Here is a 72,089-nt window from a genome sequence, read left to right as displayed (position 1 = left end):
TTCTGACTTGCATTAGAAGAGGACAGATACCAGTCCATTTAGTATCAGACTCTAGTCTTCAAGGGAAGGGGAGAAGAAACATTCCTTAAACTCCCAGCCCAATTGCCTAAGAGGATGATACTTCTCTACTCTGAAGCTAAGCCCCTGTGGACAATAAAAACTATGGGAATTCATTCCTCAATGATTAATAGACTCTGGTCTAGTCATATCATCCCTATTTCATTGATCCTCTACCACACTCTGATCATCACTCAAACCTCATTCTCCATGTCCCATTGATTGATCCTTTATTCCCATTTACCTCAACTCAACTCCTCCATTATACTCACTGCTTCCACCATGCTCTCTAAAATGCTTACTGCATAAGTAACAAACTTGCTTTCATGTTAAATCTTTTCCTTTTTCATGCCTTCCATCCTCTAACTCTCACTGAGATTTAGCTCCCTCTTGATGGCACAGCCTACTTCCCTTTCCAGACTGGGCTCCATACCTACTCATTTCCCTCAGTTCACTGGGTGAGGTGAGCAAGTTCAAATATGCCTTGTTCCCCACTCTTTTTCTAGGTTCTTTCTCCTCCATTAAGGTTCACTCAGTCCATATCTACCACTCAACCAAAGTCCTAGTAGCTGTTATCTACTAACCTCCAGGAAACTCTCCTTTTTTCCCCTCAGTTAGAACAGTGCCTGACCCACAGTCTTCTTCCCCTCCTTAGTTACTCTCTTAATAGGGGACTTCAATATACATATTTATACTCCCTCAAATATCCTACCCTCACAGGTCATCAACTCGTTCGTTTCTCGTGATTTGCTTCCTTCTATGCCATAAGAATGATATGACATAACATAGAAGGACATGAATATGAGATGTCATAGCCATGATGTGTCATGCATGAGATGTGACATAGTCATGATGTAGGTGTGACATAGACTGGCATGTTGTGGTTTAATCATGAAATAGAATTATATAATGTGACACGGATGTGGCATAATACAGTATGACATACATGTAGCATTCTGTGGCATGTGTATGATGTATCAAGATATGGTCTGATATGGTGTAACATTACATGATGCAGATATGACCTGGTTTGACATGGCAAGCATGACCTGAGTACTACATGGCATGATATTGCATGGTATTTTGTGGCATAGTCACGACATAGTATGATGTCATGAGACATAGGGCTGGTGTGGAATGATATAGGCATGATTATAGGGAAGGGAGTTACTACTCCCTTAAACATTACCCTTACAGTTCATTAACTTGCTCATTTCTCATAAGTGTGTCATGGTATGACAGAGGCATGATGTGGTGTGACTTAGATATGACATGGTATGACATGTAGTGACAGTGATTGTGGAAAAATATTTAGAATGGTGTCCTTGTTGATCCACATCACTAACACCAATCAACCCATTAATGTGGGAGAGATAGGATAGAGCAATAAAATTTGTCATGATTGGTTTGAATTAGATGATTCTAGAGTCCCTTTCAATGGCAAGAGACAGTTGGTTGTACAACGCAGAGAGTGCTGGACCTGGAGTCAGGTAGACCTGAACTCAAATTCAGCCTCAGAAGGAGTATAATCTTAGTCAAGCCACTGAACTTATGTTTGCCTTAGTTTCCTGTACTGTAAAATGGGGATAATAATAACAGCTATTTTGTAGGGTTTGTGAAGATCAAATGGGATAATATGAGTAAAAAGCACTTAGCACAGTGACTGGCATATAGTAGGCACTTAACAAATGTATTTCTGAGGATTCTGGGAAGATGGTGGAGGAGGTCAGAAAACTTTAGGCTCTCCAAATTTCCTCCACCAAAAACCAAAAAAGGCAGAAAATTAATTCAAAATGAACATAGAGCAACAGAAATAAAGATAAGTTGGGGTAAAGTGGTTATCCACCTAAGACAATTTGAGAAGACTCCAGGAAACACCTGACCTCCTGGGGTGGAGATTTGACCTAAGTGAAGTGCAAACACCTCAAAGCCTCAAAGCCAACTCTGTGGAATCAACAACCAACAAGCCCTGGGGGCAGCTAGGTTGAGAGGTAGGTTCAGCCTCAGGACCTTTCACCTTCCAGAAGAGTATTGAAGGATCTTCCATTGCCAAGGGATGCCAAGAACAGTTCTGCTGACCAGACAAGTCCTGGGCTGTAGCTGTAGGGCAGATGGAGCTAGCACATATCTGGTGAGTGTAGTAGCAGAGGAACAGGGACCCTGCTGGCTCTGGGTATTTGCAGGAGAACAGGATCCCTGATTTCAGTTCCAGGGTAAAGACGACAATTGAAGTATGAAGCAAATATGATTAGGGAATAATTAGGAGACTATTACAATAGTCTAGGGGAAAGGTAGAGAGGATCTGAGTTAGGGTAGTGTCTGTATGGCTAAAGAAAGAAAAATGAAAGTGAAGGAAGTTGTGGAAATAGGAATGACATCCCACTACCAAGAAACAAGACATAAATGGATATTGGAAAAAGGATTATTCCTTTATAGATAGTCATGTAATTGCTTCATAGTTGAATCAACAAAGTGAGACAAATCTCATCCTCAAGGACAGAGCGTCAAAAAAAAGAAATCAAGATCTAGTGTTGGATATGTTTTCTTGTGAAATAATACCCTTTAAAGTGCTCCCCACCGTTCACTCTTTACAGATCTCCTCTAAGAAGTCACATCTTTCTCAGTCTCCTAGAAAATACCCTCCTTCATTGTCCTTGTCCTTTTCTTTTCCTAAGATTCTTTTAGAAGAAAATGCTTTCCCTGTGGTCAAATCTTGTTGATTCCATGGCTTTCCACAGTAGTACTCCTATGATGACCATCATCAAGAGAACATTTGGCTATTTATACATATACCCATCTTGTCATATCCTAATCTTAACTCTATTCTGAACCTGTAAGATGACAAATATTAATGCAGTGGCAACACAGAGTTCCTTCAGGAATGGCTAGGGTGGGGACTCATTATCTAGTATTTCTCTCACTACCACTGCACTGTGGAGTCTAAATTAATCCTGTCATCCTTATTTGAATGAACAACATTCTATTCTTTCATTTCTCCTTTCTCTTCAATCATGGGAAAGTTACCAAATTAGAGAATCTTAATTCATAGGGACCTCAGAAGTCATCTACCTGAGTATTATAATTCTTGCAAATAAGGTAAAGGGTCCCACAGAGGAAAAGGAACTGACTTACCTGAGGAATGCCAGCAAATTAGTGGCAGAGTCAGAACTTAAACTAGATATCCTGTTGCCTACTTATCCTTTACCATTTCTGTCCAAGTCTATTTGTGAGAATGACTAATACTATAGTACCATATTGACTGAAAAGTTTCATCTCAAAACTGATCAAAATCAGAAAGGAGAAAAGGTACTCAACAAGAGAGTACAACGTTAAAATTCTGCTTTTTTAAAGCAAAATCAAGGAATACACAGAGTTAGTCAGACTAGACCCTAAGATAAAATATCACTGTCTGAAGAGGCAACAGATGCCTAGGCAATTTCTGAATTTAGAGTTACATATATATATATATATATATATATATATATATATATATATATATATATATATATATATATATATATATATATATATATATATATATGTATATATGAAAACTCCTAAAGATTGAAAGACAAAGAAAATGATTCACTGGTATGATGAACATCAGAATCACTCATTAGTTTTTCATTGTCATCTGGATTTATGTTGTTAGATTAGTGTTTCTACAGTGGAAACTTTCTCCAAGAAAGGGGAAGGGAGTGAAACATTGATGGTTCATAGGGTCAGGCTATTACATTTTTGGGGTGTGAAGTTTACAGAATGGTCTTGTAGCCTTGATTTTATATGATTCTCACAATTTCTCTGTGAATTGTGGATCATAGACATTATCATCTCCATTTTACAAATAAAGGAACTGAGACTCATAGATATTAAGCATGTATACAAGAATTTGAATCACTAGGACTAACACTCAAGACCTCTGAACCTTATTCCATAGATCTTTTCATTTGTCATGCTGTAAATCCAACTAAAATAACCAGTAAGAAAAATAGGAGAAAGAATTCATGGAACTCCAAATCTTTAATTCTGAGATCAAACAATTATATCTATTAGTTTGCCAAAATTTCTATACTTTCCTTGTGATGATAAGGCATATCTATGCTTGGCATTGCCAAATTGATCACTGAGGATACCTTCAACCTCACACTTAAGAGTGCAATTACTTGTTCCAAATTCTGCTTTTTTTGTAGTGAAGTAGCTCCCTGATCTATGAAATTTAGCCTTCTAGCAACAGTCAGCTTTGAGCCAAAGGATGCAGAGAAAATTAGCAACTATGTAAGATGTACAGAACTTAAGAAAAGACAATATGAAGAGAAGACTCACTCCACACTCTGTGACTCTTCCTGGTGATCAAAATTATCTATGCTTTTTTTTCCCCATTCTTCATGAGTTATCAGCTGGATGGAGATATTAGTCACAAGATGCAGTTCAAAGAGTTTAGGCTGTGTTTATTACAAAGTCAGAAAGGCTGGTTAAAATGTATGCAATATATTTTTTACTTTATTTTTCTTGAGATTTTTTGTCTATATTTTCTTTCAGAACATGACTACTGTGAATATGTTTTGCATGACTATACATGTATAACCTATATTGAATTGCTTGCCTTCTCAAGGAGGAAAGGTGGGAAGGAAGAGAAAGAATTTGGTACTCAAAATTTTAGAAAATTAAAAATTGTTTTTATATGTTACTGGGGAAAAATAATACGCAAATTTTTTAAAAATCTATACACAAGAACAGAGTAACTAGTATAACAAAAAGAAATGGATGAAAGAGACCTAAAATTGGAAAAATGACCCCCAGGGAAGAGATTACTCTTAGGGTCCCTGAGCTTCCTCATGAAAAAGATGAGTAGATGAGAAACATGAAAGAGAAGAGCGAACAACTGAGATTTTGTTCTTAAGAACACATATGGGAGTGTTCTATATTTGCTTCTCCTTCCTTCCAGACACATGTTGTATAGACTAATGCAGAGAGAAAAGCCATGTCCTTACTTGCTAATTTTTATGACTTCACATTGTAATTTGCAATGAGTAGCTATATACACTGTTTTATTTGTTTTAAAGCACTTTCCTCACAAATTCAAAGACTGCTCCCATCCCATGGTGTGATCCTCTCTCTGGAGCCCAGAAAATCTCCCTGGAGACTAATTTTTTACTTTCTGCAAGGTTGTTCCCAAGTTACTTGCAAACAATTGTACTTGAGATCCTACCTGACAAGTGACTCTCTAGTTCAGGGGTGAGAAAACTGGGGTCTCCAGGCCACATGTGGCCCTCTAGGTCCTCAAGTGTGGACAACAAATGGTGCTCAGTGAAGTTGAGATTAAGTCAAAGGGCCTCACCTGAGTACTTAACTTCTCTGTGGAACATGGAGGAACATCACATAGGCAGGTTGTTAGACAAGGAAAGATAAGACTCTGGTAATCCAATACTGAATTTTTCTTTATGCTCGTGCTACTATTTTATGTCTTTTTTTAATTCATCAGTTCTGCTTTATACAAAAGAGAAATCTAAATAAAACAAAACTTAAAAACAACAATAGAATATCATCCTCTCCAAATAGTTTCACAAAATGGCATTAATGGTAGATTTGGTCTAGTAGAAGATGCAAAATTGACATTGAAAAAGTTTATCAATTAATAATAAATCAAGGTTATGTGCTTGTTTTCACAAATTAATACTACAGAAAAAGAAATCCCAAATTTCATAGTTATGAGGAAACTTACAATCCATTTAACATACTCCGTATCTGAAAAAAGAAAAGCCACTATTTCAACCTACTTAAATGATCTTTGTTTGAATAACTTTTTTTTATGTGTGGAGGTAGGGAATGCTACCTTGCCAAATACCTATTTCATTTTGGAATGGTTCTGTCAGATACTCTTTGATCAGGGCCATAAACAAGGAGTATAACTGCCCTAACCTTATATGTCATGTGCCTGTGTTAATGTAACCTGAGATTATATTAGTATCCTCAGCTGTGATTTCATGCTACTGACTCATACTAATGTTATCATAGGATCTAATAAACCCCCCAGATCTTTTACAAATGAACTGTGTTCCAGTCACACCTCTCTGTCCTACTGAATATCAATAGCTGCCAAGCCCTATGCCATCTTTACTAGATCTTTATAAGAGTAACCTATACATGAATCAAAGACTTCTTTAAAAAATATTTGAAGAAAAATCATGAAGGGTTTCACTAACAGTATTTCTAAGTAGATCAAATCTATCATGTCATAAAATTACCTGAATGATTTAGGATAAAATTGCAAACCACCCCACTTCACCCCACCAAAAGTCCTCGGGGGATCTAAAGGTTTGCAATTTGCTTAAGAAGGAGCACTCTGTGGCATAGCAGAGTTTATCCAGAAAATTGAGGAACAAAGGAAAAGGGACTTGGCATATATGGGGCTGTATGGTATACCTTCAAGCCTGAGGGAAAGAACTCAGGATTCAGCTGGATCTATTTCTGACTTCTGGGAAGTCACTATGGCCAGAGACAGAGGATGTTTAAACATGGATTAACTAATGAGGGAGAAGATTGCAACACTTTGATGAGATCCAACATGTGAGCAAACTGCCATCAAAGAGGAAGGAGTTGAAAAGTAATCAGTAGGGGAGAAAAGGAGGAAAGACACTAAAATTGACAAAGATCTAAGGAAGAAAAAAAACATAATTAATGACCTTGAGCATAGAAAAAAATAAGGTAAAAAGAATTCCGGCTTCTATGAATAAATGTTTTAAGACAAGTGAAAATGAACTAGTACCTGATATTGCAGAAGACCATATAGACTAAAGAGAGCATGGAATCACAGCAGGATATCCCAAAATTATTTAAATAGAAATAATAAGTATGAAAGATGAACTCATGACCTCAACAACAGAAAAAATTGGAAGGATAGAAAAACTTGGATCCACAGTGACAAGTCTCCCTTAAGAAACCAAAGAGAATATAATAATTACACATAAGTGAAGGAAAATCTGGAAGAATAGAAAGAAAACATTAAAAGAAGACATGATGTATAAAAACAAACAAACAAATAATGATCCTAAAGACATAATATATAAAGTCAATTTGAGGATCAAAGTGTTGCCATAACAGCACAATAAGACAAAAGAAAAATAAATATCATAATACAAAAAATACTGTTAAGAAAGCTGCCCAGAATTTCTGAACAGATACCAATGGCAAACTGCAAGATACATGGCAGGAAAAAGGAATGGTTTCATTGATAAACAACGGATCCTACAAAGCAAGATTTTAGCCTTGCAAAATTCTGATAGGAACCCTCTTTCAGTTATCCAAAACTTGATCTAGAGATGCAAAATATAGCTACCAACAGCTTTTGCGGGCTTAGATCTGGCTATGTGAAGTACATGAGATTCTTGCATTCTGATTTGTTTGAGTCCAAATTAATCCAAATCATGTCAATCTAAGCCAATCCAAGAGAAACCAAGTCAGGCCAAGTCAATACCTATTTATGAAGCAACTACCATACATGGTACCACCATCCTAGTACACGGCTACTATGATACAATAGTATACCCATTGATAAAGAATGTAATATACTTTGCTAGGTTCTGGAATGCAAAGACACAATGACAGGTGTCTTGAATACTTTTCAATTTAATAAATATTTATTAAGAGCTTATTAGGTGTAGGTGCTGGGGATTTAAAACAAGGGCATAAGGCTATCTTGTTTCATGGAATTGAAATTTAGCAGAACTGCAGACAGAAAATGTAGTAGTTTTATAGCAACAAAGCCTCTGCCAACTCTCACTGATTACTTGAGTGGAGGCTCTCAACATTTACTCCAATGAATTCCCAGTTCTAAATTTTTAACAAGCTAGAAAGGTTTCATATGCAGTATAGGTGATGGAATACATGTCTGTCATCTAAATACCAGACTAATTTATTTCAAAAAAGTTAATCACTAAAAAAGAAAACAAAACTTCCACTCCACTCTGACCCTCAGGCTTTCTCCCCACTTCTTACTGGCAGTAGCAATGAACCTTGGCCTCCATAAATCACTCCTGCCTACTTACTGAATTCAGATGAGCAGGGAGTCATTAACTTTAACACATTAGTTAAATGACCATGGGCAAGTCACTTAACCTATTAGCCTTATAAAATGGAGCTGATAATAGAACCTGCCAGACAAAAATGCCTAACCTAGATCATTTCCTAAGAAAAGTTAACCAATATATGAAGAAGATTCTTGAGAGATTTTAATCATTATCTAGAGTAAACACAGTGATGAAACGGTTTTTTTCTTGAAGTGTAGTCGTCTAATTTTATATTAGTAGTTTTAAGTTGTTCTAAACGAATTTCTTTCACAGCCAGAATACTGTAAATAATTACCTGTCTTTACTTTTAATTTCAGCTATAAATAAACCACATATGAGTAACTGCTATTAGTAAAAGATGTTGCTTAAGTTTATTCAATAAATAATATTTAATGTACTGGGAAAGGAGTGAAACCAAATAATTAGTTAATGAGAAAAAGGTTATACTTTTATAATTTAATAAGAAACCACCTAATTATGCCTCTGCATTATTCTAAAACTTAGGATGAAAAAATTAAGTATGAAATTGAGTAAATAGGCTGAAAGGCACCACAAAAGTGTTGTCATCAGTTTCCATATGTTGATGAGTCTCAAATCTACCTACCTTGACCTAACTTCTCTCCTGACCTCTAATCTATCATCTCTGATTTATTTTCAGATATCTTGAACTTGATATTCATTATATGTCTTGAACTCAACATGTCTAAAACTGAACTTATTATCTTTCCCCCTAAACCTTCCTCCTTTATAATTTGCTTATTACTGGAGAAGCATCATCTTCCTTCCAGGCCCTCAGACTCCCTTCTCTCCTGATATTGTTACCACCCTGGTATACTCCCTCTTCAACTTGTTGCAGTATCATGGTGTGTTATCTCTAACAAGCAAAGCCATTGTTGAGCATAAAACCTCTCAGAAATGGGCTGAGTTCCAAGAAGGAATCTGCAGTTTCAGTAAGGCAGGACAGGAAATTTTAGAGGGTATATGATACTTATTATAAAACAAAAAATATAAATATTAAAAGGCAGCGGAGGACTGTGAAGGGATTAGGCAACAGTGGAGAAGTCCCAGCCTTATGAGAACTACACATGAGATTTCCCATTATGCATACAGAAAAATGCTTTTTTGGGGGAGGCATGTATAATAAACCTCTCTATATCATAAATTCACCTAAAGGATAGTATTTGCTATTACTCCACAGATGCTTACTTAGGGAAAGTCTCTTTTATTTTGGGGGGTCCTCATCCTACTCTGGCATCCTGGTGGGGCTCCTTTTTGATTGGTCAATTTGGTCCTGCATGACATTATAAAGATATGGTTGTATTTGAGTGTGTGGATATATCTCTTGTTTCTGTGAGAAATATGAATTTTCCTGTATACATCTACTGCTTTTATGGGAAATGTGATAATTGGGTCTGGGGGCAGTGGCAAGCTAGAGGCAGTGGCTAGGATTCCATCACATGGCCATGCCTGCTGCTTTAGTAAGGTATATTTGGGATATTGGGTATGGGATGCATGTGTGTGGTTAAAGCCAAAGTGTATTTGTTCAGTGAGGCTCATAAAGAAGTTAGAATATTGGTGTTGGGGGCAGCTTTATTAAGATTCAACAATTCCTCCCTCAAAGTGCTGGGGCCCAAAATCATTTGGAAAAAACAATGAACGTCTTGTCTTCTATAGCTTCTTCAGGCTGAAAAGAGGCATAGAGCTGTCCTTGTATCAATGAGTCCCAGGGAGGAGGTTGGTTGGAACCAAGCATAGACCACATCCAGAGGATGATGGGTGGATATGAGTTGGTATCCACTGTTTTCTACCAACTGTGAGTGAATGACCTGTAATCTAGAAGACACAAATCTGACAGGAAATAAAATATGTAGGGCCCAAATATAAGGAGAATTAAAATCGATGTCAGAATGGGTGAAAACAAAGAAACATTTAGAAACTATCTACCTCTGCATTTAATAATTATGAATGAATTTGCTTATAAGGGGCTAACTTTACTCCCACTATAATAAAAGATTTGGGAGGACACTAAGTAATTAATTCCAAAATATTGAATATAAATAAGTTGTTTAGAGTAACACACACTTGTGTTTTTATACCACAAATTATATCCTTTAAGCAAATTGATTGCACTGAAATTCTTTTTCCCAAACCAAACTAAACATGTTTCTGATTTAGTTTCAGTAATTAATAGAATGACAGCTAGTTCCCTCAATCAGTTGCACCAATACCCAACTATCCTTACATAATTTTGAAACATTAAAGACTTCATTTTATCTTTGAATTTTACTGAAATCCTATTCCTTAAACAAAAACAAAAGAGGTTCCTAACTTTAATCTCATGATTTATTAGTTTCACCATCTCTACTTCAGAAACCTGTTTACCCTTCTCTCACTACACTTATCATTCTGAATGAATGACATATTTCAGACATTGAATCTTATACGTGTGATAAATCTAAGCACAGTTATAACACTTTCCTAGGCCATGGAATGACTACAACTTAAGATCAAAACAGAAAGGTCTCACATACTTACCTTATGCTCATCCATTTACTGACCATTTGCTCTGATGATAGAAATTTGCTATAAAAGGAAAAATCAGGCACATGATTATCATCCTTAGCTCTGTTTGATTTTTAGGCTAACCAGTTAGCTATGCAATGACAATTCTATCTCTTAGCCAGACTCAAATAACCAAATGGGAAAGATTCATTTTCATAGCAACACCATGGGGAAACTAAGCCAGGAGAATCTCACTTTGGACTGATGTCAAGATTGTCGTCTCAGCTTTTTCCAGAAGCAAACCTCCACCTGTACCAGTTCAGGATCACATTACCTCTGAATAGCTTGGGGTATTTCCTCAAATACTGATTTAATGCAGGCAACTATACCTAAACTCAAACTCAAAATGAAATCTGGTTTTGTATATGGCTGGTTTGTACATATTTGTTTGCATGTTGTCTCCTCTGTTGCATTGTGAGCTCCTTGAGGCTAATACTGTCTTTTCACTCTTTTTGTGTCCTAAACACTTAGCATGGAGCCTGAAAAGTAAATATCATTAAGTATTTATTGCCTAATTGACTGACAGCATGGCAGCCTCCACACACAATTTCTTCCTACACTGGTGAATAAAGTGTTGATGTCAATGTATAGAGAGGTGGTATGCAGGAATTTTCCTAGGCTTCTGGTTTCATGGAATACAAGCCAAGAGAGGAAGCAAGATTGTCCAAAGGTTACCATGGACTTCCATGGCATGGGAGTCTAGACACCAAAATTTCACTGATATATTTTAAAGAGAAATATCTGGAATTTCAGACTGTAAAGTAAATTAGTGAACTTGTCAGGTGATTCTGAGTTTTATAGGATAGCAAAATGCAAAGGCCAAAAAGATAAATTTCATTTAAATGGGCGTGTGAATGGCTATTTGGCTTCCTATGTAAGCATATAGGAGTAAAATATTATGGGGAAAATGACCCAAATCATTTTTATGGAATAAAGGCATTGTGAGAGTTTCCCATTCTGGGTTACTTGAGAATCCAGGAATAATCTTGCCCATCAACAAGACTTGGGAGTCAAAAAATAGATAGGCAGATTGAAAGGAAAAAAAATGTGTTTGTTCAATAAGGAATATGTCTTGGGTTAGTAGCTAGGCTTCTTAGAATACACCTTGGGTGTTTATAACTTTTTAGGCCCACTAGCGTACACTGCCAATCAACAGCATCAGAATGGAAATGAATGAGGTATGCAACACTTGAAGACTTGTCAACACTTCAGAGGAATTGCCAAAGCTCAGATTTGTTCCTATGGAAAAAGTGCATTTGTCCCTGATTACTCTCATTGGAAAATCACATGTTGGCAGTAAATCTCTAATTTACTTCCTTGGAAGCATCCAAGGATGCTTCCTTGAAGACAGAATCAGTGATGCTCATCAATATGTTGCCAATAAGGACAGGAATAAAATATATCCTTAGAGTGTCTGTTTATTATTGTTACTTACTCATTGTAGTTGTGTCTGAAGCGTAGTGACCCCATTTGGGATTTTTTTGGCAAAGATACAGGAGTGGTTTGCCATTTCCTTCTAAAACTCATTTTTCAATTGAGGAAAGTGAGGCAAACAGGGAAAAGTGACTTGTCCAGGGTCACACAGATAGTGTCTGAGGCCAGTTTTGAACTCAGGTCTTCCTGACTCCAGGTCCAGCACTCTATTAATTCTATCAACTATAGTTTTATTTCACTGACCTCTGAGGTTACTTTATCTGAAGAGAATATTTCCCCAGAATTCATTGTATTCCACCCCATCCACTTCTTCCACATAGGTGTTAGGAAAATGGCCTTAGACAAAATACCCCACCTCTCCATATTGTTAGAATTGTGCCAAGAAGCAAAAGGAATGAGCCCCAGGATAGTTGCTACTCCCTTTGCTCATCAGGATTTCTGAAGAGTCAGGGGTATAACAGAAAATTGGCTCCAAGGGGACATCAAGGACATTTAAGACCTTCGATATGGGAAAAATACCAAGGCTCCTGTAGTCTGGGAGGGAACTGCAGCAATGTAGAGAAGTGCAGTTGAGTCTGTGTTTTGCAACCTGAGCATATCCCTGACTATGACGAAAAATAACAAAAGTTTCCTGCTTACAGAATCCAACCCCGTTTGAGTGGCACGTTAGCAGGGACAAGTCAGAACCAAAAGAGTTCATTCTTCATCTGAGTAAACTTGTAGAAGAATCAGAAACATTTGCTCAATCTATCAAAAATATATTCTTGCTCAGTCATGTAAGTATCTTCTATTTTGCCTGCTCACTGTCTCTCTCCTGCTTCTTTTCTCCTTTCATTACCTTTCTCTCCCTACTTTCATTCATTCTTTCTTTATCTCCTCTATGACTCCTACCAACTAGAAGAAAGAAAATGAGGGCATTATCAAAGTAAAGAAGTCTCATTGTATTATTAATAAAATACACATTGAGTAAAAACTACCACTCCCAAAATATTTTAAAGGTCTACTATCTAAATGTAATTCATCTAAGTCATCTAATTCTCCATTAAGAATGATAATAAGGTAACATTTATTTCTAAGAGGCAGCATGTTATACTGAAAAGTATATTAGATGGGGATTGTGACAATCTGAGTTCGAATGCTAAATGTGATCCTAAACAAACCACCTCTTCTCTGCATCCAAGTTTTCTCTGTTTTCCCCTTTGCCACATGGAACCTCACAAATTAAATGTGGATTTTAACCAGAGCTATGTTGATAGATGCTTAGCCTGAGCTTAGACTGACCGAAAAATTTGCTTTGTTGACATTTTCCGTCTTTCTTTAGTTTAGAGACAACCAAGAAAGCAATAAAACAAGTCCTGATTTGTAACATTTTTTTATTTCTAAGGTGGAAATGCTCACACTGGCAATCTGACAATGAGCTCTTTTGTGTTGTCTTCGGCACATACGTCGTTCCACACAATGAGGCAGCGGGACTGCATGACCTTAAACTTTAAAACTATGGCACATTAATATTGGGCTTCAAGGTTTACAAACCAATTTCCTCACCAAAAAAAATGCATCTAATTATGTTGAGATGAAACATCATGAGGTAAGTAGTGTAACTATTGTTTTCCTTATTTTGCAAATGAGGGCATTGAGGCCCAAAGAAGAGACAAGATCCATGTGAGGTCACAAAAGTAGTAAATACAAGAATTCAATCACCACAGCAGGTATATATGAGATATGGGCACTACAGTAGGGGTAAATCAATCTCTAAAATTCTATGAATATGCAAGGTGTCCCAAAAGTCTTAGTGAAGTTTGAGGTTTAAGAACTTCAGAAGTAAAAATGCTAGAAACTTACCAAAACCCCCATCAACATTTGAAAGTTTAATTATCTAAAATTTTAGACTATTGTTAGGTTTTTATTAACATTCAACAATACTGTTGTGCTACATGCTATACTGATCAATCTTGTGCTATATGTTATTCTAGTCAATTTTTGAATATGTCATTAGCTGCTACTTAGTGACTAAAAGAATTGCATGTCTAATGATAACTGTTTGTTAACATTCCACAACACTACTGTGCTATAAGTTACCCTAGTGAATTCTTGAATACGTAAAGAATTTCCTTAGCTGCCACTTAGTGACTAAAAGAATTGCATCTATATTCCTAGTCTTTAGATAATCCAAAGAAAGATATTTAGATGTATACACAACAGTTTTATCCTGACATCACAAGGAAGAGTCTGGAGCTACATCAGGTGAATGAGGTGTCCAAGCAAAAGGACTCCCTCTACCAATTCACCAGGCTGAGAAATTGTCATCCAGAAATTGTCTCACAAGCAATTCATAATGACATGGTCCCCTGTCTTGTTAAAATTAAATAAAAAATTTATTAAAGTTAACAAAACCAAATAAGTGAAAATAAACTTAATCAAACTTTCAAATGATATCTTTGTATGTTGATGTCTTCAAACTTTTAAGACCATTATAGCATAAAACAAATTAAAATATAGCCATCTCTCAGTTCACTGGATCTTTGCTCTAGATCATCCATCTCTAACTGATTGCCACAAAGAAGTGATTTGGGTGGAAAACTTTCAGTCTGAGTTGTTATTTGTGGTATATCAAGTAATTATTCTTATTATCTTAGGAGAGACCTTCATGGAGATGAGGAATCAATCAGTAGTGGCTGAGTTCATTCTTTTGGGAATACCTCATACTGAGGGGCTGGAGACTGAACTCTTTCTCCTGTTTCTGACATTCTACCTCTTCACCATGTTGGGGAACCTACTCATCCTCACAGCCATTATTTCTTCTTCCCAGCTTCATACACCCATGTATTTCTTCCTGGCAAATCTGTCTGTGTTTGACATATTTTTTCCTTCAGTAAGTTCTCCTAAAATGTTGTTCTACCTCATGGGAAATAGCCATGCCATCTCTTTTGAGGGTTGTGCATGTCAGATATTCTTCTATCATATCTTGGGAGCTACTGAGTGTTTCCTCTATACTGTGATGGCATATGACCGCTTTGTGGCTATCTGCCACCCTCTGAGGTATAAAGTCATTATGAACCATAAGATATGTGCTATCTTAATCATGGGCACCTGGATTGGGGGCTGTCTTCATTCAACTGTCCTTACATTTCTCACTTTCAGATTACCCTACTGTGGTCCCAATGAGGTAAACTATTTCTTCTGTGATATTCCCATAGTGTTGCCCCTGGCTTGTGCAGACACCTCTCTTGCCCAGATGGTGAGTTTCACCAATGTTGGTATTTTGTCTCTTATGTGTTTCTTATTCATTTTTATTTCCTACATTCGCATAGTGCTCTCCATATTAAAAATCCATTCATCAGAGGGCAGACAGCGAGCCTTCTCAACCTGCAGTGCTCACCTGACCTCTATCCTCTTGTTCTATGGTCCTGTAATCCTTATTTATCTTGGACCTGCTTCTACTCCTTGGCTGGGCTCTGTGATCCAGGTACTGAATAATATGGTCACCCCTTCCCTGAACCCTTTGATATATAGCCTGCGGAATAAGGAAGTTAAATCAGCACTGAGAAAAGTTTTGCACCAAGTGGTAAACACTGCAAGAGTTTAAGTTGTAAGGCCATTTTCTTCCTGTTACACTTTTATTTTATAACTCTGAGATTTTTCCCTATATCCCTCTATTTCATTCCCTCTGTTTGACATTTGTGGTAGGACAGAGTGAGCATGGTAGTTCAATGGTTCTTAAAAGACCTTATGGTGGTCACACTGGGACAATACTTAAGACCCACTTCTTATAAAACTCATTCCATTCCATAAATAGAATGATCACAAAATTGCTCTTTTTTCCTAAATGAAGTCACTTCTTTTAGAGTCATATGTGAGTTGTAAGATTTGTATCATCAAAGATACAGTAGTAGGGGTGAGTGATAGCTAACACACTGATTGAAAGAAAGAATTCAAAAAGATCTCAATAAGCTAGGACCTGGGATCAAAAAGAATGAGCTAAAATTTAATAGAGATAACAAAGAAGCAAAATCTACCCCTCCTTACAGACAAAGTCCGTTCATTCCTGGATTTGTCAAAATAATGAGACTGAACAATTCTTAATGATAAAAATGACATTGTTAAAAAATACTGATTCTCAATATGGTTCTTCTGTTCTTTGTGGGAAACTAATCAACACTTGCTTCCTGACCGACTGTAGCATAAATCCTTAGAGGCATCTAAACAGATCTTTTCAGTAAAGTTATTCATTTAACAAAAAGTTAAATCATGACTCATTTGGTAAAAATCACTTCACCTTTCTGGGCCTCAAATTCCTCATCTTCAAAAGGAAGATCTTTGACTAGATCATCAAGAATCCCATTCAACGCTAGTAGTAAATCTGCTTCAAAGACTATGCCAGACACATTTACAAGAGGGGGAAGAAAGAACCACATTTATGAAGTACCTATTTTGTGCTGGGCACATACCCAGGTATACAAAGAAAGGCAAAATACAGCCTCTGTCCTCAAGGAGGACACAGTCCATAGAGGGTATACATTATATAAAAAGAAAATTCAAAGTAGGAGAGGTTACCAAGAAGGGGGAAATGAAAAAGTCCTGACGAGTGCAGTTGGGTAGAAAAGGATGAGATGGTTGTACTGGACAACCTCCTTAAATAAAGGATCTGGAGGAGCTCTCTACTGCCCACCTTCTATACTCTCCAATCAGAGGGAAGGAAATGTGAGAGGGCCAGGGAGTGTTGAGGAGTTCTGAGTATCAGGGCTGTGGCATTTTAAAAAGTTTGAGAGACATTGTTTTTGGATAATTTAATCATTTTATTAATAATGCCTGAATTTTAAAAAAAGAATGTTCATTTGGTTGTCTCTCAGACCAAAGATAATTACGGTGACCTGCTCACAGCTTACATGCCCATTGGAAGATGGGCTCTCACCTTCTCCCTCCCAAGGAGGGAGAATCAACTCTGACTGATTGGCAATTAATGAGAGGAGAGGATGAGAGTGACATCATATCATTCTTGATATGATGAGACTATTCCTATACCCAGTCTACCCTCAGCCTTGGGCAATCTAGACAAAAGAATCTCTACCCAAGTTTGACTGAATGGAATTCATGTTAGGCTAGAGATTTCTAGTAAAGTTGGATGTGGTTGGATAGAGAAGTTCAGCTCAATCTTCAGAGACTGGAGTCTTGAAAAAAGGATAATAGAAAAAGGGGAATATTTGAATATCCCTCAAGTCATTGATTGATTGCTAATAATCATTTCTCTCAGGGTTCATGCAGAAGTTGGTGTTAGAATTTCATTCTTCAGAGTATTGCATTTCTCTTTGGCCATTGACCCTCCATATGATACAGGCCACAGTGCCTTTCTTTAAACTCTCTGATATGTTTTTTTCATGATCAAAGGTGTAAGCATGGCTATGCTTAGCTAATTTCTTACCAATCACAAACACTAAGATGTAGTAGTCACTTCAGATTCCTCAAGATTTCATTTACTTTTCCTTACAAATAGAATCATGTATGAAATATGAAATGACAGTCTCCAACTTCATTTTCTTCTTCCTTTGAAGAGTGAATTTATTATTAACACAAACCAAGAATCAATAAATTGGTCTACTAGGGGCAGAGAGAGACTTTCAATTGATGGAGTTCTCGTGGAAGTCCCTCATCACGATAGGGTTAAAAACTCTGTGAAAGATATCTGATCGCAAGATGGCGGAGTAGAAAGACGCACATACACATAGCTCCGAACCCACAACCCACAGAACGGCTAGAGGGGACCAACTCATGGTGAATTCTGCACCTAGAGGCCACGGAATATTGGAGCGAGGGAGATTTCTGTTCCGGAGAGACCTGCAAACCTCTCGCGGGGGGTCCTTCGCACTGTGGACTGGGCGCCGGGACTGGGAGCAGAGGGCAGCCCTGCAGCAGCTGCGACACCATGAGGAAAAGATCTGAGCGGGCTACGGGGACGGGATCTCCAGCAGCCACGCGGGTCCCTCCACCCACAAAGGGACCTGCAAACCTCTCGCAAAAGGTCCGTCGCGCTGCAGACGCGGAGCCCAGCCCAGACCTGCGGCGGCCACAGCACCAAGAGAAACAGACCCGAGCAGGCTTCAGGGACGAGATCTCCAGCGGCCACACAAGTCCCTCCACCCACAGGTGATGGGGGTCAGTGAGAGAGTCTCTTTGGCGGGTCGAGAGGGGAGTGGGGTGCCCCCATGGCTCGGGCCCCCCCTCCCGGGAGGTAGAAGCTGAGAGGCGGCTGCAGACAGGGGCTCCCCAAGCAGGCGGGAGCCTGGATCCATTGTGGAAGGTCTGTGCATAAACCCCCTGAGGGAACTGAGCCTGAGAGGCGGCCCTGCCCCTACCTGAGCACCTGAACTTAATTCTCACACTGAATAGCAGCCCTGCCCCCGCCAAAAGCCCTAAGGCGGGAAGCAGCATTTGAATCTCAGTCCCCAAACGCTGGCTGGGAGGACCAGGAGGTGAGGTGGGTGTGAGGAGAATATTCAGAGGTCAAGTCACTGGCTGGGGAGAATGCCCAGAAAAGGGAAAAGAAATAAAACTATTGAAGGCTACTTCCTTGGAGAACAGACATTTCTTCCCTTCCTTTCTGACGAGGAAGAACAATGCTTACCATCAGGCAAAGACACAGAAATCAAGGATTCTGTGTCCCAGCCCACCCAATGGGCTCAGGCCATGGAAGAGCTCAAAAAGAATTTTGAAAATCAAGTTAGAGAGGTGGAGGAAAAACTGGGAAGAGAAATGAGAGGGATGAAAGAGAAGCATGAAAAGCAGATCAGCTCCCTGCTAAAGGAGAACCAAAAAAATGTTGAAGAAATTAACACCTTGAAAACGAGCCTAACTCAATTGGCAAAAGAGGTTCAAAAAGCCAATGAGGAGAAGAATGCTTTCAAAAGCAGAATTAGCCAAATGGAAAAGGAGATTCAAAAGCTCACTGAAGAAAATAGTTCTTTCAAAACTAGAATGGAACAGATGGATGCTAAGGACTTTGTGAGAAAGACAGATATCACAGAACATAGCGAGAAGACTGGAAAAATGGAAGATAATGTGAAATATCTTATTGGAAAAACAACTGACCTGGAAAATAGATTCAGGAGAGACAATGTAAAAATTCTGGGACTACCTGAAAACCATGATCAAAAGAAGAGCCTAGACATCATCTTCCATGAAATTATCAAGGAAAACTGCCCTGAGATTCTAGAACCAGAGGGCAAAATAAATATTCAAGGAATCCACAGAACATCGCATGAAAGAGATCCAAAAAGAGAAACTCCTAGGAACATTGTGGCCAAATTCCAGAATTCCCAGGTGAAAGAGAAAATATTGCAAGCAGCTAGAAAGAAACAATTCAAGTATTGTGGAAATACAATCAGGATAACACAAGATCTAGCACCCTCTACATTAAGGGATCAAAGGGCATGGAATAGGATATTCCAGAAGTCAAAGGAACTAGGACTAAAACCAAGAATCACCTACCCAGCAAAACTGAGTATAATACTTGAGGGGAAAAAATGGTCTTTCAATGAAATAGAGGATTTTCAAATTTTCTTGATGAAAAGACCAGAGCTGAAAAGAAAATTTGACTTTCAAACACAAGAATGAAGAGAACCATGAAAAGGTGAACAGCAAAGAGAAGTCATAAGGGACTTACTAAAGCTGAACTGGTTACATTCCTACTTGGAAAGACAATATTTGTAACTCTTGAAACATTTCAGTATCTGGGTACTGGGTGGGAGTACACACACACACATGCACACACGCACACATACATAGAGACAGAGTGCACAGAGTGAATTGAAAAGGATGGGATCATATCTTAAAAAAAAAATGAAATCAAGCAGTGAGAGAGAAATATTGGGAGGAGAAAGGGAGAAATGGAATGGGGCAAATTATCTCTCATAAAAGAGGCAAGCAAAAGACTTTTTGGTGGAGGGATAAAGAGGGGAGGTGAAAGAAAAACATGAAGTCTACTCTCATCACATTCCACTAAAGGAAAGAATAAAATGCACACTCATTTTGATAGGAAAACCTATCTCACAATACAGGAGAGTGGGGGACAAGGGCACAAGCAGGGTGGGGGGGAGGATGGAGGGGAGGGCATGGGGAGGAGAATGCAATCCGAGGTCGACACTCATGGGGAGGGAAAGGATCATAAGAGAATAGAAGTAATGGGGGACAGGATAGGATGGAGGGAAATATAGTTAGTCCTATACAACACAACTAGTATGGAAATCATTTGCAACACTAAACAGATTTGGCCTATATTGAATTGCTTGTCTTCCAAAGGGAAGGGGTGGAGAGGGAGGGAGCTAAAGAAGTTGGAACTCAAAGTGTTAGGATCAACTGTAATGTTCTTACCACTAGGAAATAAGAAATACAGGTTAAGGGGTAAAGAAAGCTATCTGGCCCTACAGGACAAAAGAGAAGAAGGAGACAAGGGCAGAGAGGGAGGATAGAAGAGAGAGCAGATTGGTCACAGGGGCAATTAGAATGCTTGGGTTTGGGGGGGGGAGGGGATAAAAGGGGAGAAAATTTGTAACCCAAAATTTTGTGAAAATAAATGTTAAAAGTTAAATAAAAAAAAAAAGATATCTGATCTTCTTCCTGCTCATCATACATTTCTAAATTCATGTTCAGGTGGGCTATAAAACATTCCCATCACAAGATCATCCCTATTTCTTCCTCTATTAATGGTTATTCAAATGCTTCTCTTCTATGCTTCCCCTATCTGCCTCACAGTTTTCCTCAAAAAAGTGCATGTTTTTAATGCACAAGGCTTAATACATACTCCCTTTAAATCTAATGTATTCATTTTGAATAGGGCAGCTAAGTGGTGCAGTGAATAGAGCACCAGTGCAGGAGTCAGGACGACCTGAGTTCAAATCTCACCTCAGACACTTGACACTCACTAGCTGTGTGACCTTGGGCAAGTCACTTAACCCCAACTGCCTCATCCTGATTCATCTGCAGTCATCCTGATGAATATCTGATCATGGATTCAGATGGTTCTGGAGGAGAAGTGAGGCTGGTGATCTGTACAGCTCTCTCTCTCTCTCTCTCAAAACAAAGTCAAGTGCAAATCATGTCATTATTTCTCTGATGGGATGGTCTTCTTTGGCAATCAAGGACGAACGAACACATTCATTCTGAGTAAGATTTATCTGGTCATAGCCTGTTTTGGCCATCCAGCCAACATTTGAAGTTAAATTCACCATTTTGCATTAAGAACTGTATATGATACAGTAAAAAAACCATTTATAAGTTGTTTACTATGTGGCATGCACTGTGCTATGCATATGTTTTATAGACTTTTGAGGATATGCATTTGATTTTTCTTTAATTCCATTTACATATTTCATATAGGTATCACCTCTCCAAATTCTCTTTCTTCATCTCCTATCTCAAATAGTCTAGCAACTTTTCTTTAACTTTCAGTCCTTACCAATGTTCTTCTCTGTAGAGAAAGCACAAACGTTAAAGTGATGAAACTGTTTTTCCTTGAAGTATAGACACCTAATTTTATATTAGTGGTTTTAAGTTATTCTAAATGAATTTCTTTCACAGCCAGAATACTGTAAATAATTGGCTATGTCTTGACCTTTAATTTCAGCTCTAAATAAACCACATATCAGTTACTGCTATTAGTAAAAAATGCTTCCTAAGTTTATTTAATAAATAATAGAAAGTTTTCACATGCAGCGTTAGGTGATGGAATAGACATCTGTCATCTAAATACCAGACTAATTTATTTCAAAAAAGTTAGTCACTGAAAAAGAAAACAAAACTTCCACTCCACTCTGACCCTCAGGCTTTCTTCCCCCTTCTTACTGGTAGTAACAATGAACTTTGGTCGCCACAAATCACTCCTGGCTACTCACTGCATTCAGATGAGCAGGGAGTCATTAACTTTAACACATTAGTTAAATGACCCTGGGCAAGTTCCCTAACCTATTAGCCTTATAAAATGGAGATAATAATGGAACCTCCCAGACAAGATTGTTGTAAGGATCAGCGGAAATATCAAAGAAAACGGCCTAATCTAGGTCATTTCCTAAGAAAAACAAGTTAACCAATATATGAAGAAGATTCTTGAGCAACTTTAATCATGACAGAGTAAACACAGTGATGAAACAGTTTTTTCTTGAAATGTAGTCACCTAATTTTATATTGGTGGTTTTAAGTTATTCTAAATGAATTTCTTTCACAGCCAGAATACTGTAAATAATTATCTATGTCTTTACTTTTAATTTCAGCTATAAATAGACCACATATGAGTAACTACTATTAGTAGAAGATGTTTCTTAAGTTTATTCAATAAATAATATTTAATGTACTGGGATGGGAGTGAAACCAAATAAGTAGTTAATGAAAAAAGGTTATAATTTTTTAATTTAATAAGAAACCATCTAATTATGCCTCTGCATTATTCTAAAACTTAGGATGAAAAAATTAAATATGAGGTTGAGTAAATAGGCTGAAAGGTATCACAAAAGTGATTTCATCAGTTTTCATGTGTGGATGAGTCTCAAATCTACCTATCTTGACCTAACTTCTCTCCTGACCTCTAATCTATCTTCTCTGATTTCCTTTCAGATATCTTGAACTAGATATTCATTATATGTCTTGAGCTCAACATGTCTAAAACTGAACTTATTATCTTTCCCCCTAAACCCTCCTCCTTTATAAATTCCTTATTACTGGAGAAGCATCATTTTCCTTCCAGGCCCTCAGGCTCCCTTCTCTTCTGATATTGCTACCACCCTGGTATACTCCCTCTTCAACTTGTTGCAGTACCATGGTGTCTTGTGAGGTTCATCTCCAAAGAATTCACAGACTCAGGTCATCTCTAACAAGCAAAGGCATCACTGAGCATAAAACCTCTCAGAAATGGGCTGAGTTCCAAGAAGGAATCTGTAGTTATAGTAAGGCAGAATAGGAAATTTTATAGGGTATGTGACGCTTATTATGCAATAGAAAGCATGAATATTAAAAGGCAGAGGGGATTTGTGAAAGGATTAGGCAATAGGGGAGGAGATCCAACCTTATGAGAACTACACTTGAGATTTCCCATAATGCATACAAAAAAGCCCTTTTTGGGGGGAGGTGCATGTGTGTATGATAATGATATTATAATAAGCCTCTCTATATCATAAATTCATCCTAAGGACAGCATTTGCTATTATTGAACAGGTACTTATTTAGGGAAAGTCTCTTTTATTTTGGGGGGTCGTCATCCTACTCTGGCATCCTGGTGGGGCTGCTTTCTGATTGTTTGGCCAATATGGTCCTGCATGACATTATAGAAATGTGGTTGTAGTTGAGTGCATGGATATATCTCTTGTTTCTGTGAGAAATATGAATTTTCCTGTATACATCTACTGCTTTTATGGGAAATATGATAATTGGGTCTGGGGGCAGTGGCAAGGTAGAGGCAGTGACTAGGATTCCATCACATGGCCATGCCTGCTGCTTTAGTAAGGTGTATTTGGGATATTGGGTCTGGAATGCATGTATGTGGTTAAAGCCAAAGTGTATTTGTTCAGTGAGGCTCAAAAAGAAGTTAGAATATTGGTGTTGGGGGCAGCTTTATTAAGATTCCGTAATTCCTCCCTCAAAGTGCTGGGGCCCAAATTTATTTCTGAAAAGCAATGAAGGTCTTGATTTCTGTAGCTTCCTCAGGCTGAAAAGAGGCATAGAGCTGTCCTTATATCAATGGGTCCCAGTTAGGAGGTTGATTGCAACCAAGCATAGACCACATCCAGAGGATGATGGGTGGGTATGCTACCAAATGTGAGTGAATGGTCTGTAATCTAGAAGACATAAATCTGACAGGAAACTCAACATGTAGGGTCCAAATATAAGGAGAATTAAAATTGATGTCAGAATGGGTGAAAACAAAGAAACATTTAGAAGATTTCCACCTCTGGGTTTAATAGTTATGAATGAATTTGCTTACAAGAGGCTAACTTTACTCCAACTATAATAAAAGATTTGGGAGGACACTTTAAGTAATTAATTCCAAAACACTGCATATAAATAAGTTGTTTATAGTAACACGTTTGTGTTTTTATACCATAAATTATTTCCTTTAAGCAAATTGATTGCACTGAAATTCTTTTTCCCAAATCAAACTAAAGATGTTTCTGAGTTTAAGTAGTTAATAGAATGACAACTATTAATTGAGGGTAACCAGTTGTATATCCAATTATTCTTAGATAATTTTGAAACATTAAAGACTTTATTTTATCTTTGAACCATACTGAAATCCTATTCCTTAAACAAAAGCAAAAGGAGTTCCTTACTTTACTCTCATGACTCATTAGATTCAGTCTCTATTTCACAAGCCTGTTTACCCTTCTCTCATTATCTTTATCATTCTGACTGAACGAGATATTTCAGAAATTGAATCTTATACAGGGGATAAGTCTAAGTATAAATTTAACTCTTGCTTAGGCCATGGAATGACTACAAGTTAAGATCAAAACAAAACAAAACATATTGACCTTATGCTCATACATTTACTGACCACTTCCTCTGGTGATAGAAATTTTCTATAGGAGGAAAAATCAGGGACACGATTATTATCCTCACCTCTGTTTGATTTTAGGTTAACCATGTTAACCAGTTCAGGTTAACCAGTTAACCATACAGTGACAATTCTACCTCATAGCCAGACTCAAATAACCAAATGGGAAAGATTCATTTTCATAGGAACACCATGGGGAAACTAAGCCAGGAGGATCTCACTTTGGACTGATGTCAAGATTGTCGTCTCAGCTTTTTTCTAGAAGCAAACCTCCCCCTGTACCAGTTCAGGATCACATTACCTCTGAACAGCCTGTTGCATTTCACTGCATACAATTATACCTAAACTCAAACTCAAAATAAAATCAGGTTTTTTATATGGTTAGTTTGTACTTATTTGTTTGCATATTGTCTCCTCTGTTGCATTGTGAGCTCCTTGAGGCTAATTACTGTCTTTTCACTCTTTTTGTATCCTAAACACTTAGCATGGAGCCTGAAAAGTAAATATCAATAAATATTTATTGATTAATTGACTGACAGCATGGCAGCCTCCACACAAAAATTCTTCCTACACTGGTGAATAAAGGGTTGATGTCAATGTATAGAGAGGCGGTATGCAGGAATTTTCCTAGGCTTCTGGTTTCATGGAATACAAGCCAATAGAAGAAACAAGACTGTCCAAAGGTTACCATGGACTTCCATGGCATGGGAGTCTAGACACAAAAATTTCACTGATATATTTTAAAGAGAAGTATCTGGAATTTCAGACTGTAAAGTAAATTAGTGAACTTGTCAGATGATTCTGAGTTTTATAGGATAGCAAAGTACAAAAGTCAAAAAGATAAAATTTCATTTAAATGGGCATATGAATAGCTAATCAACTTTTTATTTAAGCATCTCTGAGTAAAATATTACGAGGGAAATAACTCAAACCATTTTTATAGGATATAGGCATTGTGAGAGTTTCTCATTCTGGGTTCCTTGAGAATCCAGGAATAATCTTGCCCATCAACAAGACTTGGGAGTCAAAATATAGATGTGCAGACTGAAAGAAAAAAATTTATTTGTTCAATAAGGAATATGTCTTGGGTTAGTAGCTAAGCTTCTTAAAATATACCTTGGATGTTTATTGCCTTTTAGGCCCACTTAGATTACATTGCCAGTCAACAGCATTACACATTAGAATGCAAATGAGGGAAGAATGTCACACCTGAGTACTTGCCAACACTTCAAAGGAATTGCCAAAGGTCAGATTTGTTCCTATAGAAAAAGTGCATTTGTCCCTGATTAGTTTCATTGGAATGTCATGTTGGCAGTAAATCTCTAATATAGTGGATGCTTCCTTGAAGATAGAATCAGTCATGCTCATCAATATGTTGTCAATAAGGAGAGAAATAAAATACAGCCTTAGAGTTTTGATTTGCTATTGTTAGTCATTCCAGTTGTGTCTGACTTTTTGGGATTTCATTTGGGGTTTTCTGGGCAAAGATACTGGATCCTTCTTTACTTCATTTTCAGATGAGGAAAGTGAGGCAAACAGGAAAAAGTGACTTGTCCAGGGTCACACAGATAGTGTCTGAAGCCAGTTTTGAACTCAGGTCTTCCTGACTCCAGGTCCAGCACTCTATTAATTCTATCACCTTTAGCTTTATTACTTTGACTTCTGAGGTTACTTTATCTGAAGAGAATATTTCCCCAGAATTCATTGCATTCCACCCCATTCACTTGTTCCACACAGGTGTTAGGAAAATGGCCTTAGACAAAATACCCCACCTCTCCATATTGTTAGAACTGTGCCAAGAAGAAAAGGGAGTGAGCCCTAGGATAATTGCTGCTCCCTCTGCTCATCAGGATCTCTGAAGAGTCAGAGGTATAACTGAAAATTGGCTCCAAGGGGACATCAAGAATATCTAAGACCTTAGATATGGGGGAAATGCCAAGACTCCTGTAATCTGGGAGGAAACTACAGAAAGGCAGAGAAGCACAATAGAGTTTGTGTCTTATAACCTGAGCATGTCCCTGACTATGAAGACTATAAAGTTTCCTGCTTACAAAGTCCAGCCCATGTCCGTGGTACCTTAGTAGGGACAAGTCAGAACCAAAACGGTTCATTCTTCATCTGGAGAAATTTGTAGAAGAATGAGACACATTTACTCAAGCTATAAAAAATGTTATTGCTCAGTCTTGTAAGTATCTTCTATTTTGCATGCTCATTGTCTCTCTCTCCTGTTTTATTTCTCCCTTCATTACCTTTCCCTCTCTACTTTCATTCATTCTTTCTTTATCTCCTCTGTGACTCCCACCAACTAGAAGAAAGAAAATGAGGGCATTATCAAAGCAAGGAAGTCTCATTGTTTTATTAATAAAATACATATTGGGTAAAAACAATCACTTCCAAAATATATTAAAGACCTACTATCTAAATCTAGCTGTATAAAATGTTATATATTCCTATTTGATTCTTATTTAGGGCAGACGTGTTCCACTCTCACAAATGAGACAGTTCAGTTAAAAGAAATACAGGAGAGAATAGAAAGGAATTTTAAGGGAAGAGTAGATGTAATGATCCATAGGTCACAGCATAGACAGAATGACTGACATCTGTAAAACAGAATTCCAAAATTCTTGAAAGAAAAATGTTTCTGCAACTTGATCACAGAAGGAAGCTCTCCCTTTAATGGGGACATAGTCTTAGATGAAAGGTTAAAAAGTAAAAGCCTCTTAAAGATGCCTTAGTTTTTATAAATCAATACTTTGCTTTTGTTGTTGTGTTTATCCTCCATTCCCAAGGAAGACCATAGCATCAGAGAAATGATGATATGACTTGCACTTGACTTTGTTTTGAGTGAGGGAGGGCTGTGCAAGATCCCCAACCTCACTTCTCCTCCAGAGCCATCTGAATCTAGTGACCTCATATTCCTCAGGATGACTGGAGATGACCCTGGATGCACTGGGAGACCTTGGCCCCTTTAGGTCAAGGTCAATGCAAGTACTCACTTAGGGTGGAGTAACACCCATTTATTGAATAGGTTTATTTAAGAAGTAGCCAAGGCATGGCCCCTTTAATAAGAGGAAGAAAAAAAATGACATGAAGCTGGGAGACAAACAGCTGTTTCCCTCCCAGCTGTATATATGTATATAATCCCTCCAACTACCCTAATACTGAGAAATATCTCTAGAGTTACAAATATGATCTTTCCATGTAAGAATATAAACAGTTCAACTTCAGTAAGTCCGTTATGATTTTTTTTCCTGTTTACCTTTCATGTTTCTCTTGATTCTTGTGTTTGAAAGTCACATTTTCTGATCAGCTCTGTTCATTTCAACAAGTATGCTTGAAAGTCAGTTTTTCACTGAATTAGTATAACCTAGAGCTTTCAGTAACTTTAGCCTGGTTGTAATGATGGAGGCCATGGAGGTACAAAAGGAGGCTTTACAAACTTCCAAAGAACACCAGACTCAGTTTAATTCTCTCTCTCTCTCTCTCTCTCTCTCTCTCTCTCTCTCTCTCTGTCTCTCTCTGTCTACCTCCATCCCTCCCTTCTTCCTTCCATTCATACATATGCAACTTGATTAGTCATTTTATTATAGAATTTTAAGATCAAAATCTTAAGGAACTTTATAAATCACTTTCTAAACCCTTCAATTTTTCAGATGAGGAAACAAAGGTGAGGTGACTTGCCCAAGGTCATATAGGAAGAGGAGATCTTAGGTTTCCACCCACATCCTCTGACTCCAAATCCAGTAAGTTTTTTTTTTCTTTTTGGGTCATTGATAGTTGTTTGTTCCCCCTCCCCATGCATAAATTTGCTCTTGATTGACATGGCCCAGACTTGTTGTACTAATCTGGCTTTTTAAATGTTTCTTGAAAGGGAGAAAGAGTCTTTCTTTTTCTTCTACCTGTCCCTTCCCAAGCTAAAAGCATAATCTCCTGAGGCTTAATTGATTTAACATAAAATAAGCTGGATTTTTAATAAAGATAGGTCAGAGCCAATCACATATACTAGGGGTATCTACTCCCCAAAATCCTCTGTGGTGATTCCTTAAAGTCCACAATCAGAGGTTAAAATCTTTAAACTATTGCCTCCTGTCACAATGTAAGCATCCATGGGAACGGTATTCTATTTAGCCTTAAGAGTCTTTCTATCTTGATATGACGGATTCTTTATTTTTTGTTTCTTAATTATTAACACTTTTTAAAAATTTTAAGTTATAAATTCTCTCTTTTCTTCTAGTTCCTCCCCCTCCCCTTTGAGAAGGCAAGCAATATGATACCTTAAATTGCTTCTTTAACTCCTTTTCTGAAAGCAGAGTTTGGTGAGCATTGGAAGACAGATGCTGAGTGGCTTGGGAGAGGTAGTCTAATAAAGAAACAAAAAACAAAAAACAAAGAGTAGGGGGTACAAGAAGTTACCTTAAGGTACTTCCATATTTCTCTTGGGGCAAGCCTTATCTAAGGATGGTTGCCATTTTTAAACTATGATTACCTATGACTGTTATACAGGAAAACTTACAGTGGGGAGGACAGGCACACTGCTAACAGACTAGGATGGTATAACTATCATCTATTAGTATAATATACTGCCATATACTACATACCATAACATAGCAGCATATTAATGTTTCCCTTTCTGCAAAAATTAATTGTCAAGGGAAAAAGGATAGTCAACTCTCCATTATCTATACTGATGAAACAGAGCAATGTTGAAGATAAGACAGACTAACTGGTAATATCAGCCAATTTCTTTTTGACTCCGAAACACATTATGCCATTTTTGAGGGGTGGGAGTATTGGTCATGTTTTTTACCTCTGCTCACCACCAAAATAACATTAATCTCCTTGAGCACACCTGGTAAGAAAAAGGGAAAAGCCCAAGAATATCAATATGATAAGTTTTGGAGGTGAAATCACCAAGTGGTGGAGGAATATGATAAAACTGAGTGTGATTTCCTTAAAATCATAAAATCTTAGATTTTTAAAGGAACTTAAGAACTGACTAGTCTTAGTCCCTAATTGTTTTTTACATCTTCCCTTATTTCCTGTAGTGTATAATCTCTGTTAGCCATCTAATTAATTAATCATTAATTTATTCTAATCCCTATTAGTCATCTAATTCTCCATTAGGAATGATAATAAGGTAACATTTATTTCTAAGAGGCAGCATGTTATACTGAAAAGTATATTAGATGGGGATTGTGACAATCTGGGTTCGAATGCTAAATGTGATCCTAAACAAACCACCTCCTCTCTCCATCCAGGTTTTCTCTCCTTTCCCCTTTGTCTCATGGAACCTCACAAATTAAATGTGGATTTTAACCAAAGCTATGTTGATAGATGCTTAGGCTGAGCTTAGACTGACCAGAACATATACAACTTTTAAATTTAATTCATTTCATTGACATTTTTCATCTTTTTTTAGTTTAGAGACAACCAAGAAAGCAATAAAACAAGTCCTGATTTGGAATATTTTTTATTTCTAAGGTGAAAATGCTCACACTGACAATCTGACAATGAGTTCTTTTGTGTTATCTTCGGCACATACCTCACTCCACACAATGAGGCAGCAGGATTGCATGATCTTAAACTTTAAAACCATGACACATTAATATTGGGCTTCAAGGTCTACAAAACAATTTCCTCACCAAAAAAATGCATCTGATTTTGTTGAGTTGAAAAACATCACAAGGTAAGTAGTGTAACTAAGGTTTTCTTCCTTTGGCAAATGAAGGCAATGAGGCCCAAAGAAGAGACAAGATCTATTTGGGGTCACACAAGTAGTAAATATGAGAATTAGATCACCATAGCAGGTATATATGGGCATTAAGGTAGGGGTAAATCTATCTCCAAAATTCCATGAATATGCAGGGTGTCCCAAAAGTCTTAGTGAAGGTTGAGACTTAATAACTTCAGAAGTAAAAATGCTAGAAACTTACCAAAACCCCTATCAACATTTGAAAGTTTAATTATCTAAAATTTTAGACTATTGATAAGTTTTTATTAACATTCGACAATACTGTTGTGCTATATTTTATTCTAGTCAATCTTATGCTATATGTTATTCTAGTCAATTTTTGAATATATCATTAGCTGACACTTAGTGACTAAAAGAATTGCATGTCTATTCCTAGACTTAAGATCATCCAAAGAGAGAGATTTATGTGTATAGACAAAAATTTTTTCAGACATCACAATGAAAAGTCTGGAGATACATCAGATGAATGAAGTGTCCAAGCAAAAGGACTCCTTCTACCAATTCACCAGGTGGACAAATTATCATCCAGAAATTGTCTTACAAGCAATTCACAATGACATGGTCCCCTGTCTTCTTAAAATTAAATAAAAAATTTAATAAAGTTAACAAAACCAAATAAGTGAAAAATAAATTTAAATAATCAAACTTACAAATGTTATCTTTGTATGTTGGTGGCTTCAAACTTTTGAAACCATTGTAGCATAAAACAAATTAAAATATAGCCATCCTAATTTTCTCTCAGTTCACTCGATCTTTGCTCTAATTCATCCATCTCTGACTGATTGTTATAAAGAATTGATTTGGGTGGAAACCTTTCACCCTGAGTTGTTATGTGTGATATTTCAAATAATTATTCTTATTCTCTTAGGAGAGACCTTCATGGAGATGAGGAATCAATCAGCAGTAGCTGAGTTCATTCTTTTGGGAATACCCCACACTGAGGGGCTGGAGACTGAACTCTTTCTCCTGTTTCTGACATTCTACCTCTTCACCCTGTTGGGGAACTTACTCATCCTCACAGCCATTATTTCTTCTTCCCAGCTTCATACACCCATGTATTTCTTCCTGGCAAATCTGTCTGTGTTTGACATATTTTTTCCTTCAGTAAGTTCTCCTAAAATGTTGTTCTACCTCATGGGAAATAGCCATGCCATCTCTTTTGAGGGGTGTGCATCCCAGATATTCTTCTATCATTGTTTAGGAGGAACTGAGTGTTTCCTCTATACTGTGATGGCATATGACCGCTTTGTGGCTATCTGCCACCCTCTGAGGTATAAAGTCATTATGAACCATGAGATATGTGCTATCTTAATCATGGGCACCTGGATTGGGGGCTGTCTTCATTCAACTGTCCTTACATTTCTCACTTTCAGATTACCCTACTGTGGTCCCAATGAGGTAAACTATTTCTTCTGTGATATTCCCATAGTGTTGCCCCTGGCTTGTGCAGACACCTCTCTTGCCCAGATGGTGAGTTTCACCAATGTTGGTCTTATGCCTCTTATATGCTTCTTATTCATTTTTATTTCTTACATTCACATAGTGCTCTCCATATTAAAAATCCATTCATCAGAGGGCAGACAGCGAGCCTTCTCAACCTGCAGTGCTCACCTGACCTCTATCCTCTTGTTCTATGGTCCTGTAATCCTTATTTATCTTGGACCTGCTTCTACTCCTTGGCTGGGCTCTGTGATCCAGGTACTGAATAACATTGTCACCCCTTCCCTGAACCCTTTGATATATAGCCTGCGGAATAAGGAAGTTAAATCAGCCCTGAGAAAAGTTTTGCACCAAGTGGTAAACACTGCAAGGGTTTAAGTTGTAAGGCCATTTCCTTTCTGTTATACTTTTATTTTATGACTCTGGGATGTTCCCCTATATTCTTCTATTGCATTCTCTCCATTTGTCATTGGTCATTGCTCCATTTGACATACACTTCACTTTCCTCATCTTTTGAAGTATGAACTTATTATTAAGACAAACCAAGAATCAATAAATTGGTCTACTGGGGGCAGAGAGAGACTTTCTAATGGATGTCCCTCATCACTTTTGGATTAAAACTCTTTGGAAGATTTCTGATCTTCTCTCTGCTCATCATACATTTCCAAATTCCTGTTCAGGTGGTCTATAAAACTTTCTGTCACAAGATCATACCTATTTCTTCCTTTATTAATGTTTATTCAACTGCTTCTCTTCTATGCTTCCCCTATCTGCCTCATAATTTTCCTCACAAAAGCACATGTTTTTACTGCACAAGACAATACAAACTTGCTTTCAATTTAATGTATTGATTTTGAATATGATTTATCTGATCACAACCATTTTTCTGCCATTTACATATTTCATATAATTATCAGCTTCGCCAATTCTCTTTCTTCATCTTCTGTCTCAAATGGTCTACCATGTTTTCTTTAGCTTCTCAGTTCTTACCAATGTCCTTCTCTGTAGACAAAGCACAAATTACCGTTAAATTTAATGAACATTTGTTAAGAACCCACTGTGCATCAAGCACTAAGCTTAGAGCTCAAGGACATAAAAATTTTAGGTAAGACATGGTCACTGTCTCCATGGAGCTTATAATCTAGTAGAGAATAAGCAAGAAAGAAAATACATGTTCATAACAACTACATTGTACAGACAGAAAACAAAAGCTATAGAAAATCTGTAGGGGAAACTCATACAAATAAGAAAGCTCATTTAAGTTTTCAATAAAGTGACATTTCAGCTTTGTTTGAAAAGGATGGTTATAAATTTAACCAATTAAGGGGGTGGAGGGGAGGAGAGCATTACAGCCACAAAGCAGAGTGACACACTACACTGGATTTGGGTGAGGAAAATTGGGTTCAAATCCTGAGTCTCCTGCTTAAAACTTATGTTATCCAGGCTAAGCTACTCTTTGGTTCAGAGGTCCTTAAGTTTAAAATGAGGGTGTCAGCTTAGAGTAGGTAGCCTCTGAGGTCTCTTCCTACTCCAAATCTATGATACCATAAACATTTAAAGGAAAAGCATATAGGTGGATTTTCAGTATGATAACGGAATAAGCAATCATAAAGAGCCTCATCCCTTAATATCCCCCTAAACACTAGCAAGAAGTAAAAGCAAAGAGTGAAAAAACATAAACACACAAATTAAATCTCCAGTGACTGTTGCCTTACAGAAAAGTAAACACAGAAATGAGAAAGTAGAAAAAAAAAACACTTTAAAGATAAGCAAATGCCATGGATAAAAATAAATCACCTGAATGAATACATTGTAGACACAAAGAAAATGCCCCCAGAAGCAAAGCTGGAACTATCTTGGATACAGGCACAGTAAAGCGAAGTGCTGTTGTTATTGAAAATGGAATAAAGCAGGATGACAGTAAATCTCAACCTCACAAATCTCTATGTTATTACAAATAACTCAAGAAAGAAAGAGGAGGAATGGCAACAATGTGAAAACGTACCAAAATGTATGTGATATAGCTGAAGCACTACTTAAAGGAACATTTATTTCTCTAAATTCTTACATCAACAAAATAGAGAAAAGTGCATATCAATGAACTGGCCATGCAACTAAAAAAATAAAATAAAATAAAAAAAAAAACAAAGAAAAAGAACAAACTAAAAATCCTCAACTGAGTACCAAATTGGAAATCCTGAAAACTAAAGGGTAAGATTACTCAAATTGAAAGTAAGGAAAACATTAAGGTAATAAATAAAACTATGAGCTGGTTTTCTAAAAAAAAAAAAAACCAACAACAATATAAGTATGCTATTGGTTAATTTGATTTAAATACAGATGAAAATAAAAAATCCAGTATTAAAAATGAAAAAGGGGAAATCAACACCAGTGAAGAAGATATTAAAGCAATCAGGAAATACTTTGCCCAATTTTATGCCAATAAATCTGGCAACCTGAGCAATATTGATGGATATTTACAAAAATATGAATTGTCCAGATTAGCATGAAAGGAAATAGAATGCCTAAATTATCCCATTTTTTCTGATATTCAATAAGTTTATTATCTTAATCTGAAAATCATAGAAAATTACAGATTTTGATGCTTTAACTATGAGCTGCCAGCTCCTGGGTGCTGAGGAAGCTCTCCATTTTCTGAGCAACCCAGTCTTTCATCTGAGCAAAGGACATTTTGGGGTGGTTCCATCTTTTTAACTTCCCTCTTGGGTTTCTTTTCACATACCAAATTCTTCTGTATACCAACATGAACTTTTTTATACATTTCCTCCGTCAGGTTGAGGGTTATATCATTCTTTATGGACTGTAAGAATTGTTTTTTTATAAGCATCTTCATCTTCTTTCATGAAATAATGCATACAATCTGTAGCATTTTGGCCCACCATGTGTTTATCATGCATTGAATCCTTGCTTTCTGAATCATACCTAGGGAAGCATTTGGTACTGCAAGGAATGGATAAACTACTATCCACAGTTCCTGTAAGGTCCCCAAAGACTTTGTATCCAATAGTAGTTCTGGCAAGACCTGCATCCAGGTAGTTTGTGAAAGCACCAGGCTGACCATCAATGCCTTCCACATTGTACTCATCTCTAATCTCGTTCACCTGAGTTTTATAGATCTTGTCCATGCCAAATCTGTTAAGAAGCCTGTGGGCCAGCAGGAGGCTTATATGTTAACTGGAAGAATAATTTGTCAGGCCAACCTTCACACCATACTTTGCTAACTTATGAGCATAAACTGCACAGACAATCATATGCCCTTTTATGTGGGTGTAAACAACCTGGCAGATAGACCCAGACTATAATTCTGTATTTTGGTGTGCTATACTTGTTTTTATCTTGAATTACTAAACATTTCTATGCATAATAATCTATTTTTCCCTTTTGCCTTCTCTGGAATTGCACTTGGTACCTCTTGAAGTAGGTCTTATTTTTGACAACTTTACCAAACCCCATCTTGTGGAACAAGACTGGTACACTCTGTATAGACCAGCAGGACTTCTAGCACTAGGGAGAAGGAAGGGAAAATAATCCTATCTTAGAAAAAGGAATTGAACAAGCTATTGATGAACTCCCTGGGAAAAAAATTCCCAGGGCCAGATGAGTTCAAAATTGAATTCTACCAAACACTTAAAGGACAATAAATTCCAATTCTATATAAACTATTTGGGAAAATAGCAAAGAGGAAATCCTACCAAATTCTTTTTATGACACAAATATGGTCCTTATACCTAAATCAGGAAGAGCTAAGATAGAGGACAAACACTATAGACCAATTTCCATAATCTTTATTGATGCAAAATTTTTAAATAAAATACTAGCAAGGAGATTAGAGCAGTATATCAAAAGGATCATATACTATGATGAGGTAAGATTATACCAGGAATGCAGGGTTGGCTTAATATTAGGAAAACTATCAACATAATTGATTATATTGATAACGAATCAAACAGAAATCACGTGATTATCTCAATAGATGCTGAAAAAGCTTTTGACAAAATACAACACCCATTCCTGTCAAAGACCCTAGAGAGCATAGGAACAAACAGAGCATTCCTTAAAAAAAAAGCAACATCTATCTAAAACCATCAGCAAAATATACCTGTAATGGGGATGGGCTAGAAGGCCTCCCAACAGGACCAGTGATGCCCATTATAACCATTATTATTCAATATAGTACTAGAAATGTTAACTATAGCAATAAGAGAAAAAAGAAATTGGAAGAATTAGAAAAGAAAATGAGGAAACAAAACTATAATTCTTTGCAAACAATATGGTGGTATACTTAGAGAATTCTAGACAACTTCACCAAAGTTGTAGAATACAAAATAAACCCACATAAATCATCAGCATTTCTATATGTGACCAACAAGGCTAGCAGCATGAGATAGAGGAATTTCATTTAAAATAACTATAAGTAATATAAAATACTTGGGAGTCTACAAACACAAGAACTATCTGAATACAACTACAAAGCACTGCACACAAAGGCAGATCTAAAGAGTTGGAAAAAATAACAATTGCTCTTGAGTAGACTGAGCCAATATGATAACAAAGGCAACTTATTCAGTGCTGTGCTGATCAAACAACGAAAGACTTTATTTGATAGAGCTAAAAGAAACAACAAAATTCATCTGGAAGAGCAAAAGATCAAAAATATTAAGGGAATTAGTGAAAAGAAATGTAAAGGAAGATAGCTTGGCAATACTACATCTCAAACTATATTGTAAAGCAGTAATCATGAAAACTCTGGTATTGGCTAAGAAATATAGTGGTAAATCATTGTAATAGAATAGGTACACAGACACAATAGAAAATGACAATGGCCAACGTAGTTTTTCATAGACCCAAAGACCCCAGTCTCTGGGAAAAGAAGTCACTATTTGACAAAAACTGCTCAGAAAACTGGAAAACAAGAAGACATAAACTTGGTACATACCAACATCTCATACTATGTACCAAGATAAGGTCAAAATGGGTACATGATTTAGACATAATGGGTGAAACCATGAGCAGATTAGAAAAGCAAGGATTAGTCCACCCGTGATATCTACAGAAAAGGGAAGAATTCATAACCAAATAACAGAGAAAAATATGATAAGTGAAATAGATAATTTTGATTATATTAAGTTAAAAAGCTTTTGCACAAACAAAACCAATGTAACCAAGATTAGAAGGAATGCAGGAAGTTGGGAAACAATCTTTATAACCAGTGTCTCTGATAAAGGCCTCACTTCTCAAAAAATATAGGGAACTGGGTCAAGTTTGTAAGAATACAATCCATTCCTCAATTGATTAATAGTCAAAGAATATGAACAGACAATTTACAGATGAAGAAACCAAAGCTATCTATAATCACATAAAGAAGTGCTCTAAATCACTTTTGATTAGAGAAATGCAAAATAAAATGACTCTGAGGTACCATGTCACAGCTATCAGATTGGCTAATGTGACAAAAAAAAGGAAAATGACAAATGCTGGAAAGGATGTGGGACAATTGAGACACTAAGACACTGTTGGTGGGCTTGTGACCTGATATAATCAGTCTGGAGAGCAATTGGAGCTATGCCTAAAGGGCAACCAAACTGTGCATACATACCCTTTGATCCAATGATACCACTATTATGTCTGGATCCCACAAAGATCATAAAAAGGGGGAAGGACCTATATATATATATATATATATATATATGTATATGTATATATATATATGTATATGTATATATACATATACATATATATGTATGTCAACAATATTTATAGCAATTCTTTTCATGGTGGAAAAAAAATGGAAATTGAGGGAATGCCCATCAATTGGGGAATATCAGTATATGAATGTAATGATATACTATTGTTAAATAAGAAAAGACAGATTTCAGAAAAGCCTAGAAAGACCTCTATGATCGAATGCAAAGTGAAATGAGCAAAACCAGGAAAACCCTGTACATGGTAATGGCAACATTGTGTGATGATCAGCTTTGAATTCTTAGTTATTCTCAGTTAAGACCATGATGCAAGACAATTACAAAGGACTCAAGAAGGAAAATGTATCCACGTTCAGATAAAGAATTGATGGACTCTGAAGGCAGACTGAAGCATAGTTTTTTCACTTTATTTTTATGGTGTGTGTGTATTTGTATGTGTTTTCCTTTTGATTTATTTCTTCTTTCACAACTATGACTAATATTGAAATATGTTTTATATGATTCCACATATATAATCTATATCAAATTGCTTACTATTTTAGCAAGGAAGAGGGGGGAGGAGAAGAATTTGGAACTCAAAATCTTGTAAAAAATCAATTCTAAAAAATTGTCTTTACATATAATTGGGGGAAAATGAAATGCTATTAAAAAGAAAGTAGAGACATTGAGATAATTGGTGCCTTTTTTCATCAGCCTCCCTAAACAGCAGGGAATAGATTCCAAAGGGAGATCAAGGTCATGTAAGCTCCTCTATAAACAGGAATATAAAGTTTCTTGGAGTCTGAATGGAAATTACTGCAGGGGAAAAAAATCATAGTCAGGTCTATGTGGTTCAAATTGTCTGTCTCTGACGGAAAAGGAGTATTTCAAAAGATTCCTGCTTCTGGAATCCAAGCCCTTCTCTATGGCACCTTAGCAGAAGGAACTTTTGACTAAAAACTTTGATTTACCACTCAGAAAATACTTGGAGAAGGTACTCAAACTAACTTAGCCACATAACTGTCTAAGATTTTACCTGCCCTTTGTCTCTTCATGTCTTTCTATTTTTCATTTCTTTCTTTCTATTCATTCCTTTCTCTCCTGTCTCAAGAGACAACAGAAAAGGAGAAATCAGGGACTTGTTAATTGATAAAGTTTATAAAATCCACATCTAGTTATGTACATGTCACTATGTTCTTATATTATGGAAAACACTGGGAGGAACCTTAAAGGTCATCTAGTATAACCCCCTCCTTTTACAGAGGAGAATACTGAGCAATAGGAAGTTTAATTGCGTGTTCAAGGTTACACAGGTTTAGTACCAAGGGCAGAATATGAAACCGAGTTTTCTGACTCTAGAGATGATACTTTAATCACTGTACCCTAGTTCCATTGTTTGAATTCCATGTTTCTACCTCCTGGAGAGAAATAAAGGAGAGACTTAAGAATAATGGAGAATTCCTAGGATAGTAGATACTATACCCCATCTGATATAGAATTTACAATAGAGAGAACAACCACCATTTATGAAGCATGATACTAGCCTTTAGGAAAAGATGCTCACCCTCCTGGTATTTCTGCCAACTTCTTAGAGATACAGAATTACATTTAACTGGAATGGGACTTCATTTTGTTATTAGAATTAAGATTTCAAGTGAAATTATCCATTTAAGGACTAAATAGTCATATAAATTATTAGGAATATGGAAATAACTGACATTCGTGGACATTAGAATGAGATCTTAGAGATTATCTCTATTCTGTCATCCCTTACAGATATGGGTTCTGAGGCTTTTGACATTGACCATAAAAAATGGAGCAGGAGAGGCAATAGACTATCATGGATAGAGAACTGGCCTCAAAGCCTTGAAGACCTAGGTTGATGACAGTCACATAACTTTTCAGTGCCTCAGAGAACTCCCTACAACTGTAGGTTACAGAGAAGGTGCCAATCAGCGTTGCTATATGTATTAAAACACAAATCCAGTTTTTAAAAAAATCTAGAGCAGAACAGTCAACTGAAAAGATCCAAGCAGTGATTACTTGAAAGATGTCTGAATAGATGGATAAAGAATCAAGAGAAAATGACCTAAAACAGACAGATGGTCCATATGAGAAATCTTTAAGGGAAGACAATAGGCAGGAAAAGTCAGGTGTGGTACAAATCTAGGAAGCTTGTAGAAAATGAGACTCATTATATTACTGATTATTAGATTAGATATTTTATTGCTGATTACTATTATTAAATTATAATTAATTGTTAAACCTGTATTCTTATGTTGAGCTAAATCTGATTATTTTCCAAAGACCCACATTTTACAGCTTTTTCTGAAAGCTAATTTAGATAAAGAGTCTCTGGTCTCCAAATTCCAGAAATGGGAAAACTAGTCCAGAAACAAGGGTTAGATGTACTTAATAGACATTTATCCAGTGTCATAGTTTCCTGAAGATTTGAAACAGTCCCACACCTTTGGCTTTCAGTGGCTGGAGCCTGCTTACAGCAACAGAGATAAGGGAAACTCCTGTGGTACATGGGAAAGGGCAATGATTCTAGAATCAGAGAAGCTGGGTTCAAATCCTTACTCTGACACTTACTGAGCTTAGATAAGCATTTAATCTCCATCAACCTCAGCCTCTTCATCTGTAAAATGAAAGAGTTAACAAATGGTTCTTCAAGGAGCACATTTGTGTGAAATTATTTTAAGATTCTTCTGAGAAATTTAGATCTACTATTTTCCATTAGGCAACCAATTGATGCCTGATCACTGTCCATGTTGTAAAATCTACATATAAGTTGGTCGAGATCCCTTCAATAAACCTATAATTGGATCCAACCTTATTCTTTAGGTTTTAACAGACAGACCAGACTATTAGATCAGAACTGACTTCCTTAACATTTCTTCCCCCAACAACATATTTTCTCACAGAAGTGAATTCATTAAATATAAACTGAGCTGATTATTTGAGAACAGAGTCTGGAAGGGAGCAGGATTCTATAGGTGATTTTTAGGTAGATTGAGAAACTCCCTTTCCTCACAAAGATGAATGAATACAAAGCATTCATCAAGCATTTGCTATATTTCAAGCATTGTAGGGATGCAAATACAAAAGCAAAGATAGTCCTTGCTCTCAAGGAGTTTATTTTCTAATAAGAAAATGCATATAACTCTTGATATAATTTATTCTGCTTGGCCCCAAAAGGTACAACTAAGATCAATGGGTAGCGATTACATAGAAACAGATTTTGATGGCTTATAATATTTTTTCTCTCACAATTCAAAGAACCAAGAAGTAGAATGTATTATCTTGGAAAGTAGTAGGTTCTTAATTGTGGTATGTCTACAAGCAGAGGTGGGATTGTCAAGAGTGGCATCAATGATGTTGAATATGGATTAGCTGTTCAGATATGGGTTGGACTAGATGACCTCTTAGTTAGCTTCCAAATCTAAATTTCTATGAATCTCTTGCTCTATTACTCATAATATTGCATGAGGTTATGTTTCATTGTCCCAGGATAGATCCTCCTTGGGAAGCTAAAGAATTACATAGTAGTATGATCTAGTTCATCCTGTTGGGAATAGCCCACACTAAGAGGCTGGAGAATGAACTGTTTACCCTATTTCTGACATCCTACCACCTCACCCTATTGGGGAACCAGTTCATTCTCACAGCTGTCATTTCTTCTTCCTAGTTTCACACCCCCAGGTATTTCTTCCTCACCAATCTATCTATGTTTGACACGTTATTTCCTTCAGTAATTTCCCCTAAAATACTGCTCTACCTCATGGGATACAGTCACACCATCTCTTTTCAGGGCTGTGCAACCCAATTATTCTTTTATCATTTTCTGGGCTGCACTGAATGTTTCCTCTATCTTGTGATGGGATAGGACCACTTTGCAGCATGTATCACCCATTAAGGTATACAGTCATTATGAACCAAAGGGTGTGTATTGTATGCTCTTGACCATGGGTACTTGGTTGGGTGGCTGCTGCATGTAGCTGTGCTTACATTTCTCATCTTTAAGTTACCCTACTGTGGTCCAAAGGAGGTGAATTATTTCTTTTGTGATATCCCTGTAGTGTTGCCCCTAGCTTGTGCAGATACCCCTCTAGCCCAGATGGTGAGTTTCATGAATGTTGGCATTGTGGCTCTTCTGTTTCCTGCTCATTGTAACTTCATACATTTGCATTGTGTTCTCCAGATTGAAAATTCACTCATCAGAGGATGAGATATGTTCTCCACCTAAGTACTCACCTGACCTCCATCCTTTTTTACTATGGACCTGCGGTCTTCATCTACCTCATACTTGTTCCTACTCCTTGGCTGTATTCTGTGATTCATGTGTTGGGTAATACTGTCACTCCTTTCCTTGAATCCCTTAATTTATAAGCTGGGGAACAAAGAAGTGAAATTGACCTGGAGAAAAGTATTAAACCAAGTGGTAAACACTTCAGGAGTGTAAGCCATGGGACCATTTCCTCCTTACACCTTCATCTCAGTTTCTGAAAGGTTGCTGAAGTCAGCCCCTCCATCTTCTGCTCTAGATGTGTTGTCGCCAAGAGTAGAGCTGGAAGTAAGAGAGCACAGAAAGTCTGTGTGGCTATGAAGGTCACACTTTTGTTATTAAAAGATCTTACTGCTATCTCAAAAGGAAACTGGACTGGAAGCTCAATAATGACTTGTTACCAGAGGCCCTTCCAGATTTACTCAGTTCCTTCTGGAATTTGCCAAAATAATTTCCAACTCCCCTTTCCTGTTTCACACATTTTTTATAATTTTGCACACATTTCAGTTGACAAGATGTTAACTTTGTCTAGCCTAATACAGTCTTAGAGTCTGTAGGGCCTACAGTGATGTTAGTGTGTTGTTTAAAGAAAGGTTCATTATTGAAAAGAAGTTTAGTGCTGCTTTTCCCTGGGAGCAGTCAATAAGCACTTGATGATCGACTATGGCATAATCTCTACCAGGAGGCTGGACAAGCTCCCTAGGGTTAGCCTAGGACTGGAATCAGCCTTCTCCTTTTTCTTTTAACACTTTTCAGCACTGATTAATTCCATTAGGTCAGGGGATTAGTCTTAACCTGGGGTCTGTGAATTTATTTTTTAAAAATATATATTTTGATAGGTGCATTTCAATAAAATTCATTTCTTGTGTATTTTATTTTGTGCATTTAAAAACAAAATCCTTCAAAGGGGCTTATTTGTTTCATTAGACTGCCAAAGGAGATCCATGCCATGACAAAGATTCAGAACCTCCATGTATGTATGGTCAATTCCTTTTGGTTTTGTCTTCAACAGTAGCTGAGTAGGACTTTTCTCACTTTGTCTTGGAGGACAAGTTTGGAAGACTTTCTTTTTTCTGGTCAAATACATTTGGCCTGTGTGGAACTTCTAAAAAATAATTTAATATATGGGCAGTTGGAGTAATCAGGACCCATGAAGGACTCCTTTGGGGAGGCCAGAGGCAGGTTGTTAATGATGATGATATACTTAGAGTAGTCTAAACACAAGCAGGGCCCTTCCCAGGAAATAGTAGAACTTAGATAGGCAGAGGTTCCTCTCCTTCATCCTTGTCCCATCTCCCAGTCTGGGGATACTTCTCTGATAACCTAAGTCTCAAGGGCTGGAGCTGGGAAAAGTACAGCTGGAAGGGGTCAGCTAGAAAGAAGCTATCTCTAAGCCAGTCACATTGTCAATTTTCAGTCCCACAGGGTAAAGAACAGATGGTTGTTAATCAGCAAAGGGAAACCTTCCTGAGCCAAAGCTATGAACCTTGCGTATAGTAAGTGCTTAATAAATGCTTGCTGGATATGCATAGGGGTTTTGTTATTCTAATAAAATAAAACTTATAAGACATTTCATGATAAGATAACTTTGATACGATCTATGTGTATTTCTTCTACACAACCTCAACATAATCTGTAAATATTATTAAGACAATTTCTGGGATGCAAAAATTCATCATTTTACTGCCATATTCATGATGAGCCCTTACCAACTTAGGCAGGACAATGCTCAAACAGTTTATTACCAGTACCAACTTCAAAGTCTTTTCATTTTGCTGGAACCTTGACAGAGTTTGCTGGAATGGCTTTCAATAACCCAGAGTTATGATGAACCATCCTAGGAACACTTAATGGAAAATATAATGATATGCATATTCCATATTGGACTTCAGCATCACTTTGTTGTTCAGTCATGTCTGACCCTTCATTATCTCATTTGGGGTTTTCTTGGCAAAGATATTGGAGTGGTTTGACATTTCCTATCTGAGTTCATTTTGCAGATGAAGAAACTGAGGCAAACAGGATTAAGTGACTTGCCCAGGTTTACATTGTTAGGTTCCAAAGCTAATAAGTATCTGAGGCAAGATTTGAACTCAAGAAACTATTCTGCTGACTCCATGCCTGGTGTTTCATCCATTCTGCCTCCTAGCTGCCACTTAGATACCCCCTCAGTATAACTAGTCTTATGTAAATAGTAATGAGGTTATGGAAACTATTAGGATTACATTTTAAAAGGCAAACCCAGTTTTTAATTTAACCACCAGGTGGTGGTACTAAGCCATGAATATTCTCTTTACTAAATGTGGTTTTGTAATTTCTGGCATTCCATCCTGCTCAATAAAGAGGAAAGAAAACCTGCATTTAGATTTAGAGGAATTAAGTTCTATTCTAATTTTTTTTTCTGACTTTAGAGGACCTAAACTGTTAAATTTATAAATAGCTACGATACTACCTGTGTGACCTTGGGCAAATTACTTAACCTTTCCTGGGCTATTTCCTCATCTGCAAGATGGGGACTAGATGACCTCTAAGATTCCAATTCTAAGTCACTGATCCTCTCTAAACCCAAGTTCCCTGTCCACCTTGGTGGTTATGTGCTCCACTCAACACCAGAACAGGTCTAGGTTTTCTAGGGTTCTTGGGGAGTGAGAACCCTTCTATCACTGAGCCCCACCTTATCCTGGGTGACTAGGCTCATTTTGTTAGTCTCATGACTGTGAAGAAACTATTCCACTAGGAAACGTCTGCCTCTACTTCCTCCCTTAATCAGTTTTATGTCAATGAATGCTTGTCAAGTGATCAGTTCACAATGGACCTCCAATCCACAATCGAACAAGCTTGACCCTAGGCTATAATTTCCGTAGTAATGAACTCAAGGAACAAAACAACATATAATAGAACATCAAGTGCATGTTTTTAGCTTTGCCTAGACTCAGACAGGTTTTAACCAGGTGACACCAATTGGTAATGATGGCCGTAAATGTGGTGGTGGTATGATATAGATATCACACCAGGTTCTCCTTCTGTCAAGAAAGCAAAAGAGTATAGGAAATAAAGTTCCCAACTTCTTTTCTCCTCATAACATATTGTCTCTCATTCTATACTTGATGTCCTGAGAGTTTTTTCCCTTTATGTTGAAATGTAGTAGTTTTCATACACTGGCCACCGCACCATCTTACCATTGCCAAATGGCTTCTAATTCCACAAGAATTCCTACGTTATGATTTCAGGTTACATGGCCTTTGGATTCTGCATAATTTCAAAAGATGCTCCTTTAAAATTCCACTGCTAAACCTATCAAAAAGAAATCAAAGAAAGAATAAAATGTCACTTATGTAAACAAAATGTATATATATATTATATATTAAAATATAATTAATATATATTTATATATATTAAACATATATATTAAAATATATATATGTATACATATATATATTTAACCTCACCTTAGTTTTTAAAAATAATCTACTTGTTCTCAGATAGGCCCGATTCAGGTTAATTTGCTGATTTAGGCTCAGGATTGGAATAAAAAGATACATTCAAATATTTAGCAAAGGAAGTCTAGCAATAGCATGGACATAATAATAACAATTTACATTGACATAACACTTAGGAGTTTCCAAAGCACTTTTCAAATATTTTCTCATTTTATCCTCACAACACACCTGGGAGGCAAATGCTACTGTTATTCCATTTTTCAGATGAGGAAACTAAGGCAGATGGAGGTTAAATGATTGGTCCAGAGTCACACAACTAGTAAATGTCTTAGGCCAGATTTGAAACAATTAATAATTTTGGCAAAGTAGCAAGACATAAAGTAAATTAACATAAAATATAAACATTCTATATAACACTATCAAAACCCTGCAAGAAGAGATAGCCAAAAAAAAGAAAAAACCAAAACCACATTTAAATAACTCCAGATAGTATAGAATACCTGGAAGTATATCTGCCAAAACATACCCAGGAACTATATAAACAACATTATAGAAAACTTTTAGTACAAATAAAATCAGACTTAAATAATTGGAGACAAAGTAATTGTTTGTGAGTAGGCAGGACCAACAGAATAACAATCACAATTGTACCTAAAAATAATTTACATATTCAATGCCATCCCAATGAAATTACCAATTTCTTTTGTTGAATTAGAAAAAAATAATAGCAAAAGTCATTTGAAAAAACAAGAAGTGAAGAATATCAAATGAAATAATGAAAAAATGTAAAGGAGGAAGATTTAGCAGTACTAGATCTTAAACTGTATTATAAATTAGTAATTATCAAAAATATCTGGCACTGGCTAAGAAACAGAAAGATAGACCAATGGAATAGAGCAGGCATATAATTTACAGCAACAAATAAATATAGTAACCTTATATTTGACAAATGTAAAGACAAGATTTTGGGTTAAGAATTCACTATTTTAGGATAAGCATTTACTATTTGGGATAATTATTAACTGAAAACTTGTTGGAAAAACTGAAAATCAATGTGGCAGAAATTGGGCATAGAGCAATGTGTTACATCATTTACCAATATAAGGTCAAAATGGGTACATGACCTAGATATAAATAGAGATTTTTACAAGAAATTGAAACATGGAACATACACTACTTGTTAGACTTATGGATAGGTGAATAATTTCTAAATAAACAAGAGCAGTGTGGTACAAAATGGACAATTTCAATGACATTAAATTAAAATGGTTTTGTATTGTCAACTCCAGAGTTCAGTCTTGGAAAGATGAACAGAATTAGGCTGTATGCATGTTTATTTCTCTCAAGTTGTTGGCATGCATGCACAGCTGCAGTCAGAACTGAGCTCATTTTGCACAGATTATAAAGATAGAAAGAAACCACAAAGCTGGGTGGCAAAAGCTGTGTAGTGGCCCAATCAAGCATTGCCACAATCCTTCAATTTCAGTTTCCATTTCCCAATAAGGGATCACTTCACAGAGATCATGAGACATGGGACAAGGAAGAGAGTCAGACTGAAAAAGTCCCCAAGGTTCCAGAACTAAGATGATTGTGCTAGTTCTTTCCATTAGAGCTGTTTTTCACCAATTTAAATCAGTTCTGTGGTTGCCACACAGCAGAGGGGATTCCAGGCTCAGTAAGTGAACACTGCAAAGGATCTCTTGTATATCAAGCTCAAAGGATGCTCAGTCTCCCTCCTGATGGGCTGATTCTGATTTCCAGGTTAGTTCAGCCTCCTCTGTATTGTAGGGTAGCTCAACCAAATCAAGAGAGTGAAGTCATTAACCATTCCAATTCTAGATTATAAACAAAAGAAATGTAGCCAAGATCAGAAGGAAAGCAGAAAATTGGGGGAGAGGGGGAAAGGGGAGATTTTATACACTATTTCTCAGATAAAGGTCTCCTATCTCAAATATATAAGGAATTTTGTCAAATCCATAAGAATACAAATAATTTCCCAACTAATAAATGGCAAGGGATATGAATACATTGGAATACATTCTGGGAAGATGGCAGAGTAGGTCAGAAATTTCCAGGCTCTCCAAATTTCCTCCATAAAGAGACAGAAAATTGACACAAAATGAACATAAAGCAGCAAAAATAAAGGGATCTTTCTCCTGACATAACTTGAAAGGACCTCAGAGAAGGGCCTCTAGGGGCTGAGAATTGGCCAGAGTGAAGTGTAAACACCTCCAGGCCAATCTCACCAAATCAAAAAATAATAGGATCTAAGGGAAGGGGACTAGACCTCAAGATATTTCACCTCAACTTTCACCTTATTCTCAGCTTCAAGAAAATTCACCTCAGGAACTTTTACTTCACAGCCTACGGAACTTTTACTTAATGAACTTTTACCTCACAAACTTTCATCTAGGGAACAGCAAACAGCTGAGTGGGGAAGACTGAAGGAAGCCAGGATTTTCCTGGACTGTAGCTGTGGGGGAGGAGCAATGAGCACAAACTCAGTGTCAAACCACAGGAAGCAAGAACATTTTCAGAACAGTGTGGTGAAACCCCTGGACAGAATTCAGAAAACAACAATATCTGACTACTATGGAAAAATTACCTACTACTAGGGGCTAAAACAATTATTATAATAGTAATTATAATAATTGGTTGCTAAAAAATACAGTAAAAACAAAAATTAGTAAGCAAAGGAAAAAGAACCTGACCATAAATAGCTATGTTAATACTAAAGAAGACCTAGGTTCCTAATCAGAGGAAGATGGTAAGATTAAAAAAAAAAAAGCCAGTCCTACCCCCAAGAGTAACATCAAATGGTCACAAATCCATAAACTATTGGATGAACTTAGAAAGCAATTCAAAAATCAAATAAAAACAACCCAAGAAAATTATGAAAGAAAGTTAACCCATTTGAGAAAGAGATACAAAATCTTATGAAAGAAAGCAACTTTTTAAAAACTAGAATTGGGCAAGTAGAATCAAATGATGTTATAAGAAACCAAGAAGTAATAAAGCTAGAAGAAATAGAAGCGAATCTGAAACATCTTAGTAAAAAAAACAGCTGATAAGAACAGATCAAAGAAAGAAAATAAAAAAATTGATTGACTACTTGAAATTGCGATCAAAAAAAGAATCTTGATAACATATTACAAGAATATTAAGGATAGTTGTCTTGAAGTTCTAGAACAAGAAGGTAAAACAGAAATATACAAAAAAAAAAAATCACTGTTCACCACCTAAAAGCAATTCTAGAAAGAAAACTTGGGGGGCGGAGCCAAGATGGCATAGTAGAAAGACGCACATACACATAGCTCCGAACCCACAACCCATAGAACAACTACAAAGAAGTAACTCACGGTGAATTCTGCACCCAGAGGCCACAGAACATTGGAGCGAGGGAGATTTCTGTTCCGGAGAGACCTGCAAACCTCTCGTAAAAGGTCCTTCGTGCTGCGGACTGGGCGCCGGGACTGGGAGCTGAGTACAGCCCTGCCGTGGCCTCGGCACCGAGAGGAACAGATCCGAGCGGGCTTCAAGGACGGGATCTCCAGCAGCCGCACAAGTGCCTCCACCCACAGGTGACGGGGGTCGGTGAGAGAGTCCCTTTGGCGGGTCGAGGAGGGAGTGGGGTGCCCCCATGGCTCGGGCCCCCTCGGGAGACAGAAGCTGAGGGGCAGCGGCAGACCAGGGCTCCCCAAGCAGGCAGGAGCCTGGATCCATTGTTGAAGGTCTGTGCATAAACTCCCTGAGGGAACTGAGCCTGAGAGGCAGCCCTGCCCTCACCTGAGCATCTGAATTAATCTCACACTGAATAGCAGCCCTGCCCCCACCCAAAGCCCTGAGGCTGGAAGCAGCATTTGAATCTCAGACCCCAAACACTGGCTGGGAGGATCAGGAGGTGAGGTGGGTGTGAGGAAAATATTCAGAGGTCAAGTCACTGGCTGGGAAAATGCCCAGAAAAGGGAAAAGAAATAAGACTATAGAAGGTTACTTTCGTGGTGAACAGGCATTTCCTCCCTTTCTTTCTGATGAGGAAGAACAATGCTTACCATCAGGCAAAGACACAGAAATCAAGGCTTCTGTGTCCCAGCCCACCCAATGGGCTCAGGCCATGGAAGAGCTCAAAAAGAATTTTGAAAATCAGGTTAGAGAGGTGGAGGAAAAGCTGGGAAGAGAAATGAGAGACATGAAGTCAAAGCATGAACAGCAGATCAGCTCCCTGTTAAAGGAGACCCAAAAAAATGTTGAAGAAAATAACACCTTGAAAACTAGCCTAACTCAATTGGCAAAAGAGGTTCAAAAAGCCAATGAGGAGAAGAATGCTTTCAAAAGCAGAATTAGCCAAATGGAAAAGGAGATTCAAAAGCTCACTGAAGAAAATAGTTCTTTCAAAATTAGAATGGCACAGATGGAGGCTAATGACTTTATGAGAAGCCAAGAAATCACAGAACAAAGAGAGAAGAATAGAAAAATGGAAGATAATGTGAAATATCTCATTGGAAAAACAACTGACCTGGAAAATAGATCCAGGAGAGACAATTTAAAAATTATGGGACTACCTGAAAGCCATGATCAAAAGAAGAGCCTAGACATCATCTTTCATGAAATTATCAATGAAAACTGCCCTGAGATTCTAGAACCAGAGGGCAAAATAAATATTCAAGGAATCCACAGAACACCGCATGAAAGAGATCCAAAAAGAGAAACTCCTAGGAACATTGTGGCCAAATTCCAGAACTCCCAGGTGAAAGAGAAAATATTGCAAGCAGCTAGAAAGAAACAATTCAAGTATTGTGGAAATACAATCAGGATAACACAAGATCTAGCAGCTTCTACATTAAGGGATCGAAGGGCATGGAATAGGATATTCCAGAAGTCAAAGGAACTAGGACTAAAACCAAGAATCACCTACCCAGCAAAACTGAGTATAATACTTCAGGGGAAAAATTGGTCTTTCAATGAAATAGAGGATTTTCAAGCATTCTTGATGAAAAGACCAGAGCTGAAAAGAAAATTTGACTTCCAAACACAAGAATGAAGAGAACCATGAAAAGGTGAACAGCAAAGAGAAGTCATAAGGGACTTACTAAAGTTGAACTGTTTACATTCCTACATGGAAAGACAATATTTGTAACTCTTGAAACATTTCAGTATCTGAGTACTGGGTGGGATTACACACACACACATGCACACACGCACACACACATAGAGACAGAGTGCACAGAGTGAATTGAAGAGGATGGGATCATATCTTAAAAAAAATGAAATCAAGCAGTGAGAGAGAAAGATATTGGGAGGAGAAAGGGAGAATTGAATGGGGCAAATTATCTCTCATAAAAGAGGCAAGCAAAAGACTCATTAGTGGAGGGATAAAGAGGGGAGGTGAGAGAAAAACATGAAGTCTACTCTCATCACATTCCACTAAAGGAAAGAATAAAATGCCTACTCATTTTGGTATGAAAACCTATCTTACAATACAGGAAAGTGGAGGATAAGGGGATAAGCAGAGTGGGGGGGGATGATAGAAGCGAGGGCATGGGGAGGAGTGTGCAATTTGAGGTCAACACTCATGAGGAGGGATAGGATCAAAAGAGAATAGAAGTAATGGGGGACAGGATAGGATGGAGGGAAATATAGTTAGTCCTATACAACACAACTATTATGGAAGTCATTTGCAAAACTACACAGATTTGGCCTATATTGAATTGCTTGCCTTCCAAAGGGAAGGGGTGGAGAGGGAGGGAGCTAAAGAAGTTGGAACTCAAAGTGTTAGGATCAACTGTAATGTTCTTACTACTAGGAAATAAGAAATACAGGTAAAGGGGTATAGAAAGCTATCTGGCCCTACAGGACAAAAGAGAAGACAGAGACAAGGGCAGAGAGGGATGATAGAAGAGAGAGCAGATTGGTCAGAGGGGCAATTAGAATGCTTGGCGTTTGGGGGGGGAGGGGAGAAAAGGGGAGAAAATTTGTAACCCAAAATTTTGTGAAAATGAATGTTAAAAGCTAAATAAAAAAAAAAAAAAAAAAAGAAAACTTACAGGAATGTAATGGTCAAGTTTCAAAATTTCCAGATAAAAGAGAAAACATTGCAAGTAACAAGAAAAAAAATAAATACTGTGGAAAAATAGTAAGGATTTAATAAGACTTGGTAGCTTCTACACTAAAAGTCTGTAGGTCTTGGAGCACTATATTTCAAAGAAAAAAAGAGCTTGAGTATACTCCTTAACAAAAATAAGTGGATATTTGATGAATGTTCAGATATTAGTAACAAAAAGACCAGAACTCATTGGAAAATTTGATATAAACGATCCAGAAGAAAAACAAGGAAATCATTAAAAACTAATTATAAGACACTACTGAAGGTTAAACTGTCTACTTATGATATGTGAAAATGTTATCAGTATTCTTAAAGCTGTTACCATTACTAAGGTAGTTTGAAAGGAAGGTTGGGGCTGAGCTGTGTATGATAGGGTGATTCTAAAAAAACAAAATTGGGTAGGAAATTCTAAAAAGGAGCAATTATCTCATTAAAATAGGGCATGAAAGGAAGAAAAAATACTGAGGATGTGGGGGGTAGGGGGAAGGGGTGAAAGCTGGTAATATTAGAACCTATTCTCATCTGTATTGGAAAGGGAACAAAGAGTACATCAAAAGAAATTCAGAAATCATCTGAAATTCTAGAGAAGTGAGAAACCTGGAGGACAGGGGACAGGAGAGATTTTTTAAATGGTGTATGGATTAAGATTAGGAGAGTGAGGAAAGAAGATAAGATAGGGAATTTTAGAGGGGTAGATAAAATTAGGAATAAGAAGGTAAGAGGAGAATATAAGGTAACAGAGATAGAGTAAAATGAGAGGCTGAGTAGGAAAATAAAGAATAAAACTAACATGGAGTAAATAGCAATAGAACTTTGAATGTAAATGGGATGAACTCACCCATAAAATGGAAATGGATAGCAGAATGAATTAAAAATTAGAATCCAACAATTATTATTTACAAGAAACACATTTAAGAATGAGAGATATGCAAAGTTAAAGCAGAGGTTTGTAGCAGAATTTATTATGCTTCAGATGATGTAACAAAAAGCATGAGTTGAAAGTATAATTTCAAAAAAAAGTCGTGGCTAAAATACATTTAATTTAAAAAGATAAATAGAGTTACTTCATTTTGATAAAAGATATTATAGACTGAAACAATATCAATACTGAACCTATATGCACCAAATATTACAACATCTACATTTTTCAAAGACAAGTTAAATGAGTTACAGATAGAGATAGATCATAGTATTGTAATAGTAGGGCACTTTAATCTTCCCCTCTCCAAACTACAGCAATTTAATCAAAAATTAAACAAGAAAGAAGATAAGGAAATGGCTAGAACTTTAAATAATCTAGGTATGATAGATATCTGGAGAGAATTGAATGGAAATAGAAGAGAATACAGGCTTTTCTCAGTGGTTCATAATACTTTTGCAAAAATTGACCATATTTTAGGGCATAAAAATTTTATAGTTAATAATAGAAAAAAGTAATCCCAAAAGAATCAAGTAAAAACTTAGTTGAAACAATAATTTTAGTGAAATAAAAGAATATAATGTAAATTCACATAAATTATAAACATTCCTATGTCACAAACCTCTGCAAAAAGAAATAATGAAAAACCTCATTTAAAATAACTCTAGACAGCATAAAATATCTTGGAGTACACCTGCCAAAAGAAATACAGCAATTATATAACCAAAATTATTTTTTAACAAACTTTTTATAAAAACAAAAATAATCAGATTTAAATAGATGAAGACATTGTTCACAGGTAGGCAGAGTCAATATAATAAAAATGATAATTTCACCCAAACTAATTTATATATTCAATGTCATCCCAATTTTTTTTTTTTTACCAAATTGGAGAAAATAATAACATAATCCATTTGGAGAAACAAAAAGTCAAGAATATGAAAGGAAATAATGAAAAAAAAAAGTAAAACAAGGAAGTTTAGTATTACCAGATCTTGAACTAGATTATGAGGCAATAAATATGAAAACTATCTGGTACTGGCTAAGAAGAAAGGTAAATCATTGGTATAGAGTACAAATACAATTTACAGCAGCAAATAAATATAATAACCTTATATTCTGCAAGTGTAAATACTTAACATTTTGACAAATGAATTCATCATTTGGTAAAAAATAAATGTTGTGAAAGCTGAAAAGCAGTATGGCAGAAACTGAGAATGGAACAATATGTTGCACCATTTACCAATATAACGTCAAAATAGATGCATGACTGTCAATATGTCAATGACATATTCACAGTGCCTGTGTTGGCCATGAATATCCCAGTGCAATTCTGAATCATGAAATACCACAGACTCTCCACGTGGAAGACAGAATGAAAACATTTATTCAGACACCAGAAAGCCAAATCCATCACAGCAATAAAAATCTATATGCAATAACAACACAGAGAACATCATCCCCAAGTCTTCCCCTGCTAGGCTTCCCATAAACTTAAACAAATCACATACAAGCTCTTTCACTCATGCTAGGCAGAAGCCTACATCCTTCCTAGCTCTGACTTCCTTCAAGACTAATTTCCACTCAGCTCTGCTTCAGCTGCACCTCTTCCTGTTCCATCCTTCCTGTTCCACTCATTCAGGAAACTCCTCTCGCCATGGGCTCCATGTGACTAAAACTCATGTCACTCAGGCTTCCATGTGACCCAGACAGGCCACATGAGTCTATTAATGAATATGAAAGAGATCCCCATTTAAATGACCATTACAATGACCTATATATAGAGATTTTATAAGAAAATTACACGAACATGAGACATATTACTTATCAGACTTAAGGATAGGTGAACAATTTATGAATAAAAAAGATAACAAAATTAGGTGCAAAATGGATAATTTTGATTGCATAAAATTTAAAGGATTTTGTATTAATACAACAAATGCAGTCAATTGAGATCATAAGGAAAACAGAAAACTGGGGAGGGGATTTATATACAGTTTATCAGATAAAGATCTCATATCTAAAATATATTTGTCAAATCTATGAGAGTATGAGTCATTTGACAATTGATAAATAGTCAAAGGGTATGAATCAGCAGTTTTCCAATGAAGAAATCAAAACAATTTATAGTCATATTTGTTTTAAAAAATGCTGTCATTCTTAGAAAAATGTGAATTCAGATAATAAGAAATGCAAATTGAGATATCATTTTATACCTACTATATTGGCTAAAATTATAGAAGGGGAAAACAACAGATTTTGGAGGGAATATGGGAAAATTGGCACACTAATTCATTGGTGGTGGAATTTTGAACTAATCCAACCATTTTGGAGAGAACTCTGGAATTATGCCCAAAAGAATTATTCAACCACCTATATACTCTCTGAGTATATAGGATGATTAGGGAAAAAAAAATAATAGTCTATATGTTCTAAATATGGGGGATGCCCATCAATTCGGAATGGCTGAAAAAGTTGTGGTATATAATTATGATGAAATATTGTTGTGTTGTAGGAAATGATGAACTTGATCTTAGAAACACATAGATTGACTTGCATGAAATAATGAAGAGTGAAATGAGCAGAACCAAGAGAACATACATATACAAAAGCAGCAATATTGTTTTAAGAATAACTATGAGCAAATAAGTAATTTTGACTATTGTAAATAGCCAAATTAACTACAAAGAACATAAGAAGGAAGACATTGTCTACATCTAGAGAAAGAACTGATAAATAGAAAGATGCATAGAATGGCTTTATATCTATATCTATCTAGATTTATCTATCTACATATTAATTTGTGTGTAATGGTACCCATCTCTAAGGAGGGGAGAAGAAAGAAGGGAAAAAAAATTCACATGACTTTATATATATATAGGAATGTGGAAGTGTGTGTGTATGTATATATGTAATAACAAGTTGTCCATAATAGGTTTGTAGTTTCATGTAGCATCATCTTTGTATCTTTGTGTGTGTGTGTATGTGTGTGTGTGTGTGTGTGTGTGTGTGTATGAGTGTGTTATACTATGTTATGGAAATGCTTGTTTTATTTCATAAATTAAAAATAAAATTATTGTGGCTTTTTAAAAAGGAAAATAAAATTCAGGAAAAAGTAAAAAAAAGAAGAAATGATTTTTTCAAAGGAATTAGCATCACATTAGTGTATTTTTCTCAGTCTGGGCAGAAGGCAAAGCAAAGAAATTTGAGTGAAATATATGAACATTTTGTTTTGTTTCGTTCTTGAGTCCAGTTACTGTATGATATTTTCTCACAAGATTTCTGAGTCATTTGGACAAAAATATGAAGAGATGTTGTTTTTTTAAGAAATGAATCAGTCTGTATATTAGATGTCATTCTTAACAAAAATGTGGATTAGAAAGGGGGGAAGGGCACTCAAGATAGGAAAGTGGAGGTTGCCTTGAGAGGAAAAAAAGCAAATATAAAATATTAAGAAAAGCAATTAAGAAAAATTTAAGACTTCAGATTTTTGTTTTAGGTCTCTGCTAGTCTACAACCCTATAGGTGAGTGAGCATCTTTCAAAGGAACTGCAATTTTAGGTTGCAACTCGGTGAAAATAGCACAAGTTTTAAAGTGTCCATGTGAATATTCTATTGGAAACATCTCTACATGTATGACCCAGGAAGGAGCTGCTTGGAGAAGACTGACTATATCACCATGGTTACCTAGGTGCAAAGTATGTAAATCATTCTGACATTTGTCAGTGACATTGTATCACTCCATTAGGTATGGACTGTCAGACTTGTGGTGGAAGATTCTGCAGTAGCTTCAGCAATGATTTCAATTCATAAAGAACATTAATATGACATGCAATTCTATCCCACTCCTCTTGAACCAGGATGTACCATATTGTGCATATTGTCTGCACTATTTGAATGTGAGCTCCTCTGTGGACCTTCAAATTGGGTATGCCCTAGAGTGGTGATAAACTCAGGATGCACTGGGAGACCTTGCATTCTGGCTCATCTCCAGTCATCCTGACGAAATCTGGTCACTGAATTCAGATGCCTCTGGAGGAGAAGTGAGGTTGGTGACCTTGCACAGCCCTCCCTCACTCAAAACAAAGTCAAGTGCAAGTCACGTCATCATTTCTCTCATGACATGGTCTTCTTCAGCAAACGAAGGATGAACACATCACAACAACAACGATAGTAAACTGAAGTAGAATGGGGGTTACTAAACCATATACAAGGATTTCTGTGAAAGTATATTGACTTAAAATAATGCATGTTAACATTATATACATTTTATTGTATTTTTCTTTATTTTAAAAACATTTCTAATTACTTTCCATTAATTAGGAACAGGAAGAGAAATTATATAATCTACAAGCAGGAAGCCACTGGACAATGCTGGGCACGTGCAGCAGCACATCTTTCTCCCCTCCCCCTTCCCCTCAAAGGTTACTAACAGTTACTTTCCTCCATGAAGAAACAGTAGATCTAGGACATGCTAGGTGCATTCTGATATGACCTTATTTGTCCAATATAATATAGTGAAGATTTGCTTAAGTATATGGGCCTAAATCATCTTGAATTACAAGAAAGATAGTGAAGAAGAATCTCTTCATATTGGATTCTTACCTAAAGATACCTGGTTCAGAGTAGGAATAATATCAGTAAGATATTAAAGTGTACTCTGTAGAGGGCTAAGGGGAGTGTGAGTCCCGTGATCAAAGCCATAGCTGAGGCAAAGCCTGTTCCCGTAGGACTTGTGCCTGCTCAAACTCTGGCAAAAGCTCTCCATGACCCTGGAAACTGATGTTCCTGCAGATACTGACATTCTTTGCAGAAAAGTTGCAATTGGGTCTGGGAACTCAGGAACTAGCTTCAGGAGCAAGGTAAGCTTCGTTACTTGCTTTGGGTACAAGGATGTGGGTAAGTCATGAGATGGTGAAGTAATGGGATGAGCTCAGCCTACATGTGATTGTGGTTACAGCCCTTAAATACCCTGATCCTCAGTTGAATAAACAGAGTTGCCTTACATCCTACCTCCCACCTCATTCATTGCTTCTGAGAACAGAGGGTCTTGCTGGTCAAGACCCTCTAGACAAGGAATTTCTAGGTGAAAGGAATCCTACAGTACTCCAACATTGCACTTTTTCTTTGGTTCATTCAAGATTAATCCTCCTGAGCCAAAGCAACAGAATGAATGACAAGATAAGAAAAAAGAAGAAAGGACCATGCCTGCTGAGTTGAAAGAAAAATGGAGTCCTAACAAGAGGCTACAGGAAAAGAGATACAAAGGATCCTGGGATTACTGCAGACTTATTTTAGAGAAGATTCTGAGACTCCCTTATGCTTCATTGACTTTGTGATTAATTCAGATTCTTTTGGCTGAACTGCAGAAAATATTTTCCATGTTTCCTTCATTGTAAGGAATGGTTTGCAAGAATAAGTCTTGACCAAGATAAACTGTCAACAATAAAGCCCATAACCCAGGATAATGAGAAAAATGAACAAGGTACTCAAATCAGGCTCCAAGACATTGTGTCACTGAATTATCAAGACTTGTGAGAACTTTTGAAATTTCACAGCCTATGACCTCTCCTTTGTGCTGTAGCAAGTAAAATCCAAGCTTTCAGAGGTGTCCCAAATAAAAATTGGCATTTTAGGTGGAAAGAAGCATATATCATTTATTATATCATGAACATTTTTTTAGAGAATCAGGTGTTTAGTTTTGTTTATATTTATTTAATTTTATTGTTTTTATGAAGCTGCCTGCTTTTCCATGATTAAAGAGATTCACTGCCATATCTGTCAAAAAAAATCCATTTCCAATTACATTTTAATCTGATTCAGGTCATTCGCTAGAGTGTGGCTGCATAACAAGCCTTTGGCCCCATGTTTGACACATTTGCACTAAATAATATGAAAAACAAACAAAGGAAAACAAAAGAATAATGATATTTGATGGAGCTTATGAGTTTGCACTAAGACCATGGCACTTTGTGAACAGATCATTAAACAGAATAACTTTCCAGCATCAGAAAGTGGTTAAATTGCTTAACACGTGTAAAAAGGATAAGGAATAATCAAACCATGATCTCAATTTTATGTTTTAGTATATGACAAGATGTTTAATTCTTCTACCCCACAAACACTTATCTCTGAGGACATTCAATGCTCAAATGCCACATAGATTATTTCATATTTAATTTTCAAAAGCAATATCTTGAGAGGGGGAAACTTCTAGACATAAGATGGTAAAGAAAGCAGTAAATCACTGTAGCTCTCCCATATTCATCTCTGATCAATGAAATAATGCTCCAGAACAAATGCTGGAACCATAGAGCCAGCAGAAAAATGAGGTGGAGCAGGCTTTTAGCTCAGGAAACTTGGATGATTGGCAGGAAAGGTGCATCTTACACAGGTAAAGGGGGAGTACTTTACAGGACAGAATACATCCCAGCAAGCCCCATCTCAGAAAACCAGCAGGAGATCCTGAACCTCAGTGTGGTGGAGTGGGAAATACTAACACTAGTACCCCATACAACTCTTAGTATAGCCGGGGGAACTGGCAGACTTTGTCTTCAAGAATTAATATATGCCTCAGTGCACCCCAGGGCTGGCAGGAGTTTTCCAGCAGCCAGAACTCCATGTGCTTCAGTGCAACCCAGGACATACTGGCATCTTCTATGCTTCAGCACAATCCTAGGTGGGCAGTCATTCTCCAGTGGCTAGGCCTCCATGTTTTTGAATGTGACTCAGGGAAATGCAGAAGAACCTCATCTCACCTTAGCACATGCCAGACACCACCATTAGTACTCCAGCTGAGCACCAGGTAAGCTTTCAGAAATCTATAATCTCCAGCTAACAGCACCTGAGGCTCCAGCACACAAAGCCAGTGGAGCAGGCCCCTGGCACATAGCACAACAAGCTTAGGACAGTGACCCTTGTGCTCCACCAGAAGAGCTCAATGTTAAAGCCAGGAAAAAAGAAAAAAGATGAACATAAAGCAAAAACAAACACTGACCATTAAAAGTTACTGAGATGGCAGGGAAGATGAAAACACAAACTTAGATGAGGCCAGTGTTGTCAATATACTTATATCTGAAATCCCTAAGGGAAATATGAATTGGTCGCAAGTTCAAAAACCTTCTTAGAAGAGCTCAAGGAGGACTTTAAAAGTCAGATAGTAAAGGTAGAAGAAGAATTGGGGAAAGAAATTGGAGGTATGAAAAAGAGTGAACAGGTTGGAAAAAGAAGCACAAAAATTGACTGAAGAAAACAATTCCTTAACAAATACAACTGGATGGATGGAAGGAAAATCTTCTGAAGAAAACAACTTCTTAAAAAGTAAAATTAGATAAATGGAAAAGGAGATAGAAAAGCTAAGTGAAGAAAATCATTCTTTAAAATTTAAAATTGGGCAAGTGGAAGCTAATAACACTATGAGACAACAACAATCATTCAAACAAAATCAAAAGAATGAAAAAAAGAAGAAAATGTAAAATAGCTCATTGAAAAAACAACTGACCTAGAAAATAGATCCAGGAGAGTTAATTAAGAATTACTGCACTATCAGAAGCCACAATTGAAAAAAAAGAGCACAGACAGCATCTTTCAAGAAATTATCAAGAAAAACTGCCCTGATATCCTGGAACCAGAAGCTAAAATAGTTATTCAGCAGTCCACCAATAACCTCCTGAAAGCAATCTCAAAATGAAAACTCCAAGGAATATTGTAGTCAACTTTCAGAACTATCATGTCAAGGAGACAATACTACAAGTGTTCAGAAAGAAACAATTCAAATATCAAGAAACCAAAGTCAGGATTACACAGGACTTAGCAGCTTCTACATTAAAGGACTGGAGGGCTTGGGATATGATATTCAAGAAGGCAAAAAATGTTGGGTTATGATGAAGAATGAACTATCCAGCAAAACTGAGCATATTCTGTTAGGGGAAAAGATGAACATTAAGTGAAATAGGGGACTTTCAATCATTCGTGATGAAAAAACCAGAGCTGAACAGAAAATTCAGCTCAAATGCAAGACTCAAGTGAAACATAAAAAGGGAAAAAGAAAAAGAAAGAAAAGATGTTATTCAATAAAGTTAAATTTTTTACATCCCTACATGGAAAAATGACTTTTAACTCTTGAGAACTGTATCATTTTTATGGCATTTAAAGGGGTATACATAGACAGAGGGTGCAGATATAAGTTGACTTTGATGTTATAATAAAAAGATTAACCAAAGAGTGAAAAAAAGATTTTAACTGGGAGAAGAGGAAAGGCAGAGGCAAAATAGGATAGATAACATCACATGAAGTTGTTCAAAAATATAATAGAGTAGAAGAAAGAAGTGGGAGGAGCATGGTTTCAACCTTACTTTCATCAGATTTGTCCCAAAGAGGGAATAACATACACATTAAATTCGTTATAGAAATCTATCTTATTCTAAAGGAAGTAGAAGAAGGGAGAAAGAAAAGGGAGGCAAAAGAAGGGAGGGCAGACTGAAGGAGGTGTGATCAGAAAAAAACTCTAGTGAGGAAGGAAATGGGGAAGAGAGAGAAGTATAAACAGGGAGGGGGAATAGGATGTAGAAAAAGACACAATTAGTAATAATAACTGTGAATGTGAATCACAGCAAAGTGGATTGAAAAAACATAATCCTACAATATATTGTTTATAAGAAACACATTTGAAAGAGAGGGATACACACAGAATAAAGGCAAAAGACTGGAGCAGAATATATTATGCTTCAGCTGAAGTAAAAACAAAAAAAAGGCAGGGGTAGTAATCCTGACCTCAGGAAAAGCAAAAGCAAAAATACATCTAATTAAAAGAGCTAAGGAAGTAAACTACATCTTGCTAAAAGGTTTCATAGACAATGAAGTAATATCAATACTAAACATATAAGCATATAGCTTCCAAATTCTTAGAGAAGAAGTAAAGTGAGTTACAGGAAGAAAGACAGCAAAAATATGCTAGTGGGAGACCTTACCCCCCCATTTCAGAGCTAGATAAATCTAACCACAAAAAAAACAAGAAAGAAATTAAGGAAATAAATAGAATTTTAGAACAGTTAGCTATGGTAGACATCTGCAGAAAACTGAATGGGGAGAGAAAGGAATATTCTTTTTTTCTTAGTGGTACATAGCACCTACACAAAAAATGACCATGTGCTAGGACATAAAAACCTCACATTGTAGTGCAGAAAGGCAGAAATATTAAAGGCATCCTTTTCAGGTAATGATGCAATAAAAACTGCATATAATAAAGGACCATGAAAAGATAGACTAAACATTAATTGCAAATTATATATTCAAATTACAAAGAATGAGTGGGTCAAACATCAAATCATAGAAACAATCAATAACTTCACCAAAGAGAAAGACAATAATGAGACAACAAAGTAAAATTTATGGAATGCAGTCAAAGTAGTTCTTAGGGGAAATTTTATATCTCTAAATACTTATATAAATAAAATAGAGAAAGAGGAGATCAATGAATTGGGTATGCGACAAAAAAATCAAGAAAAAGAAAAAATTAAAAATCCATAATTAAATACCAAATTAGAAATTTTGATAATCAAAGGAGAGATTAATAAAATTGAAAGTAAGAAAATTACTGAAGTAATAAATAAAACTTAGGGTTGGTTTCCTGAAAAAAAATCAAATAGATAAACCTTTGGTTAATTTGATTAAAAAGAAAGAAGAGAGGGGCGGAGCCAAGATGGTGGAGTAGAAAGATGCACATACACATAGCTCCGAACCCACAACCCATAGAACGGCTACAGGGGAGTAACTCACGGTGAATTCTGCACCCAGAGGCCACGGAATATTGGAGCGAGGGAGATTTCTATTCTGGAGGGACCTGCAAACCTCTCGCGGGGGGTCCTTCGTGCTGTGGACTGGGCGCTGGGACTGGGAGCTGAGAGCAGCCCTGGGCCGCGGCACCGAGATGAAAAGATCCGAGTGGGCTTTGGGAATGGGATCTCCAGCGGCCACGCGGGTCCCTCCACCCACAGAGGGACCTGCAAACCTCTCGCAAAAGGTCCATCACGCTGCAGACGCGGAGCCCAGCCCAGCCCAGACCTGCTGCGGCCATGGCACCAAGAGAAGCAGACCTGAGCAGGCTTCAGGGACGGGATCTCCAGCGGTCGCACAAGTCCCTCTGCCCACAGGTGAAGGGGGTTGGTGAGAGAGTCTCTTTGGTGGGTCGAGAGGGGAGTGGGGTGCCCCCAAAATTCAGGCCCCCCTGGGAGGTAGAAGCTGAGAGGCGGCTGCAGACAGGGGCTCCCCAAGCAGGCGGGAGCCTGGATCCATTGTGGAAGGTCTGTGCATAAACCCCCTGAGGGAACTGAGCCTGAGAGGCGGCCCTGCCCTGACCTGACCACCTGAACTTAATTCTCACACTGAATAGCAGCCCTGCCCCCACCAAAAGCCCTAAGGCTGGAAGCAGAATTTGAATCTCAGACCCCAAACGCTGGCTGGGAGGATCAGGATGCGAGGTGGGTGTGAGGAGAATATTCAGAGGTCAAGTCACTGGCTGGGAAAATGCCCAGAAAAGGGAAAAGAAATAAGACTATTGAAGGCTACTTTCTTGGAGAACAGGCATTTCCTCCCTTCCTTTCTGATGAGGAAGAACAATGCTTACCATCAGGTAAAGACACAGAAATCAAGGCTTCTGTGTCCCAGCCCACCCAATGGGCTCAGGCCATGGAAGAGCTCAAAAAGAATTTTGAAAATCAAGTTAGAGAGGTGGAGGAAAAACTGGGAAGAGAAATGAGAGAGATAAAAGAAAAGCATGAAAAGCAGATCAGCTCCCTGTTAAAGGAGACCCAAAAAAATGTTGAAGAAATTAACACCTTGAAAACTAGCCTAACTCAATTGGCAAAAGAGGTTCAAAAAACCAATGAGGAGAAGAATGCTTTCAAAAGCAGAATTAGCCAAATGGAAAAGGAGATTCAAAAGCTCACTGAAGAAAGTAGTTCTTTCAAAACTAGAATGGCACAGATGGAGGCTAAGGACTTTGTGAGAAAGACAGATATCACAATACAAAACCAAAAGAATGGAAAAATGGAAGATAATGTGAAATATCTCATTGGAAAAACAACTGACCTGGATAATAGATTCAGGAGAGACAATTTAAAAATTTTTGGACTACCTGAAAGCCATGATCAAAAGAAGAGCCTAGACATCATCTTTCATGAAATTATCAACGAAAAGTGCCCTGAGATTCTAGAACCAGAGGGGAAAATAAATATTCAAGGAATCCACAGAACACTGCCTGAAAGAGATCCAAAAAGAGACACTCCTAGGAACACTATGGCCAAATTCCAGAGTTCCCAGGTCAAGGAGAAAATATTGCAAGCAGCTAGAAAGAAACAATTCAAGTATTGTGGAAATACAATCAGGATAACACAAGATCTAGCAGCCTCTACATTAAGGGATCAAAGGGCATGGAATAGGATATTCCAGAAGTCAAAGGAACTAGGACTAAAACCAAGAATCACCTACCCAGCAAAACTGAGTATAATACTTGAGCGGAAAAAATGGTCTTTCAATGAAATAGAGGATTTTCAAATTTTCTTGATGAAAAGACCAGAGCTGAAAAGAAAATTTGACTTTCAAACACAAGAATGAAGAGAACCATGAAAAGGTGAACAGCAAAGAGAAGTCATAAGGGACTTACTAAAGTTGAACTGTCTACATTCCTACATGGAAAGACAATATTTGTAACTCTTGAAACTTTTCAGTATCTAGGTACTGGGTGGGATTACACACACACACATGCACACACGCACACATACATAGAGACAGAGTGCACAGAGTGAATTGAAGAGGATGGGATCATATCTTAAAAAAAAAATGAAATCAAGCAGTGAGAAATATATTGGGAGGAGAAAGGGAGAAATTGAATGGGGCAAATTATCTCTCATAAAAGAGGCAAGCAAAAGACTCATTAGTGGAGGGATAAAGAGGGGAGGTGAGAGAAAAACATGAAGTCTACTCTCATCACATTCCACTAAAGGAAAGAATAAAATGCACACTCATTTTGGTAGGAAAACCTATCTCACAATACAGGAAAGTGGGGGACAAGGGGACAAGCAGGGTGGGAGGGATGATAGAAAGGAGGGCATGGGGAGGAGAATGCAATTCGAGGTCGACACTCATGGGGAGCGATAGGATCAAAAGAGAATAGAAGTAATGGGGGACAGGATAGGATGGAGGGAAATGTAGTTAGTCCTATACAACACAACTATTATGGAAGTCATTTGCAAAACTACACAGATTTGGCCTATATTGAATTGCATGCCTTCCAAAGGGAAGAGATGGAGAGGGAGGGAGCTAAAGAAGTTGGAACTCAAAGTGTTAGGATCAGCTGTAATGTTCTTACCACAAGGAAATAAGAAATACAGGTAAAAGGGTATAGAAAGCTATCTGGCCCTACAGGACAAAAGAGAAGATGGAGACAATGGCAGAGAGGGATGATAGAAGAGAGAGCAGATTGGTCACATAAAAGGGGAGAAAATTTCTAACCCCAAATTTTGTGAAAATGAATGTTAAAAGTTAAATAAATAAATTTAATTATTAAAAAAAAATAAAAAATAAAAAAAATAAAATAAAATAATAAAAAGAAAGAAGAAAATAAAATTACCAATGTCAAAAATGAAAAGGGTGAATTCATAACCAATGAAGAAGAAATGAAAACAATAATTAGGAACTATTTTGCTCAATTGTATGCCAATAAATCCGATGACTTAAGTGAAATGAATAAATATTGACAAAAATATGAATTGCTCAGATTCACAAAAGAGGAAATAAAATGCTGCAATAATCCATTTCAGAAAAAGAAATTGAACAAGTCATTAATGAACTCCCTAACAAAAAATCACCAGAGTCAGCTGAATTTACAAGTGATGTCTACCAAACATTTAAAAACAATTAATTCCAATACTATATAAACTATTTGGAAAAATAGGCAAAGAAAGAATCCTATCAAATTCTTTTAATGATACCAATATGGTGCTGATACTTAAACCAAGAAGACCCAAAACAGACAAAGAAAATTATAGACCAATTTCTCAAATGAATATTGATGGAAAAAAATTAAATAAAATATCAGCAAGGAGATTATAGAAACTTATCATGAGGATATTACACTAGGACCAGGCGGGATTTAGACCAGGAATACATGGATTTTTCAATATTAGAAAAACTATTGGCATAATTGACTATGCTAATAATGAAATTAACAGAAATTATATGATTATCTCAATAGATGCAGAAAAACTTTTGAGAAAAGACAGCACCAATTACTATTAAAAACACAAGAGAGAATAGCAATAAATCAAGTTTTCCTTAAAACTATAAGTAGTGTCTATCTAAAACCATCAGCAAGTGTTATATGTAGTAGAGATAACCTAGAAGCATTCCCAACAGCATCAGGGGTGGAACAAGGATGTGCATCATCACCAATATCATTCAATATTTTACTAGAAATAATAACTTTAGCAATAAGAGAAGAAAATGAAATTGGAGGAATTACAATAGGCAATGAAGAAACAAAGCTATCGCTCTTTGCAGATGATGCGATGGTATACTTAGAGAATCCTAGAGAATTAATTAAAAACTACTTGAAAAAATTAACAACTTTAGCAAAGTTATTATATAAAGGATATAAAATAAACCCACATAATTCACCAGCAATTCTATATATTGCTAATAAAGTCTAGCAGCAAGAGGTAGAAAGAGAAATTTCATTTAAAATAAATGTAGACAATATAAAATATTTGGGAGTCTACTGACCTAGACAAATCCAGGAAGTGTATGAACACAATTATAAAACAATTTTCACACGAATAAAGTTAGATCTAAATAACTGGAAAAATATCAGTTACTTATGGGTAAGCCAACCTAAAATCATAAAAATGGCACATCTTCCTAAATTAATTTACTTATTCAGAGCCATACTAATCAAATTACCAAATGCAATATCTTTATTGTTTTAGGGAATTTCCCCTCCGTTTGGATCTGTAATTCTTTTTCTCTCTTGGTTGGACACCTTGCTTCCACTGGGGAAATCTCCTTGCCTCTGTATTATCTGGCTTATATCCTCCTATGTATACCTTCTCTGATTTCTATTTTCCTGTGATTTGGATAAATGGGTCTCTTTGCTAAATAATAATAACAACAATAATAATGTAACAACTCTCTTAGGGATTTGTTATCTCACCATAGGGATTCTACTATACTAGTCAAATATTGAGAATTTCTACCAGTTCATGCCATGGCTCCTGTGTTCATCTTTCATTGCTGAAGAACACCATGCCATCAGAGAAATAATGACATGACTTGCACTTGACTTTGTTTTGAGTGAGGGAGGGCTTGCAAGGTCACCAGCCTCACTTCTCCTCCAGAGCCGTCTGAATTCAGTGACCAGATTTCGTCAGGATCATTGGAGATGGCTTAGGATGCAATGGGAGACTTTGCCCCCTTTAGGCCAAGACCTATTCAGTACTCACTTAGGGTGAGGTAACACCCATTCAGTGAATACTCTTGTTTAATAAGTAGTCAGGGGATGGTTCCATTAATGAGGCAAAGAAAAATAACTACATCAGACTGGGAGGGAAACAGCAACAGTTACTATTGAAAATCACACTTGAGTCAGGAGAGTTCAGATAATAGCCCTTAAGTGGCACTTGGACAGGGGTCTAGTGTGGTACAATTTATGGGCTTCAGAGTGCAATGACTTTAAGGTGTTGGAAAAAGAAGGGAAGGGAAGGGAAGGATCTAGCCAGTAAACCCCAAGTTAACTAGGCATCCTCTAGCTATCCAAATTTACCTTCCTTTGGATAGAAGAAGGAAGAGAGGGGGAGACAGACAGGAACTGAATTATCTAGCTAGCTAGGTCCTCGTTCAGGCAGCAGAGTCTACTCACAGATTGTTGTGTTTGCCCTTCATTGCCAAAGAACACCATGCCATCAGAGAAATGATGACATGACTTGTACTTGACTTTGTTCTGAGTGAGGGAGGGTTGTGCAAGGCTCTAATTAATACTTCTAATTAATAGGTTCAGGCATAGTTATATTATCTAGTTTCCACTAAAGAAACCAGTTCTCATTCCTTTTCATGAACTAAGAGAAAGGAAAAGAAACAGAAAGCAACTTCTGTGCTCCTTCACAACTTTGGCCTTTTTCATTTTCTTCTCAACTTTTTTTTCTCTGTCCCTATAAAATAGAGGAGATATAGCTCTGAGTGAAATGCTGGGGATGGGTGAGTGGGTCTCTCTACCTTCCCATGTCCTCTGACAGGATGAAAGGACAATGAAGCAGTTTGTTTATAAAGGAAAATCAACCAACGAGTTCATTTGTTGAGTAACAACTACAGATATAAAATGAAATAAGCCAGGAAAACAATTTACACAATGATCATAATAATGGAAAGGACAACAATATTGAAAGATTTCGGAATTCTGACAAACGCAGGGACCAATAAAGACTTCAAAAGACTGAAGATGAACTGTGTTTCCCATCTCTCAGTAGAGAGGGTTCAGACTAGAAGTACAGAATGATTCATATTTTAGACATAATCAGTGTATTGATTTTCTTGGCTCTACTTGAAAGTAGAGTTTCTTTTTGGAGGCAGGTGGAGATGGTTGGAAATGACAGAGAGTTTTAAAAATAATAAAAGAAAGAAAAATGCATCAATAAATTATTTAAAATCTATCAAAGAGAGCAAAAGCAATTTCAGAGAGAGACAGACAGATAAGCATTGCAGTTTTGTTATTACAGTATGAGATTTATATGCTTGGAAGAACTATATATGATAAAAGTTGGAAGTTCCATATTCATTTTTCTTTTCTGTAATCTTTGTAAATGTAAGTGTTAAAGTTTGTTGATATTTATTAAGTTCATAATAAAAATATTCATTATTAAAATATGTTCTTATATGAATAAAATTTCATTACAGACCATGGGGAATTGCATACAAACATAAAGATATTTTGTAAGAATCTGCAAGTTCAATAGATAAAATAATTTGCAAAGGTTTGCAGTTTCTTAACAAAGTTTGAAAGATGCTGTTAGTAAATTGGATTCACCAGGGAGGAATCAAGCTTTGTCCATGTATAATTAGAGGCTTATTCATTCTCAACAAGTCCTGTTTTAAACAACATTTTATTAAGGGCAAATTTCACATCCTTATTCCTTAAACTGTAGATTAAGGGATTTAACATGGGGTTCACAAGATTATTTAATATCTGAACCACTGAACCAAGCAAGGGATTGGGAGTGGGTTGTAGGTAGATGATGATAACGGGCCCATAGACACAAAGGATTGCTGTGAGGTGTGCACTGCAGGTTGAAAAGGCCCTCCGTCGTCCTTCTATGGAGCGTATTCTTGAGATGGAGATCCCAATACGAGTATAGGAAATGAGAATGAGGGAAAGGCATATGAGAGACAAGAGACCAACATTAGTGAAACTAACCCATTGGACTAAAGATGTATCTCCGCAGGCCAGAGGTAAGATAGCAGGAATGTCACAGAAATAGTAGTCTACTTGGTTAGGGTCACAATAAGGTAACTGGAAAGTAAGGGAGGTCAGAATAATAGCATGAACACAGCCACACATCCAGGTGCTTGTTGCCAGGATGGAACACACACGATGATTCATGATAACTGTGTAACGTAAAGGGTGACAGACGGCAACAAAACGATCATATGCCATTACAGTGTATAGGAAACCCTCAGTGCTGCCCAGGAAATGGTAGAAGAACACTTGGGCTACACATCCCTGAAAAGAGATGGCTGGTGTCTGACCAGAAAGATAGAATAGCATTTTGGGTGAGGTAACTGAGGAGAAACCCATATCAAATATAGACAGGTTTCCCAGAAAGAAATACATAGGGGTATGAAGGCGAGAGGAAGAAATGATGATCATGAGGATGAGCACATTCCCTGACAGTGTGCATAGGTACAAAGATAAGAAGAGAACAAGGAGCACTGTCTCCAGCCCTGCTGTCTCAGGGATTCCCAGCAGGATGAACTCAGTCACAAATGTGTCGTTCCTCATTTCCAAGGCAAAGTCACCTCTTCACTATCTGTGAAAGGAAATGTGTTATATAATTAAATTTTAAAAATTGATTTTGAAATCAAGAGAAAGAAATACTTCCAATTGCTCCAGAAGTTGCAGACAGCTGCTATCAGGGTCCCCAATTTCTGATTACAAAGTGCTAAGGATCCAAGGTCTCTCTGACAGATATATCCATAGAGAATTAGACAGAAAGAAGGTAGGTTGGAGTAGTGTGGGAGAGAAGAGGTATTACACGAACTACCACACTGAAAATCTACAGAGCCATTGTGCTGACTTCATTGTTGTATATCTGTGAAAACCGGATTGCAAAGTAGTACCATACCAGGAAACTGAATTTATTCCATTTGAATTGTCTTAGGAAGATAACGAATTTTTCACCTGGAAGAATAAGGTACAAGACACTGAGGTCCTTTCTTGAACCAAACTGCAAGCATTCAAACTCTACTGCAGTGAGTGCAACTCCAATGGGCTGGCCATGTTGTTCAATTATCAAATGTATGCTTGCCCAAAAGAGTAATTACAGGAAACTCATACAAGGCTCACATGGTAGTCAGAAGTGACACAAAGACCCTCTCAAGATCTCTCTGAAGAACTTTAGAATCGGTTGTATGACATGGGAGACACTGACAAAGGACAGCACAGCATGCTGCACCCACATCAAATACAATGCTGTGTTCTATGAGCAAAGTGGAATTGAAGCAGCTCCATGAGAGATGCACAAATTTACAGAATCCACCCCAAAAGACCACATGGAATATTTGTGACCTACCTTTGGTAAAGCATTCCAATCTCACTGTGGCCTGATCAGCCACTGTCAGACTCATTGTAACTTGACTATAACATAATGATGTCATTTTGGTGCTCTTTGAGAACAATGGCAAATCACCAGCATATTGGAACCAGACTTTCAATACCAGGCTCAGGGAGCTTTATTTTATTCTAGAGGCCACTGGGAGGCATTGAAATTTTTTATTCTGGGAAGAAACATGGTCAGACCTATGCCTTAGAAAGACTATTTTGGCAGCTGTGTGGTGGATGGGTTAGAGAATATAGAGAAAAGTAGCAGGGAAACCAACCAATAAGTTATCGATGCAGTCCAACTTAGGGGGAAGGTGTTTCAAAACCATAGTAGTAGTCATGTGGGTAGAAAGAAGGAAGTGTATTTGAGAGATACTGTAGAATTGTCAAGATTTGACAACCTCCATACAACCAAGCCAACAATATTATTCCAAATACTCCCTCACTAGAACAAAGTGGAAAAACAAAGACTTAGTGCCCAATAACCCAAGAAAAGAACTAACCTTGCTTTTAGTTCTTGCTTATTCAAGTTGGTTATATAGCAGTTTAAGCCACTTCTAAGAACCATAAGGTTCTTGGAAACTTTTGAATTCAAAGTTTTTATTTTTCAATTATTCCTAAATTTTTATCATCACTTAACCCCAGTCTAAGGTATTGAACTTCCACAATATTCCTGACACTTGAAACCATTTACTACTTGGATTACTATTAGATCTCAGATTTCTTTAAACTGTCCTGATCCTCATCTAATGTGAAAAGTAACATTCTCATAGAGAAGAGGCAGAGATTCCTCTCTATCTTACACTCTCTCATCTTACAGGAAAAAAATCAAAGAGAGGAATCTGAAAAATTGCAAATGCATTGTTGCTACACAAAGTTTGGTCATTAATTGGGCAGATTGTCAGAGAGAAATATAAATTAAGCATATTCTGGCAAAAAAAAATTACAACTCCCCCCTTTGTTCCAAAGTCTCTTTGTCTTTTTAAACAGGTTCAAATTGTTTAAGGTCCAAATTTTGGGGACTACTATTGTTTTTACCAGGGTGACTTTTGGCAGTCAGCTAATCCTGGTGTCTTTTGAAGCTTTGGGCTTTCCAACAATGAGAATGATGTCTCAGAACACTAGCAATCTCACTTTCCAGAGTCTAAACTTCTTCAAGTGAATGTGAGAAATCTGGAAAAGGATTTAAAAGAAGAATGGAGTGATGAAGAAGGAGAGGGTCAGGGAGCAGAATAAGGAGAGGGAAGATTTTTGTACTCACATTACTAACAGCCTTAGGCATGATTGAGTGAGGCTGAGAGGTAATATTTTTGTTCTTCCAGGATTTCCCCTGCCAGGCATCAAAGAAGGGAAAACTTAAGATTTTGGTAAAACTTTTCTCTAGTCAGAGACCAAAAGATTCTCTTTTTCAGTCATAACACAAGAAGAGGATAATGCAGGTCTGCCTGTATCCTTGCCTCTTCACATGGGGCACTTCTCAGTTAAAGGAACTGAAATGTTTCCCCCATACATTAGAGCTTACATTTACTTGTCATCCCTTTGGGGCCCTATCCTTGACACTCAGCAAGTCTGGAGCAGAGGGATCAATTAATACCTAGGGATCCTGGGACATTAGAAGAGGAAAAATACTGGCATAGACAGCATCTGGTGACATCTACCTATAAGGCAGGCCTTGGAGGGACAATTTAACCCTTTTGTTTGGATCTCCTACTGACAAATGTTCTGACATATTGTTACTAACTTTTTACATTTGTACGTATTTCTTATTTCTCCAAATAGCATATAATAATAGGAGCCATGACTTCAACTTCATATTATTTCCACGACACAACGCAGTGTTTAATAAATAGTTGGTTATTTGTCAATCAAAAGGTTGATATATATTGATCAAACTGGTATATTCATCTACTTTCTCCTATGACACATTTCAC

At 37.0% G+C, this 72,089-nt stretch overlaps 3 protein-coding genes and 3 pseudogenes across 3 annotated transcripts; 4 read left to right on the top strand and 2 right to left on the bottom strand.

The window, feature by feature from the left end:
- The first annotated feature begins 14,766 nt into the window (after positions 1-14,766).
- On the top strand, positions 14,767-15,705 carry LOC140509164 (olfactory receptor 10D1B-like). Its single transcript, XM_072616995.1, has one exon. It carries the CDS (start codon positions 14,767-14,769, stop codon positions 15,703-15,705), a length of 939 nt encoding a protein of 312 aa, XP_072473096.1.
- A 15,577-nt stretch (positions 15,706-31,282) lies between these two features.
- Positions 31,283-32,221, top strand: LOC140509163 (olfactory receptor 10D1B-like). Its single transcript, XM_072616994.1, has one exon. It carries the CDS (start codon positions 31,283-31,285, stop codon positions 32,219-32,221), a length of 939 nt encoding a protein of 312 aa, XP_072473095.1.
- A 2,229-nt stretch (positions 32,222-34,450) lies between these two features.
- Positions 34,451-35,317, bottom strand: LOC140509162 (large ribosomal subunit protein uL18-like; annotated as a pseudogene).
- A 4,290-nt stretch (positions 35,318-39,607) lies between these two features.
- On the top strand, positions 39,608-42,010 carry LOC140507865 (putative olfactory receptor 10D4; annotated as a pseudogene).
- Positions 42,011-42,013: 3 nt separating this feature from the next.
- Positions 42,014-57,886, top strand: LOC140507864 (non-structural maintenance of chromosomes element 4 homolog A pseudogene; annotated as a pseudogene).
- Positions 57,887-68,406: 10,520 nt separating this feature from the next.
- Positions 68,407-69,348, bottom strand: LOC140509161 (putative olfactory receptor 10D4). The gene has a single exon (XM_072616992.1). The coding sequence runs from the start codon at positions 69,337-69,339 to the stop codon at positions 68,407-68,409; it is 933 nt and encodes a 310-aa protein (XP_072473093.1). The 5' UTR covers positions 69,340-69,348.
- Positions 69,349-72,089: the final 2,741 nt, after the last annotated feature.

This window comes from Notamacropus eugenii, chromosome 5 (genome assembly GCF_028372415.1).
Source record: "Notamacropus eugenii isolate mMacEug1 chromosome 5, mMacEug1.pri_v2, whole genome shotgun sequence".
NCBI lineage: Eukaryota > Metazoa > Chordata > Mammalia > Diprotodontia > Macropodidae > Notamacropus > Notamacropus eugenii.
This window is presented reverse-complemented; position numbering and strand designations above follow the sequence as displayed.

Excerpts from the sequence above, each read along its gene's own strand:
- LOC140509163 (XM_072616994.1), top strand. The coding sequence starts at position 31,283 with ATGGAGATGAGGAATCAATCAGCAGTAGCTGAGTTCATTCTTTTGGGA.
- LOC140509161 (XM_072616992.1), bottom strand. The coding sequence starts at position 69,339 with ATGAGGAACGACACATTTGTGACTGAGTTCATCCTGCTGGGAATCCCT.
- LOC140509164 (XM_072616995.1), top strand. The coding sequence starts at position 14,767 with ATGGAGATGAGGAATCAATCAGTAGTGGCTGAGTTCATTCTTTTGGGA.